We start from the raw sequence: 72089 nt of genomic DNA on the forward strand, positions 1-72089 counted from the left end.
TTTTTGATCTAGTCCAACCATGACGTCCAAATAAGGGATGCTTACTGTACTAGTATTGTAAGTAAATTTTAAGAATTGTGAAGAGCTGTTGAGGAATGTCATAAATTCCTGCAACCTCTCTAAAGATGTCTGCCATAAAATAAAGATATCGTCCAGATATCTTGCGTAAAATTTTATATCAGCATAGTAATTACTTTTAAATAGTACTTCATCCTCCCATTCCAACATCACAAGGTTGGCAAATATGGGAGCACATGATGCTCCCATAACAACCCCCTTGATTTGTCTAAAGAACTCTCCTTGAAAGACAATATAGTTATGATCCAGGACCAATCCCATCATATCACATAATAAGGAGACTTTGTCCCAGTTTAATCCAGAATATTTCCTCAAACTGTTTGAGAAATATTCTAGGCCAGCGTCTTTGGGTATACTTGAAAATAGATCCACTACATCTATGGTTAAAAGGGTGAGATCGGTGTTCCAGTTGTCTTTAGTTAACTTCCCCAAGAAACTCCAAGAATCTTTCATAATGTGTGGGATAGCCCCATAGATGTGCTTAAGCTGGTTGTCTATCCATCTACCAACGTTGAATATTTTAGACTTAGACCCTGAAATTATAGGTCTAAATGGAGGTCTGTCTATTGATTTATGTATCTTTGGAATCCCAACAATTTTGGCCAAAACCGGATAATCATTTTTCAAAAACATGTATGTCTCATTAGTAATCCTATTATCTATTAAGTATTCTTCAATAGCCAAATCTATACGTCTGTGGCCTATGTTAATCTGATTAATGGAAATACTTTCATAATTATCTGTCTGATGCAATATATCATAAATACTAGAATTATAAACATCAGTATGAAATAAGACTATCCCTCCACCCTTGTCAGGTTTCATAATTCGAACCTCCTTGTTTTGTATCACTTTGTTTAAGCATTCTCTTTCTGAATATGAAAGGTTGTTCTGAGTGTCATAATGTGTGTTGTGCTTACTTCTCAGATTCCTATGTAACCAATAAATATCCTTACACATCAGTTTCTCAAAACTGGATATGCTGGGATTGGAAGTTGGAACATAAGAGCTTTTTTTTTCTCAAGTTGTTACTCCCTTTACTGCCCTGGTTGTCCTCTTTATTACCAAACATAATGGCTAAATTTAGTTTACGACTGTATAATTTTACTTGTTTGATGTTGTCAAATAGGTCACTACGAACTGTAGGTATAAACTTCATACCTTTACTCATGATACATTTAAATTGTTCATCAACCTCCACGTCAGTGTAATTGTAAACATTGAAGCCTTCGTGACTGGTGAGAATGCATGGGTGTGTGTGCTTGTGCAATTCAATACCCTGCATGTTCTCGACATTGTCTAAATACTCAGCAGTCAAAGGATTCAATGTGGGATGGTCCAAACTGTGTAACCTATCCCCTATATTATCACTGACTCTGGTGTGGGCGTCATGAGTTATTTCCTGTAATTGCTGCACTGTCTGTTGGGGTTCCTTGTGGATGGTGGTTTGTCCCCCTGAAAATGTCCTTCTTTGTTGAAACCCCTATGTGTGGACCTAGTGGTATTTATGGGTAAACCTTGTTCTTTCACTTTTTCCTTTGGCCAAATGTATGCCCTATTGGCACTGTATAACTCAATATCTCTAGTCATCTTCCTACTTTTTCTATCATAGATACTATGTGCTTTGCTATCTGCTAGAAAGAATTGTTTCTTGAACAAATCTTTCCAAGTATCAAAATCAGCATTACTGATAATTGCATCATACATATTTTCCAGTTCATCAGCTAGTAGAACCAATTTCTCATGTTGATATTTAAGCAAAAGTTTCATGTAAGCACATCCAAAATTATCAAACAAACCATTGAATTCATTCATCATGTCTTGCTTGTATGGAATGCCCAATGGCAATTTAAAAAAAACTTAAGCCTTTGGGCACAACATTAATTTTCAAACAATTATTTAGATAGCTCACATCAATTTTAGTATTTTTATAAGAAGTCAATCTTTTGCCAAAATCAAAAATCAATTCTTTTAATGAAGTATATACATGTTCTTTATTAGTGTTAATATTGTGATGTCCTTTCATAGCAAAGTCATATATATCCTGATTGTCATTCAAAAAATGCTCCATAAGTTCTCTTTCATTAGCAGATTTTTTTAACTTATTAGAATTGTACCTATTCAACTCGACACTGCCGTGGCGAGAGAATGTCCTAAAACCCTTGTTAAGGCTAGAAATGTTATATTGAACAGTACCTTTGTAATCATTATCTATCTTCTGTTGGTTGTTTCCGTATTGCTTAATCGGATATGTAGTCTTCGGCCTGGCGCCGGTTCGTTCAGCTTCTTGCCTTGCCCGTATGATGCTAAAATCAAATGTAAAGTCCTGGGCCGGTGATAGCCCCAACGGGTCTTGAAACATTCGCTCATCATCCTGGATGGTGAAACGGCAGTGTTCTTTATTTAAATCACCGAAAGCATCAGGAAGGTCTATTGCGCCGTTAGATGTATGGGCTACGTCCTCTGCCTCCCGAAGAGCTTCAGGGAACCCTCGTTCTGGTGTGGGCAGGTTCCTCTGTGAGCGTACACGTTCACAAGAGTTGTACGCTGTTGGAGTAGTAGAAGCCACCTCCCCCTCTCCATTTTTGGATGGTAATAGCATATTTTCACGGGTGACATCACGTAAAAGTGGAAGATTAAAAGTTTGTTCATTTTTGGTTGCTAGATTAGTAACCAATTGAAAAAGTTTTTGTAACTCACTTTGAACAGCTGAAACTTCAGCTCGTAACACATTAAATTCCTCTCGAGACAATGAAGCACCGGAGGTATCTTCCTGGTCCGACATCATACTGCAACCAAGAAAAAGGCAGACTGCAACCAACTGAGAATGAAAAACGAAATGATGTGGATCAGTAGACACCTGCTCAAAGCAATGCTCGTACACGAGAAGATGAAAATCAATCCTTTATTCCACAGTAAAACAAGTTTAGCGCTTTCAACTGGTAAAACCCAGTCTTCTTCAGAACAATTTCAAAATACTCACATACAAATATTTATAGTCAAAGTGAGTCATTCAATTAAAAAAGTCCGCCAAAACTTTTAAAGCTGTACTTCTCTCTTTACAACTGGTTCTAAAACTACTACTAAATGCTACTAGAGCAGCTGGATTGAATGAGTTTATTAGCATCAAACCTTTTTTGACACTTTGCCAATAAGATTAGGTCAATATGTACTTGTACAATCCTTACACATTTTTATTAACAGTTTTGTTCTTATACTGAGCCATTTCTCCCAGTGGATTTAGGTATTACCATTTTTGACATATTCCCCTCAGCTTATCCATTTAGGACACTTGAAGTTTTTATATGCACACTGTGTTGTGTTTTATTTTAGATCTGAAGGGATTACATTTTCATATATATATATTTATATATACATTTTTATTTTTTTACACATATACTGTGGTTTTAGTAGGTATATAGCTTTTTATACACCAACATATACATATTTCATTTTCGTTTTAGAACCAGTTGTAAAGAGAGAAGTACAGCTTTAAAAGTTTTGGTGGACTTTTTTAATTGAATGACTCACTTTGACTATAAATATTTGTATGTGAGTATTTTGAAATTGTTCTGAAGAAGACTGGGTTTTACCAGTTGAAAGCGCTAAACTTGTTTTACTGTGGAATAAAGGATTGATTTTCATCTTCTCGTGTACGAGCATTGCTTTGAGCAGGTGTCTACTGATCCACATCATTTCGTTTTTCAACCTCTGTCATTACTGACATAGTAAAGGTTAGCAATATGACTGCTACCTTTTGTGTTTTTGTTCATGTATCCATTTGTTTAATTGGACAAGTGGGTTGGGATGTTAAGGCACTGCTTTCATATTAGGAGTATTCCTGTGCATTCAATTTCTCCCCTCCAAACAAACATTTGTGTTATCATGACAAATAGTTTGACTTACTTTTCATTCTCATTACTAAAACCCCAGCATTGCATGATCAAAAATGTAATATAAACACGATTACTTGACTGGACATGTCAGAATATAAAAGTGGAAACTGTTCCTTTGCCTGTTACATGTGAATGAAATATCTATGTTTCAGCAGCATGTTTCCTTTGTATATGTAGAGTAGTCTCAGACATCAATACTGCATCTCTGACTACAGGCACTTGTGGCCCTAACTGGATGCTAATCCTCTGTCAGACTGCACCTGGTGATGCCTGCAGGTTTAGGTTCAATATGCATTTGTACATAATAACAGGACTTTTTGTGCATAATAACAGGACTGTAAAAGTGATAACTAGTTTTTAAGTTTTATCCTTATCAGCATCAGTATAGTAATCCCTGTAGTTTTTCATTGTACAGTATGTGTATTTCTCTTCCCCATCCTCTTTGCCACTATCCTTCCTCTTACATGCATTTGCTTTGTTTATTATTTTGATTCTCCCTGTTTATTTTACTATTATAAGCAGCAACACAGCAACTTGCTCCCACCTCAATGGCAAGGCCTGTCAGCTCCCCACAGGTGAGGTAGAAGCACTCAGCACATCTAGGTCTCAACCTTCCATAGTTGCCTCCACACCTCCTGCTGCAACTTCATCACCTACTTCAGTTAGCCCTGCATCAGAAGCTGGTACAGTTGTACCTGCAAGTAGTACTATGAGTGAAGGCAACACCTTTGTTACCCATCGGCAGCTGGCAGAGTTTGTGAGGGATATCATTGATAGAAGATTGGATGCCTGCATTGGCCACATGGAGTCCATGCTCCAGCAGCTCCTTAAGTTGAGTCCCTTCCCAGCATTAACTATACTTCTGAGCCAGGATCCAGTGGTGAAAGTACCTGGGGTGACAGGTAATCTCCTGCTATGTCTCAGCTGGCAGGGAATACAGCTATGAATACCTATCCTATACCCCCAACTTGATGTTCCTCTCCCTTTTGTGTCCCTGCCCATCCCTGTTCATTTTCCTCTCACCATTGTTTTCCTTCTGTTTATCTATCTCCTTATCTATTGTGTTTTCCCTCTGCCATTGTGTTACCGTACATCCTGTCTGTCATGTCTATCTTTCCCTGCTACCTAGTCTAATCTTCCTTCTTAAACTTCTTCCTCCTTTCTACAACTTTTCCTACTCTTCATTAAAAAATGGGCACCTGTCCCACAAAAACGTATTTGTATCATACCCAACCTCCATCCTTATTTGCTCACCTTTTGTTCTACACTTTGTTTGCTTACTCTATTCATCTCTTTCCTGTATTTCAATTCCCAATCTTTAATCTGTTTAGAAAATAGATAAATACACCACCATGGCCAACATGAGCTTCTAAATCATGTATCTGTTTGTGGTAGTACTGTTATTAATGGGTCTTAGAGACCACTGTAGATGCCCATGTGCAACCACAAAAAAGGCACTGCCTATTTTATAGAAACAGTGTAGTCCAATAGATGTCATGCCCTATGTATATTGGCCATAGCTGGCAATGGCCACACAAATGTGCTGGGCATTGTTGAGCAGCACTTGTCTAATATGAAAGAGTTTGTTCATGAAATGAGTTGTAGACTGTGCACAGAGTGATGCATTCAAATCTCCTCAAGGTTGCATGGATTTTTTTGACTTTTTTTGCATCCTTTCTGTAAATGTCTAGCATTCACCTGATATGTGTTTTCCTGTCACCTTCAGTGTGACTGCTTCTGTGGCTCACCTTGTTAATGCAGTGCTTGTTAGAATATTGCCTAAGAGAGTAACAAGCTCAAAACCCTTGAGGCTTTTCTTTTTTATGCTTTCAGTCTGAAATGTGTAACATTCACCTGATATGTGCTTTCCTCACACCTTCAGTGTGACTGCTTTTATGGCTCATCAGTATTTGGTAAAATATAATTGAAAAATGTAATAGACTCAAATCCCCTGAGGCTCATCTTTTTTCTTCTTCCAGTCTGCAAGTGTGTAATGTTCACACAGTAGTCTACTCTATCATCTTTATGGCTCTTCTTTGGTCAATCATCTTCAGTATGACTGCTTTTATGGCTCATCATGTTAATGCAGTATTTGGTAAAAATATAATTGAAAAGGGTAATGGACTCAAATACCCCGAGGCTCATCCTTTTTTTCTTCTTCCAGTCTGCAAGTGTGTAATGTTTACCTGATATGTGCTTCCCTGACACCTATAGTGTGACTGCTTTTATGACTCACCTTGCTAAGGAAGTCTTAGGTAAAGTGTAACTGAACAGAGTTGATGCTTTAAATCCCCTCTGGGTTGAAGAGGTCATTTTTTCATGCCATTTTCATTATAGTACAGGTACACTGATAAAACTCTGACGATTTTAGGACTGGTGCAGGTTGGTGCATCATGTTATTTTATCATGTTCTGCCTATCCTGTCTTGAGTTTTACATTTTCAGTTTGATATCTGTGTGTACATCTCATACACCCTTCTCCATTTTGTTTTACATCCCTGATTTGGCCATCAGTTCCCTTTGCAGTCCATTTCTGTTGTTTCAGTTGCCCTATTACTTCCTTTACACCTTTCTTCTTTCCAAAATACATTTCTCTGCATATTTATATGTCTTGAGTCACAACAATAGATCATCACCTTGGTATTACAATCTGTGCACATGGTTTTGTGACAACAATCCTAGACACTCATGTACACTCAGTGTTTATAACAGCTACTCATACTTTAGCCACAAGCTGATTATTCCACAGGTCCCTACTTCAGCTGTGATGAACAGTTCATTATTATGCACACTGGCCCAACCACACGCATCATTAATGATCCATGGAGCTTGTCACACATACATTGTAACCAGTGTTAGCTTTGCTACAATTGTAGACACAATGTTTCTGAATCCTCATAGTGTCAAATGCTTTAGACAGATCATTGTAAGCTGCATGGATAAATAAACCTTCATCCAGGATGAAGTCATACTCTCAGCATAATTTGTGAGGTTAGGCATGCAAGATTAACCTTTGATAAAACCATACTGTGTTACATGATAGGAAAGGAGGTTTCTTATGTCTGTCTGAATGAATTCCATAGTGCTTCTATCCATCTATCTGCACAACGTGCTTGTGAGTCTGTTTGCTCTGTAATTACTGTGGTTTATAGATGGGCCTCCCTTTTGGATTGGGTCCAAAATATCCTGCTTTCAGATATCAGAGCTTAGCCATTTTTAATGCTCTGTTAAGAATGTGTGTAAAGTGGCATAGTAGGTTATGTCTGATTTCATAAGATAGTCTTCCTTATATGAAATCTGGTCTCATAAGACTGTGTTTCTGACTTTAGTGAGGACAGAAGAGACCATGTGAGATGTAATTCTGGGTAGGATCACATTACACAGAATAAGACCAGATGGGATTTCCCTTTGTGGTCCTATATTCCCCCAAGTCTGTATGCTAGTGTGTTAGCTGTACCTGTTGGCTGTGTCATTGGTATACCCAACCTTTCTTATAAAATTCAACATTCTTGTTGTGAAGATATTCCTTATTATTGTCCATCATTAGTAAATGCACTAAGACATAAAATAGTTTAAGGCAAGACATATATTGTTCAGAACAGATTGGCAGCATAAAGCAAAGAATATCTCAATCTAATGTATAACCTAAACTAACATGGCAGAACTACAGACTAAGTACACAAAAAAGTACAGACTAACATCAGATGATAATATTCTGCAAAAGTTCCTGCCAATTGTAATTCATATATTTAACTGACTGACAGGAAATTGGGAAAAGAAATATGGAATCGTTATTGAGAGTCTGCCACTGCTACTACATCTCTGCATATTCTTGGTACAGTACTATAGTCCTATGATTTTATCCATGCAGTCATTATTGAGAACCTTCCAATACTGCTTCAATTCTGCATATTCTTGTCACAGTACTACATTCCCATGATTTCATCTATGCAATACACAAATAAGGCTGTATTCAATACAGAACTTTTAACAGAACAAGGCCAAGATACCACTTAGAGAAGCAATGTTTAATAATATTCCTCTGTTTCATAACAAAGCAGTACTATGAATTTATTCAAGGTGGCAACATATAGTTGCTGTACTCATGCTTTTCAGCATGCAGACATTTCTGATCTGAAATGTAGAACTCTATTTTGTCAGTTGTAATGTCTGAAATAATTCTACTAGAGAAAATCCATTTTGTTCCTTATATTTTCTGATATTTTCATATTATGCTCTCCAGTTCTCCCCCTTGATTCATCTTTTATCAATGAAGTACACTACTTCAGATAACCATTTAATCATTCTGACTTCAGATTTAGACTGAAAAATAACTCAGTAGGATAGATATAAGGTGCAGGAAAAATGAACACTAAGTTAGAAACATCTACTGGTGGGGGTGCTTGAATGGTAACACTCAATCAATGCATTTACATGCAAATATATCGCATCATTATTCATTCTGTAGCATCTATTTTGTACTAATTTATTAATGTTCTACATGTGAAGCAAAGCCAGACTAGGAAACATACACTGCCTTCATCTTGCAATCACATTTCCTGGGCCTTTATTAGTACAAATACCCTTGACTAGATAGTATACACTCCAACTAGAGATTCAAACATACTGGATCTAGCACTCATCAATATGGGAGATTGCTGCACCCCTTGTGTCATGCCCTCACCGGTGAAGTCAAATCACAAAGTTATCACCTTTGAAATAAAAATCAGCTTGGTAAACCTAGAAAAACTTGTAACAGTTAGGAACTATTCTAAGGAAAATTACATCCTTTTAATTGAGTTTGTCAAAATTAATGCCCCCATGAACCCAGAGTTCACAGCATTCTATCAGACCTGCTCACAAAAAACCTGTACAACCAAGTAAATGGCTGCATAGAGGCTACTATATCTACCAGAAGTAAGTCCAAAACAAACCCCAAAAACAAACAATACTGATGGAATCCTAACCCTAACAGGATGAATAACAAAAGGAAAAAATTCATGGCCAAAATCAGAGCACCTCTCATAATGACAAGAGCTCACTAATTAAACTAAACAGGAAACTAAGAGTAATAATTAAATGCAACAAGGCCAATTATGTGGTCAAGATAGCCTATCAGGCTAAAGACAGCAACAAGGCCTTCTATAGCTATATCCAAAACCTTAAGGGTAACACACTGCAATTTGCTGAACTGGTGGTAAATGGTACCACTGTCACCAAGCAGAGTGACATAGCAAATCTAATGGTTGACAAAGTCACCTCTAACTTCACCCCTCACTCTCACCTGCCTCCCCCCATTAAATCCCTACTAGCGTAACCTCCTCAACTATTAGCAGGGAGCAGGTCATGGCAGTACTTGATAAGGCCAAAAACATAGCCTCAGTGGGCCCAGACAATATCCCAGGTTGCCTCCTAAATAGCTTGAGACATGGCCTATCAGGACCTACCAGGCGATCTATGCCTGGCATATAAGGCATCCATAGATCCAGTCCTGAAGGACCTTTTGTACATCCACAAAATGAATAGGACCAGAAACACTAGGTTTAAGGATTTAAACTTTGCTTGCAGCATAAAATGAACATACTGGCGAGAAGGATATGTATCTCAAAGGATCCCCATGTTTTGAAATAGGCTCACTATCCATGTGAAACAGAGTCCATTCCTAATCATTTTCAAATGAAACCTTGGCTGTTCGATGGGAAATTGAAAATCTACCCCCGTTTGGTCCCAATGTCTCTGATTGACAGAGTCAAACAGTATCTATTCCTTAACTAACATACTCCCCCATGTAAACCTTTAGCAACTTCCTAACATACCCCTTCAAATAGACACCCATGTTACATGGGGAGACAATTGGGTTGTGTTGTGTTGTGCAGCTAGGCTTACAAAAGCCCTGATGGTTGTTAGTGTAGTATATACCTATGAATCTGAACCTTTTAGAGTTATAAATACTATAGCAAGCAGCCTTTTAAAAAATCTCATTCCCCATCCTGGAAACAGATTAGTTATTCACACCATAGTAAGCCATCAGCTCCTTTGCCATATAAAGCATTTACAACTGTTAAGGTATATCCAAATGGTCTTTAAATATCTTATTTCACTACTTGAAATAACTGTGCAGTATTTTTTATTTCACATATTCTTCCTTTTCTCACTGAGAATAAATACATTTTTTACTACATACCTGTCTATCTGACATCATATTTCTATGCCAGGATTTGACCTCCATGAATCCCACTGCATGCAGTAGCCATTTTGCATTTACCCCTCATTTGTTTACTTTCTCAAGCCAGTCTGCAATGTACATTCCCTCTTTTTATCCTGACATGTATCCTGTTAGTATTCTTTTATTTCCCATATTTACCCATTGAACCCTACTCTGCAATATTCTGAATTTCATTAAAAACCTTTACTGCTTGCTTCCTCAGGTAGTATTGACACATTTTAACCAAAATTTTATAATGAACATAGATCAGAGTGTGTGATATACCTTTAAGAAGCTTTCTAGTCAGTAGGCACATGCATATAAGTACTGAGCACGTGCAAGCAAGAGTGCCATTTTGTAATGAGCAATGTGTAAGCCTGCATGTGTGTGTACTAGTCATTCAGTTAGTTAGTTCTTTTAAGTTTAATGTCCCTGCTATGCATCCTGATGTGTTTGTATATAATAAAATACTTAAAAAACTCCCAAGCCTCATTGTCTTATTCAGATATACAAGACGAGCGGCATGGTGTCAGAATGGGATTCAGAATCAAAACCATGAGGTGCACAGTTAAAGTTGAAGGAGTATACAGGAGTGGATCATCCCTACTGCTCAAACAACTTGAAAACAGGTCAGAAATGAATTCCAGGTACTCAAATTCACTTAAATGATTTTTTACTCAATTAATATAAAACGAAGCACTCAGAATGCTCAAAACAAATTTCTAATTAAACGAAATGTCCAAAACTGCAACAAATTTTTAAAAATATTTGAAATAATTATGAAAATGTTTGAAACAATATCCAAATCACATAAAATGTATAAAAAAGGGAAAATGACTATATTTTTTCACTATGTGCTATTTTTTCACATTAACTAAAGCAAGTATCCGAAATATGCAAAGTGTTTGGCAAGTGTGTGCAGTATTACAGTACAGTTATTTCACAAAGTACAGATATTTCAAAGAATATTTCATAAAGTACAGTCTTTTAAAGAGTTTATTCTGCATTTGAATGGTATCACAAGTACCTGGTGTGTGTGCATGTTTGTACATAATTACAAGGGCCATATTTGCATTGTGGTCAAACATAATTTGTTGGCATGGCAGAAAGATTTCGCAGACCAAGTCTGCTTGTGTTTGATAACAATATTGCAGGAATTTGGAGAGTGTTTGAGCAAGAATACGATATTTTCATATAGGTTGCTTTTTCTGACAAAAACACACATACAAAGGCATTTATTCTGCTTAATTTAGCTGGTTCAGAAGCCATTGAAAAAGAGAGTTAATTTGTGTATGCATCTGCTGTGTATGCAGGGGAGGAGAAAACCGCCATATAGTGGCACCAGCTGAAATGCGAGAAGACCCTGACTGTTTAAAATGTAAATTTAGAGAAAGGTCTAACCCCCAAATGAATATTATAATGGAAAGGCACTTATTTTGCACAAGGGATCAAAACCCTGGTGAAAGCTTTGCAGCATATATAACTGACTTGAGAAATTAGGCTAAAATATGCGATTTGAGAGATGAGTTGATAAAAGACAGGCTTGTGTGTGGCATTAAAGATGATGCAATGAGAAATATTTTGCTCTGAGACAGTGATTTAACTTTAAGTAAGGCCATAGAGATTTGTTAGATATATGAGCACATAGAAAAGCACACAAATATGCTTACAAATGAGAATAGCACTGAAAGACACTACGAGGGTGCTAATGTCGATAGTATGCATCACGTGGTTAAAACGTACAGGCCTAAGAGTTGGGCAGCTTCAGTCAAACTCAGAGCCTTTCTAGCAAGTTCTACAGCATGCTTTGTGAAGCAGACATGCTCAGTGAAGCACAAGGGTGAGTCAGCTAAATCAAAGAATGTGCCCCCACCTAGCCTCATAGTCAACTGTTGCAATTGTGGTGGTAATCATGAACCTAAAAGAGAAAAGTGCTTAGCTTTTTGTCAGCAGTGTTACAAATGTAAAAAGTGGAATCATTTCAAAAGGTTTTGTAAATCAAAAGATGTTCATTCTTTCATTTAAAAAAGAGCATTTAACGAGGCAAGTTGATCAATTAGAAAGCTGAGACCCTATTTTTTACATTGATGGTGTGTCTGTGCTTGGTGAAACAGTCAATGCAGTAGATTTGTGGGCAAAGAATGAAGTATTTTGTGCTGTTCAGATTAATGGGAGACCTGTAGAGCTCAGAGTAGATACTGGCTCAAAGTGCAATGTTATGTCAGCAGAAACATTTGTTAGAGTAAAAGCTGGTGAGAAGCTTGATTTGACAAAGTGTGTGACCTTGTTGCTTATGGTGGTGAAGAAATTCAGGCCTAAGGCTCAGTAATGCTTTCATGTTACTCTGCTGGGAACACCTATGCGTTTCAATTTTACATAGTTAAGAGACACGTGGAGTCATTATTAGACCTCAAGGACAGTTTGAAAATGGGACTGCATTCATTTAATAAGGAAGTCCACCATGTAAGCTTAAAGGATAACAGCACAAATTTCGCCCAGACTGTTTTTTCTGACTATGCTGATCTTTTCTAAGAAAAACTAGGCAAACTCTCAGTTGTGTACTCCATGAAGCTAGACCCTGAACTAAGCCCAGTTATCAGACCAACACGGAAAGCTCCAGTAGCTATGCAGAGCAGAGTCAATGCTGGGCTATACAGAATGGTGCAGCAAGTAGTAATTTGTCCAGTAGAAGAACCAACTGAATGGGTATCCTCCATGGTGATAGCTCATAAGTAAAGCTCAGATGATATTACAATATATATTGAACCAAGAGATTTGAACAAAGCACTAAAATGACCTCATCATCCAATGTGTACACTCCAAGAAGTTGCTGCTCTTATGCCAAATACCACTATTTTTTCTGTCTTAGATGCAAAAAGTTCATTTTGGCAAATTTTGCTTAACTGTAAATCCTCATTGCTAACCACATTCAGTATACTATTCAAAAGAAAAAAAAAATTGAGAATCCCATTTAGAATAAATTCTGCCAGTGAAGTCTTTCAGTGTACAATGGAGCAATTTTTTTTCTGTCTATCCATGTGCTATTATAGTCAGTGATATTCTTGTAGGAGGCAATGGTGAAGTCAAACATGATAGAAACCTCAAAACAATTTTAAACAGAACTCGTGAAGTCCAACTTAAGCTGAATCCTCAGAAATGTAAATTCAGGATATGAGAAGTTACTTATGTTGGTCATTTGTTTACCAGTTCAAGCTTACGACCAGATCCTTCCAAGCAAACAGCGATTCTTGTGATGCCAGCTCCAGACAATGTCCAAGCCCTACAATGTTTTCTTGGCATGGTCAACTATTTAGGCAAGTTCATTCCAGATTTGAACCAACTTTCAGCACTGATCAGAGAGCTGACACGTAAAGATATATCTTGGTCCTGGTCAGAACAACACCAAGGAATATTTGATGTCCTGAAACAGAGAATTGCCAGTCTACCTACTTTAAGATACTATGATGTTCGCAAACCAGTAACTCTTTCTTGTGATGCTTCTAAGTTTGGTCTTGGTGCAGTCATTCTTCAAGAGGGTAGACCAGTAGCCTATGCGTCGAGAACTCTAACCCAAACCGAGATGGAGTATGCTCTGATAGAGAAAGAATACTTGGCAATTGTGTTTGCATGTTCAAAGTTCCATGATTATATTTATGGCCAGCCTATTCAAATCGAGACTGACCACCAACCTGTAGTCACTATTTTGAGAAAGCCAATGTACACAGCTCCTGCTAGATTGCAGCGCATGATGCTCAAATTGCTAAAGTCCACTTTCAATCTTGTTTACACAAAAGGCAAACTTTTTTATCTTGCTGATACTTTGTCCAGCTTGCTGAGAAAAAACACTGAAGAGTATGAAAATGAGAAACCTGATTTTGAAGTCATGGAAGTCTGAAACTTTTCTTCCACACATCTTGATGAGCTTAGAACTCACACAGCTTCACATCCAATTCTCCAGAAACTTAACCACTTCCTCATTCGAAGATGGCCTGCAAAGCAATCTTGTTTACTAATAGCAGTACAGCAGTATTTTCCTTCCAGTTTGTCTGTGATTTTTGTATTGTGACAATACAAAAAATGTAAATTCAGTTAAAACAGCTTTTGTCAAAAATACTTCATCCACTTGAGAATTTATATTTCCATATTTTCTTCCCCTTTGGAAATAATGTTATTTTGAACATCTGATTTGTGACCATACTAAGTGGCATAATTTAACATACTGGTGTTTTAAAGCTCACAATTCACCCTCTGTGTAACTAAAGTGTTTCAATGGAATGTCATTGTAAAACAAGTAACCTGGTTGTTGATTATTTTCCTATGAACAAATGTAGACTGTAAAAATTATATTTATTAAGAAACCTAAATAGTCTCAGGTTTGTCCTTGTTGGAAATACAACAAATCAAAAAACCAAATATGCTTTGCAATATCCAAGGGCCTATTTAGATACACAAAACACCTCTTTTTTCTTATTGCATTATCCAGAACAGACAATATATTCTGATTTACTGTTTAATGCTTTTTAACTCACTGCAAATGTACAACTTAAACATATTCAAATTCTTATCAACTTAACAGTCTTGAATGCATACATTTTTCTAATTAACTCTTGTTTACCTATTAACCTCCTATGAGCACCCTGTTTACACAAACTTGTTACATCCTACTAAAGAAACTACCTCTTTTTCACTACCCTCTCACACTGACCATTTCAACGTTACATCCATACCCAACTATCTATTACCTAAATACTATAGGACAGTACACATTAGATATAACTCCCCTAACTCCAGAAGATATCCATTTCTCCTCAGTAAACTTACTAATAATCAATATCTAACACTACTCCACTCCCTAAAAGACGGAGACATTCACCCTAACCCTGGCCCAAACACCTTAAATACCATTCAACTCAATAACCCAAACCCCTCTGCTATTCACCCACTTATAAAACCTCCAAACTCACTTTTAATAGCTCACCTTAACACTCGGAGCATTAATAATAAAATAACACAACTCCATGCTCTCTTGGAACTCTACTCATTTGATATTATATGTCTAACAGAAACCTGGTTAAAACCAGTAACAAAAGACAATGAAATTTTACCACCTGGTTATAACATCATACGTCTTGACCGTGTAACCAAGAAAGGTGGTGGAGTAGCTGTTCTATTCAAATCTGATCTTCAAATAACCATCTTTAACCAAAAACCTTCTCAAGATTCAAATGCTGAAATACTTATTACCAAGTTTCAGCTAAACCCAGTTAAATCTATCTATATTATTTACATCTATGTTCCTCCAGGTAATAACATCACTACCATTGAAAACATACTTTATTGGTTATCTCTAAACCTTCCCCAAGAAACCATAATCCTAGGCGATTTTAACATAGATTGGAATTCTTGCAATAACAACTGCCCCACTAGCCATATTAATCTCTATGGGTTCACCCAAACTATTAACTCCCCTACTAGAATAAACAAAAAGAACAAGAAAGAAAGCATCTTAGATTGGATACTTATTAATAATCAACCTCAGACTTATGAAGCCGGAACCCTCCCTGACGACATAAGCGACCACTCATTAACCTACATCATCAGACTAAAAACCAATCCACACTTTCAACCCATATATAGAACAATTAGAACGAAGAAAAACTTCAACTTAGATATATTCCTTAGTGAACTTAAAGCATGCAATTGGTCCCCCTTAAAATACCTTTCCCTTGATGAAGCTGTTGATTACTTTAATATTAATTTCCTAAACATACTCAACCGTCATGCTCCTACCCGCTCTATCAGGATAAGAACTAAATCTGCTGTGTGGCTTACTAGGGAAACCAAACAAAACATCCATCTCAGAAATAAATACTGGAATAAATCACACTTAACTAAAAACCATACTGACATCCAAAACTACAAACAACTGAGAAATGAAACAAAAAAAGCCATAGTGTTTGATAAAAAAAACTATTATTTACAATTTCAGCAGACCCACCATAATAAACCCCAAAAGTTTTGGTCAAGTATTAATCAGTTATTACATCCAAGTCAATCTATCACACCTAACCTACAAGGCACTGACAAAAACAATCCTAAACAAACTGCAAACACCTTTAACACCTTCTTTATTAAAGCAATTCAAGCTCTTGCCTCTCAGCTCTCTTCTCAAGACATAACAACATCTAATTCTGACTCTAACCCACCTCCCCCTTTTCTCTTCCAACCTGTCCCCACAACATTTATTCTCACCCTTATCCAAAAACTGAAACCATGTACTCCTTCTGCTGACCAACTACCCTCAGAATATCTACAGATAGCAGCCAGATCTATTGCTTACCCCATCTCCATCCTCATCAATAGAACCATCACTGAAGGATATATCCCCAAACTCTGGAAAGTCTCTCATATTATTCCCCTTCACAAAGGAGGAGACTCCACTGAACTCTCCAACTATCGACCCATAGCCCTACTTTCTCCTCTATCTAAGATCATGGAAAGATGTATCCATAGGCAATTGCTAGACCACCTTCTCCATAATAACCTGCTTTCCAACACCCAACATGGGTTCCGACTTTCCCATAGCACAACTACTGCCCTCCTTTCCTTTATTGACACTATCAATAACCGAAATCTTAATATGCTCTCCTCTGCACTTTTCATAGACCCGTCCAAGGCTTTCGACATGGTAAATCACACTATACTCATAAACATTCTCAAATCTCTGTCTCTCGACACACTAGCTATAAAATGGTTCCATTCCTACTTAGATAACAGACATCAAGCTATACTCTGGAACAACGTTCTTTCTACACAACTACCTGTTAATATTGGAGTTCCTCAAGGCTCCATACTGGGCCTTCTCCTGTTCTCTGTATTCATCAATGACCTTCACCAAGTAGTTCCCCAAGCTACATGCATCCAATATGCAGATGACTCTACACTTATATGCTCTGCCTCATCTGTATCAGAACTTCACTCCTTATCTCAAGATACTTTTAACTCTGTAGAACTATGGTTTACAAAACACTGTCTCTTATTAAACCCTAAAAAAACTAAACTTCTCCTTTTTACACCTACCAGTAAATCTCCACCTATAGACTTCACTATATCATCCCATGACGGTACACTTATATCCCAAGATCTAACTACCAAACTGCTAGGTATCACCATAGATAATAACCTAAACTTTGATGCCCATATCAATAACATTCTGAAAACTACCAATAAAAAATAGGCTCTCTTTATAGGATTAAATCCTTCCTCACTCCTGCAACTAGAGTAACCATTGCCCACACACATCTTATCTCCACCCTTTTTATGCCTCACCCATATTTACCAATCTGTCAAAAAATAACCTTAAGAAACTAGAAAACACCTATAATAGCATAGCCAGATTTCCCACAGGTAATCCATATAGAACACATCACTGTATTAATGTAAAGCATCTTGGGTGGCTTGAATTTCACCAGCATCTGAAATTCAATCAACTGGCCATCGTCCACAAAGTACTTTATCAACCTGACAAAACACCCATCCTATCTAATCTTACTCACCCCTATGATAACCTTAAGTCCCTAAGATCATCACAAAAATCTCTTGTATACATCAACAAATCAAATAATAGAGCTGGAGACTTTGTTTTCGATTTCTATTGGAAAAATATGGAACCTACTTCCCTCTGAACTTACCACACTTCCCTCTACTACTCTGTTTAAAAATAAACTTAAGCTCTTCCTGAAAACACACTGGATGTGCCCCTGTTCTAAACCGGACTGACCAACTTATCCATTATTACCTGAACCAATCAAGCTTTTCATCTCTGAATCTACTTCTTCTTTCTAACTAATTTTGCCTCTATTCTCTAAATCTATTTCATATTAAATACTACTATGCCTCCTCTCCTTCACAGTCCTTGCTAGTACTGGATTCTTTAAAGTGACTCATATTACTTCTAGATTTATTACCTAACTGCGTCTCCATTTCATTTTCCTTATCTTCCTTTCTTACCTACATCGACACTATTGCTTTCTTCTCTTCTCTTAACTAGTACTCTTTAGTAACATTTATATGTAACTTCTTATTAACTATACTAAGTCTATTCAAATATGTGTAACCTTCGTTATGTACTTTATAAATTTGCAACCTCTTATTACTTCTCTCCTCTGTTCAAGAAAATGTATTTGCATTTTAAATATGTACTTTTGTAATGTGAACTTTATTTGAATTGTGTGGAGCTTTTCTCCCCGGGCCTCTACTGAAAATGGACATACATCCAGATAGACTAGCCCGGTCAACAAATGTAAAATAAAATAAAAATAAAATAAATAAAATTCTATGGTTTAAATCTCATTAATAGGCTTGGATTGTGTAATATACTCTAAATATGTTGCATTTTAGTAAAATATTTTTTGCAGTATCTTCTTTACAGACTCCAATAACTGCAAAAGTGGTTGACATTTGTCAGGTCATGCAGTCTGCATTATTTGGAGTGATGATCAGAACCATCTGATCTTCAGCATCCATTATGTAGTCATTGTTATAGATTACTGTGATACAGTCTTCTCTGCAAGATTGGATTGTAAATGATTTCTACATTTAGTTAATTGTTACTCTGGCAATTAGTGCAGAGGACTAAAGCTCTAATTTGTTAATGGGCTGCTTCTTGTGGCAAGGGTGTAGGTCTGAATCTTTCCACATTCATTTACTACTGTGTGACAGTGCTTTGGAGCAATTGGGAATTTGGGCTAGGGTCCTTAATAGTCTCCAGTATGACATGCCTGGTAACTATGAATCTGTTGCCATTGTTACCAGCCATTTCCTGTTGCATAGCTGATCTAGTTCAGGAATGTTATGGCAATATCACCAGTACACCATTTTTTTAATGCAGCATAGGTAATTTATACTTCAAGGGTAACAGGCACTGCGTTTGTAGCTCATGGACTGAAATATAAAGTTGTTTATCAGCAGAAACATCTGCATTAGTAATAGTTATCTTTAATGTGTAATTATTCAAATTACTTTTAGTCCTACAGAGATTGTGCATATTGACTTAGCCTATGTTACAGATGGCTAGTATTGCTTATGCTCTCATAAATACTCTAGTTAAACTGTGCTATATATAGGTTCATAGGTGTGTACTAGGTTAATGGCCCTGGGGCCTTTACTAGCCTAGCCCATAGAAGTGCCCTGGCATTGTCCCGCCTGTCATTAGTTCCCAGTGCATCTATCAAGATCCTATGGTCTGATGCTAGTGAGCTTTATTCAGTTTCATGTTGTTCATCTAAAGCTATCAGTACAATAAATGTAATTTATTCCTTCGTAACAAGAAGGGATGTACACAGTCAGTGACTATGGCTGTTGCCGGAGTTGATCTCTGTAAATGAAAGCACTTTATGCTGTTATCATGTGGTCATTGTTAAACAGTCTTTAATCTGTTTTTGCAGGGCTAGTGTACATGGGTGTGTGACTTAAGCTGGAATTATCTGGCTAATGTGTGTTTCTGTGAAGCAAACTTCAAATGTATGACTTTGGTCACTACTGATTTTTTGACACAGACATCTGAGAAGGATGCAGTCAACAATAAAGTTATAACTGTTTGGTTTAGGAGATATCAGTGGATAAAAATGACTGATTATGGTAACAAAGTTAAAAAATTATTAGACTGTCTTTGCATATCTAGTGTGCATTTGTGTAAAGCAAATTGGAATGCATTTTTATCGCAATCAGAGATGCGATGTATACACACGCAATAAAGTGTACGTAATTACTGCGTACATATATTGGTGGATTATAATGACAGCAGTCTGAGTGGCCTTTTATGGATTAAATGTTCTGAAATGGGTACTTTTGTCATTATTGGTTCATATATTTTGTTCATAGGTTCATAGTTAGGTACTGGGCTATCTGCCCGAAGGCATATATTAGCCCAGCCACGTTGTGCGTTATTCACTGCCCCTTTGGTTAGTTCCCTAGGCCCTTGATCTAGCAGCTAGTACCCTTGGCCCCTATCTAGTAGAGCTGTTGGTATGATCCCTGATGTGAACTTTCTGTTACCCATCCACTCGTCAAGGTTCCTCTTGAAGAGTGATAGTGAGGGGCTCTGTCTTATGTAGATCGGGACCTTGTTCCATAGCAAGGGGAGTCTTTGCGAAGGGAATCTATCCCTCCAGCATGTTCTATTCATTGTTGTGCTGAGGTTTATATCCCTAGAGCATGTAGCTCGAGTAGATTTGGTTTTGCTAAGTTGGAGCATGTTCAACAGTTCTGGGTTGGACATGGCTCTGTATGTTAGACAGCGATCGCCTCTGAGAAGGCGGTATGCGACAGAGAAAAGCCTTAGTTTTTTCAATCATGCTCTATAGGACAACTGTTTGAGGCCAGTAATCCTCTTATTGAGGTACCTCTGTGGTCTCTCCAGCTGCTGGAGATGCCTAGCCAGGCACATTCCAATTGGTGCATTGTACTCAATAATGAGTCTGATGAGGGAAGAGTAGAGGGGCACCACTACATCCTTAGATCTTGATGCAAACCCTTTCATGATCAGATGGGTTACACAGAAGGATTTTCTAACCACCTTGGCAACATGGTTATCAAAGAAAAGATGACTATCTACTTGGGTCCCTAGATCCCTTATTACTTCTTCAGATTTCAGGGGGTTACCTCCTACGTGGTAGTTCACGGGTACTCTGTTTTTCCCAAAGGGGATTACTGTGCATTTTTTAGCATTTAGCTTGAGACCATGGCTTTGACACCATGCATCAGTCTCATTAAGGCCCTTCTGGAGGATATCCATGTCGGCTGGAGACTCTATTATAGCACCCAGTTTGCAGTCGTCCGCAGACTTGGTCAGCCACAGCCCTTCATTGCTTGCCTGTACTTCTGAGAAGTATATGCCAAACAGGAGGGGCCCCAGGACAGAGCCCTGAGGCACACCGCTCATTACTGGTCTGGATTCGGACATAGATCCCGCTACTCTTACTTTATGGGATCTGTCTGAGAGCCAGTTTGCTATCCATCTTGTGACGTAAGGGTTTATGCCCAGGTTGGTGAGTTTATCAATAATCGAAAAGCACACAACTTCCAAACAAAGAAAAAATGCAGTTGTAGGCACTGTTCTCCAGTAACAATAAAGGTTTTCCTCTTAATAAAACGTGGAAACTCAGTTTCGATAAATTCAAAGTCCAAGTCCAACAGACCACTAGGTAAAACATTTCAAGACACCAATTTATTTGAAAAAAAAAAAAAACAGATTAAGCGCTTTCATCTCCCATATGGAGACTTCGTCAGAATCTGTTACACATACAAATTTTCAGTTTAAATACATCTAAGTAAAACACACTTAATTAATCTTGACTTCTAATAGGCTGGCCATTAATTGACACTAATTAACATTGAGGTAATGCTGAGCCAAACCTTTGGTAATTTACACTTGAATATAATACAAAGTAGAAGTTCGTAGGAATTCATGATCTTAACATTTCATAATTTTGTTTACAACTTATATAAATGTTGTAAAAATTAAATATAAGTAAAATCATCAAAAAAATTGTGACAGGAATGCTCATTTCTTATTAATACATTAATTTGGTGTATAAATACCAATAAATATATAAAAAAATATAAAAATGTATATAAAATGTATATAAAATATATATATAGTATAAAAATATTGTATGTTAAAACCACATTTATTCTTGTACCTTAAATAGTACAAGCAGTTAAAGAAACTCACCACTGAGCGAAGCAGCCTTGGATAAAAGGAGCTGTATACAAGAGAACAAAAACCAAGGATGCACCAACAGCTATGTAGAAATCCAAAAATTATCAGCAAACAAATCCAAAACGACAACAGCCAACGATATATTCCACTTTTTATTGACAGGAAAAGAATAAAATAGTAAGCGCTTTCACATCCTATGATGCTTCTTCAGACTTCAAGTCTGAAGAAGCATCATAGGATGTGAAAGCGCTTACAATTTTATTCTGTTCCTGTCAATAAAAAGTGGAATATATCGTTGGCTGTGGATTTGTTTGCTGATAATTTTGGATTTCTATAGCTGTTACATCCTTTTTTTTCTCTTGTACCTTAAATAGTGTTGAACAACTATATTTTAAGGTACACCCTTAATAAAATAAAATAAAATATATTATATGTACATACTCCATAAGGACTGAATCTGAATATTTTATTTATTTATTTATTTACATAAGTTACAACAGTTGACCATCTGTCGATGTCTCTTTGGGTCATCAGCGAGAATCTTAAGGGCTGGGTTAATGGATATGTGGTCATTCAATCCATAATTTCCACATGCATCCAACCTTAACTGCCAAACCATCTCCCTAAATTCCAGTTTGGTTTCCCAATCCCCCCTCTCTCTTGCTTCACCACCTCTTCCAATATCCAAAATTTAAAATCTGCATCTCTACATATCCGGGTATGTCTAAATAAGGCATTGTTGTCGTTCATTTTGATAATATCTCTATTGTGTTCATATATACGTGCCCTTAAATTATGTTCAGTTTTCCCTATGTAGTATTTCAGACATTTCTTACAGTAACACTTTTGGTTTGGTTCAGCATTACCTCAATGTTTAAAAAGTATAAACTCCCAATGAGCTCCAATTACCTCCAGAAATCAAACGAAATATCAGTACAATGTGTACACCTGAAGAAGCAGTAGTGAAAGCGCTTGTGTGGTCCAAATAAAGCAGTACTGTGTTTTATCAGAGTGGAGTTGTTCCTGTTTCATCTTTGTGACGTTGGCATTGAAATTTGGTTACTGCAGACTATATTATATGCTGTTTTTGAGTTTCTGCAGCCTGCCTCCTGGAGAGTTTTGTGACATTACCTCAATGTTAATTAGTGTCAATTAATGGCCAGCCAATTAGAAGTCAAGATTAATTAAGTGTGTTTTACTTAGATGTATTTAAACTGAAGATTTGTATGTGTAACAGATTCTGATGAAGTCTCCATATGGGAGATGAAAGCGCTTAATCTGTTTTTTTTTGTCAAATAAATTGGTGTCTTGAAACGTTTTACCTAGTGGTCTGTTGGACTTGGACTTTGAATTTATCGAAACTGAGTTTCCACGTTTTATTAAGAGGAAAACCTTTATTGTTACTGGAGTTTATCAATAATACCCGAATGGGTAATGGTGTCAAATTCTTTATCAAGGTCAAGGTAAGCCGTGTGCACCTCCTTTCCCTTATCTATAGCCTGAGTAACTGTCTCAAAGAAGTCCACCGGGTTCAGGAGGCATGATCTGCCCTTGACAAATCCGAACTGTGTGGGGTCAAGTGTTTGGAGGTTCCCAATCTCTCCATTTATGAGTCCCATAATGATTCACTCCATTGCCTTACAGATCAGACTGGTCAGGCTTATTGGTCGGTAGTTCCAGGGTCGGTTGTGGTTCCACCCTTGTGCAGCGGAATCACCGTTGCTGTGCACCATTCTATGGGTACATATCCTGTCAAGAGGCTGAGACTGAACAGGGTATTCAGTTGCGGGGTTAATTCATTTTGGAGCTCGCATATGACACAGCCCGGGACACCATCTGGTCCCATGGAGGCAGTGTTTTTAGCTTTAGATAGAGCCTTATTATCCAATGTATCAGTAATAATTGGAGTTATACAATCCACTGGAATAGTAATAGGCCCTGCAGGTGGTGAGGGGGGGGGGGATTTGCACTGAACCTGTCAGCCAAGATGTTGGCAATGTCAGTGGGGTCAGTGTATTTTGTTCCACTGCTTACTAGAAAAAATGTTCAAAATTACAAATTTAAAACACCGTCAAGAAAATGTTGATATTAAACAAGAACTATGATTTAAAACAGCCAGGAAGGTGGATCAAAGAACACATGTACATATGCATGATCTTAAAAGTATGTAGGGGGAGCATGGTATGAAAACAGCCCAGGCCACAAGGTATATTTAATCTATCACTGGCCAGATGCATTTTTCAGTGAATGTGAGTTTCAGTGTATTTTCAATGCATTCACAATGAATTTGAGTTTCAAGGGAAGAAAAGTTTACTGTTCCTCATGCTAAGTCTGCTTTCAGTGTGATACTGCTTTGTTTAGCAGATGGCCATCAGTATTTGTATTATAAAATTTGAAATATGTTTTAAATTAAATACAAATCTCTGTTATTATTATTATTGTAAAACTAAAAAAGATAATTATATGCATGCTGACAGGGTTGAGGAGCATTTATGATAATTAAGAAGAGAGGAGGTTGACCTAATGGTTAAGGTGTTTACCTTACAGACACAAGGTGCAGGGTTTGATTCTCACATGGGACAATTGGCTAGGCTTAAAGCCTAGTACTAATCTATGAACCTATCTATGAGAGCCACGTAATGGTACACTGGAATGGTATGGAGTGGCAGGGCTGGACCACTACCCTACCGAGAGCCTGATTTGACCTTGGTCAGCACGTCTCCTTATATTCAGTAGCCTGGTGTTGCCCCAAGGTGGTCTGTCTCTCGTTTTTTGAACCATGAAAGATTCAGTCCTATTTGACCACCTGTTGGCTCTGGAAACACCCATGTTAGGAACCTAAATCTACCCCAATTAATAAGCAAGACTTGCTGGAGGGATAGGTTCCTGATTCAATATATTGCCAGCCTATGGAATAATTCACCACTCAGGTCAAACACTGTACTACTTTGTATACTTTTTAGGCTAGTCTTGATGATCAGATTGGTAGATACAAGTTTACACCAAGGTTGTCGTGTATTGCCCTGCTTGATTTAAGAGGTGAACACTAAGTGCTTGTAAAGGGGAGCAAGAACTTTTAAGTATGTCTACTAAAAGTTGTATATTCTAGTCATCGTAAGGTTCCTATGATTGCTTGCTTAATGTTGTTCCTATATTCCTATGTTCTAGTTTATAAAAAACCCTGTGAGAAGGAAACAAAGAACAAATGGGTTAATGGGGATAGGAGATCGATGACCGAAGTGTGGGATGGGGAACATACTAACTATAAAAACACTAAAAAGTTAATTGATGATGCTTGCTCATTTCTGGCAGTCTTACTTTCTTTCTTTCCAGTATTTAAAATTGCAGTGATTCCATTAATCCATATTTCGAAGTTTAAGTCAGTGACAAAATTTACGCTGTAGATGGCACTCCTAAATTTGAAACGGTGCTAGACAGTGCGGACAAATGAGGCAGACTGAAACTGTTCTCATTCATTCGTAACTGCAGATAATGACTGATACTGTCATTCTGATGGTTCTTGTAACTGAGCAACCAGTAATCTAGCAACATCCCAGAATGACGGTATGGGTCAAGGCAAACTGGATGAGAGATGCTGAAAGTAAGAATGATGTGGGATAGCAGGACTGCAAGGCAAGAAATGCTGTATGAGTCTCTGTAAAAATGAAAAAACATAGTGACAGTCCTGCAGAGAGATGGCATAAAAGCCTAATACATGATATAAACTTTGGTAAGCAAATACCATTGCTGTATCTTTGATATGTTTTGGTTAATCTATGTTGTAATTGTGGTGAAATTATTCTAATGCCGATGAATGCAGATGATTCCACCCTAATCTGCTCAGCCCCATCTCTTATCGCCCTACAGCACCTTGCCCAGGAATCTTTTGCCTCAGTAGAAAGCTGGATCACTAATATTCAGCTCATCTTAAATCTTAATAAAACCAAACTACTTCTGTTCACCCCAAACAAATCAAAAACCTCTCCACTCTCCTTCTGTCTCTCTCCTCTAATAATGGTACTGTCATTACACCCTCCCTCCACACCAAGCTCCTCGGCGTGGAAATAGACAACAACCTCCACTTTGACATTCATATCTCTCAAACTGTAAAAAAAGGTACACAAAAAATGGGTTCCTTATACAGACAAAAAATATTTCTATCAGATAAGGCTAAAGTGACCCTAGCTCAAACCCACCTTCTTTCTACACTAAGGTATGCAGCTCACTTACGTTAGGAAATCTGACCTAGACAAACGTGAGTCCTGTTATAACAAAATTGCCAAGTTTGCTAAAAATTCCCCGTTCAGAACCCATCACTGCATACCTCTTAGACAACTTCAGTGGCTTGAACTTCCACAGTTACTACTCTATCACCAACTTGTCATATCATACAACAACCTAAAACAACCTGACAAAACTCCCGCTCTAAGGCAATTACTGACTAACTATACTCCAAATCGGCCACTTCGCTCTGCCAATAAATCACTCACTATTACCTCAGCTAATAACACATCCGGTAAAGCTCTATTTTCATACATTATAGCTAAAACTTGGAATACTCTCACCACATCTGTGACTTCTGCATCAAGTACCACTCAATTCAAAAATGCCCTTAAGGCTCAGCTCATAAGTTCTTGGCTCTGTCCATGTGTCACATAGTCCTAAAATTTGTTACCTCTGCACTCTCTCTTTTCTCTTTTTGTATATGCCCAGTAAGCATGGTTTCCAAATGTTATCCCTTGACACATTAGTTGTTGCAGTTGTTGTAATCTCTGTCTGTTTCTCACTACAAATAGAATGCACATATGTAAATATTTGCTGATTTGAATTGTCTGTACTGTTTTTTCATTTCTCACTAGATACTACTAGTAGAACAAATGTTTTTTTTTTCTACACTTTGTATAATATTACTATTGCTGTAATGTGCTGCTTTGATGTAACTGGAGCTTTTCTCCCCGGGCCTCCACTGAAAATGGACCTCATCCAGTCAGACCATCCCGGTTAACAAAAGTAAAATAAAATAAATAAATAAAAATAAATAATGCCATATTTTATCAGTGAAGGTAATTTGAAACAATGCTAATGCTTAACTCTGTTGGTCAGGTTCAACATAATAGTTCTTTAAAATGATACTGACATGCAGTTATAGACGAGAAGACCATCTGCTTAAATACCAGCTAAAAGTCATTGAGAGTAGAAAATTAATGCATAATAATAATAATAATAATAATAATAATAATAATAATAATACAAGTAATAGTCAAATAAAGAAAATGAAGAACAGCAGTTCAAAATACAAAAACCTGAAATATGGCTTTATCACTGCTACATGTACTACTTGAGACATTGTATGGTAAAAGATCGCTCGACTGTTCACTAATACAAATTATCTGCTAATATTCTTATTGATGTCAATAATTTAGTGTGATTTGCCCTTTTAGTCATCCCTTAGGAGTTAAGTGGCAGCCTGAATCCCCACAATTTTTCAAGAGTTTTGGATCATTTGTTATTACTTCCATGCAGAATGTATTGATGTTAAAATAATGCATGCATGTGTATATTTCGGCAAGTTATTGTGTTATACTATACTAAAGTATGCCATGCTATACTGTAATTAGTAGTACTATATGCAGTTCTCAGAAAAACATTCAGGCAGGAATTGCATTTGGCAACATCATATTCTGAAAACATGTACCATAAAATCTGAGCAGTCCTTAATAGTATTGACCAATCTATGATCAGATTCATGTTGAAATAGAAGATGGTTTAGTCTGTCAGAGAAAATCATAACGAGGGAATGTATTGCAGGAGTCCCAAATCCTGTAGATGTAGGTTTAAAGCTCATGGTCTCTGCTTCCATGATGTATGATTCTGAGCAAATAATTTAACCAATTAAAACAATAAAAGGAAGTATAATAATCCTGGTTTGTTCACTCCATATCAAAATCGTATATATTTAAATAATTTTATGATGTTTTCTTTGGGGCAGAGCAAGGAAGTCATGACAAGCAACTTTACAGGAAAATACTTCACTCATTACAAGTCTCCTTCCTAGGCAGTTTTTAGTCTTGTGATACAAGCTAATTTCCTGTCTCTGTTTTTATATTGTCAGATAACAACAGATAGCAGCACTGACCTAGCTAGAAGATGTAAAATTATGTGTCTGCCAGAAGTTCTGCTATCTGAGTTAAAGGGTGTGTATCTCCTTAGAATTAATATGTATTATGGTGAGATGACATTTCTTGGTTTCCTGACTTTACTGTGTATTAACAGAGTAAATGCTGCCCTGTCTGCCAACAGAAAAGAAATCCTATCTCATGCTGTAAAATATCATTGCATGGTTTTAACAAACAGTTGCAAAAGCATCTCCTCAAAAAAAAAAAAAACATCTATGTGAAATAATGCAGCGTATTTTGCTGGCCATCATAACATGCAATAATACATGTAATTATTTTTTTGTTTTTAAAATTTGCAGCTAAATAAATTCATTTGTATTGCTCTTTGCAGCTGTTTCATTCATGTCCTGTCTGTGTTGTTTGTCTGTACACTGTTCTCTTTGCTATCATTTGTATGAACTACTGTTACAAACAGCATGGGTTTCTAGCATTGTGGGATCTATAATGCTTAAGTGTGCTTTTTCATTTGTTGGCATGACAGCTGAATTAGTACTGCTCCATGAATTTCACCTTTTGGATTTTAAGCACCCAGTTAGATAGATTTATGAACAATCACCTGCAAAGTAGACCTAATGCTGGACTGGGAGATACTGAAAGATTGGAAAGTCCCTCCAGCATTATTTCTGTGTGACGTATGCTTACATGTAGGTCATTCAGGTGAAAAGAGACATCAGCAATTAGCAGCCAGGCCAGTGGTTGGAGTGGTACTGTATATCATCTGTATATCATTTATAATGTAGACAACTACAACAATTTAATAGTTGTAGGAAAAGACTGAAGTACAGTGATTTTATAGTTATAAGCCCAGTGAGAACTACATTCATGTTATAGTTGAACGTCCAGATAGAAACAATAAGCTGTATAATTTTAAAGTAAAGAATGAGCATAATACAGGAAGATGTAAGTTAATCAAATGAAGTTGTGACTGCGACTGATTGCAATAAAATGAAGTGTATGAGACTGAACTTTATTAACACAACATGAAATATAATGGCTATATGGTATACTAGTTATCTTAAGGACATACAAAAAACTTAAGCCAAACTAAATAGCATACATCACATATACTAGGTCTTAACATTTCCATTTTCCTAAATCTTACTTCAAGCAAGCAAAGCCCCTATTCATATAAACAGGAATCAAAATATTTTTGAAAGCGTTGAAAAAAAAAAGTTTGCCACAACATGGATGTAAGTAATATGGTAATTTTCTAGCTTTACTTTTGGGCAGACTGTCCAAAGAGTAGCTTTCTAGAAAAAAAGAGAATTTAAGCAGTCAGAAGAATAAGTCAAATACTTCAACAAGATTATGAGAATAGAGTGAAGAAAATGATCAGGTACAGTTAGAATGTGAGGAAATCACTGCTGAATCCCAGATATTTTTGTATCATCAGAGGCCATTGTTTTGCATTCTGACATCTATGAATACAAAACCAATGGCATCTTTAGGCAGACACATAAACATGTCTCTTCTAGCTGTTTCATTGTTGCTCTCTGTTGTTATCAGACAGTATAAACACAGAGACAGGAAGTCAGCTTGTGTCACAAGACTGGAAATTACATAGGGAGCTGACTTGTATCAAGTGGAAGTATTTTCCTGGAAAGTTGATTGTCATGACTTCCCTACTCTGTCCCAAAGAAAACACCATATAGTTATTTAAACAGATAAGATTTTGAGGTGGATTGAACAAAACTAGATTTACTTTTTATTATTATTTTTTTTTTATATTTTCCTAATTGATTTTGACCTTGGTTAAATAATTAGCTCAGAATCATATATTATGGAAGCAAATATCATAAACTTCAAACCAACATCTACAGGATTTGGGACCCATGCAATACATTACCCCTTCATGTTTTTCTCCGACAGTCTAAAATTTTTATTTCAACATAAACTTAATGTAGACTGATGGTTAGTTTTAAGGTATTTTCATATTTTACTGTACATCTTCAGGCTATAACTCTTTCAAATGCAATACCTGCATGAATGCTTTTCTGAGAAATGTATGTAGTGTCACTGATGTAATTTTGGAGATTCTGGCTGTCCTTTAACTCCTGAAGGATGACTATAAGAACAAATCACATTTATATATTAATAAAATTAATAATAATATTTAGGGAAATCATCTAAAATGAAAAACTGAAGGCTACAAGCTAAAAGTATTATTTTTCGGTTGGGTATGTTACATAAAACAAAATACCTATAAGAAACTCAATTCTTTGTGAGCAGGATTACGAAAGCTCCGTGTAAGAGTTAATATGTCTTACACGGAGGCTGCAGTCTAACGGTATGACGTCAGCATGCCATGCAATTTCATGAGGGCATGCTGAATCATACCCTAGACTAACACGGTCCATGTAGGAAAGTAGGGTGTGTGTCCGAATGCCGAGTTCTGCAAAGGGACATGCCCCCAGAAGAGTCAGAGTCCTGAAAGTAAACTCCCATGAGCGAGTCCGCAGAAATGTCAAGGAACACAACACCACACATGCCCCCACAGACTATAAACCCAATTGTAATGTAAAACGGAAAAATAACAGTTTAATTTTTTTTTAATTTCCAAAATGTTTGCCCATAGTTGCACACGTTTGCGCGGGTATGCCCTCCGCTCAGCCACAGTTAGCAGACAGTGAAAAGCATATAAGATCTAAATATGCAAATTAAGCCAAGTAGCAATAGCGTAGCAGTAGAGACGTTGGCGAAAGAGGAGGTAGTCACGGTTCGAGCCCCCACAACATCATCCTCTATTTTTAGTTAAATAAGCATGAAACAATCCCCTGACATATATATATATATATATATATAAAACTATAATTTAAGTAAAATGTAATGAAATGGGCCATGTATTTTTGAAGAAATCCGACACAATAAAATATAAAAAAGAGATTATGTGCCCATAGCTGAGCAAGGCTTCAAGAAGCCTAATATGAGTGCCCATAGGTGAGCAGCGCTGTAACAAGCTTAATATGACTGCTCTCAGGTGAGCAGCGGTTTAACAGGTATAATATGAATGCCCGGATTTGAGCAGTGCTTTCACATGCTTAAAATGAGTGCCTGTAGTTGAGCAATGCTTCACACAGCGTAATATGAGTGCTCATAGCCAAATAACTTGTTACCCAGCGTAAGCCGTTTGTGCGGAGCTGCTCACCGGTGGGCAACGTTGAGCAAGCTGTATCAAAGCCGCCTTTACACAGACACACCTCCTAGCCTGTCTAGACAGTAGTAAAATAAAAAAAAACAATGCCCAGGCTCGAACCCAGGATACTGTGCACCATAGTCAAAGTACTGAGCCACTAAGCCATGACAGTTGTACTGAGAAATGCAGTATTAGCATATATATAGGAATGAATGGAAATAGAAGCATGACAAAGCAGGTTTATTTAATCTGATAAATATCCAAAATGGCCAATCACAGATAAGTGCGGGAAAACGGGCATATATAAGCCCCATAGGCGGGAATACACAGCATAACTGATTGTGGTACCCATTTGCAGTCAGGATGGCAGGTGCAGGAGAGAGAAGTCACTTTAGAGCACAGAGGTGGGGTGTTGAGGTGTCAAAATATATGGTTTGGCTCCTAGTCCATGATCATGAGGCACAACTCATGTAAGGCCAGGTTCACTGGGGTGCATACAAGGCAGAGGCGTGGAACCGGTTGGCACATGATCTCACCAGTGCCACAGGCATTCCAAGGACTGGTGAACAGGTCCGTCACCACCATGCAGACCTGAAGAGACGTAAGCAGGACCAACTGAACCGTTGGATCCAGGAGGCCCGGCAATTGCCCAACGCCCCACTACTGAGTAAGTATCCATGTAATTAAGTATGTAAGAAATTATCCTAGCCTATAGTATGGAGATGTATGTTCCAATATTACATCATTTATATTACAGCTGCAGGTGTCCGTTCCATGAATCAGTGAGTCTATGCTGATAGGCTGGTGAGGTTGCGCCACCAGGTAGGTTAGTAATTATTTTGCTGGAATTGTTATGGAACATAAGTGAGACAGCTTGTAAAAGAGTTCAGTGTTGTTACATATTAATAAAGTTCAAATAAGCCTAGAAGAAAGATTCTGCTAGTACTGTAAGATTAGATAAGTGATGCAGCCTGTAATCCAGAAATAAACATTAAACAAGTCTCACATAGAGAGTCTCCACCTGTATTGTAATATCAGATAACTGCTTCAGCCTGAAAATGAGTGGTACTCAATCAACAAAGGATAGGCATGTGTCAGATACATCCCTTATAAAATCTGCCATATGAAATAAGTGAGTCAGTTGGAAAGGATTGTTGTAACCCAGTAAGAAATGTTAATAACGCCTAGAATTAAGTACCATCCTGAAATGTAAAAATAAAACAAATGAGAGTGTGAGAAAGAGGGTATGAATCTACCAAGAAAGCTGTAATAAGTCTGGAATAAAGTTATACTGCAGTGAGTACATAATGAAACGAATGAGACAGCCACAACCAAAGAGTGAAATGTGTGTAATAAAGTACTGAACCTGGAATGTGTCTGTCCCACAATTTGGATATGTTGCCGTACCCTTGCAATATGGAGATAGTATGGTTGTATGAAATACTGAACATCCACAGTTGTCTAGAGCCATATAAATCAAATGTAGCAGGATGCTGTACCTGAACACAGTCAGATATGAACATGTATGAATAAAAATGGAATGTATATTAATGTAGCAGTAACGTTCCCATCACCAACATTCCTAAGGTTATATATAGGAAACTGTACTAATACATGTAGGGGATATATATCTGCATCTACTAGGAATGTACAGCATATGTATATGTATATGTAGTTTAAGTTGTTAATGTAATATTTCGTCACCCTACCCTATTTTCACAAATGATGCCATTCCACACCAAACTGGGTATGTGTATACACAATTAATTCCCATGGACATTTGACCTGTTGGTTCATACATATCTGCATGTATGTTGATGCATGTGCCCTATTCACATATCCAAACCTGATGGTCTGTTGCCACCAATCAACCCTGCATGCTGTTGGAATGTGTACTGTTGTTCTAAATATGCATGTGTTATTCTTGCTGTACAATGTTCGGAATTCATGGGTGTTTGGTTAATGGGAATACTGATGCATGCTGTTACAACTAATTTTGAATGGTGTTGTTTGTTACTAACCCATAATGTCATAAAATACTGCTAAACATAGGACAACAGGGAAGGCGGGTTCCAGCGGACCCACCTCTCCCACCTCAGCTGGCGAGTGCACCTGGCACCAGTGCCCAGGCCGGAACCTCCTCCGGTGGCCCTGTGCCACCTTTGGGTGGAAGCGCCGCAGGGGATGGGGCTCGTCCCCCCTCTGCAAGCGTGGCCGGAGGAGAATGTCCACTCACCCTCCATAGTGTCCGGTCTGTGGTGTGTAGCGAGATCAGGCGTTCTGTGCTTGATCCCCTATGGCAGCTTGAAGTGATGGTGGCGCAACTCACGGGTGTGCCTGCCCGTCCTATACAGCCCCCATCACAGCCCCATCCTGGGCAGTGAAGGCGCAGTGGTAACTGCCCATGGGTGGGGATCTCAGTTCCACTGTTGCCATCTGTGGGCTCATGGGCTCGCGATATCCAAACATCCGTCCCCGTCAATTGTGTTTCCCCCCACATGTGTCATACTCCACCCCTGTATGCGTCTTGTTTGTCTTGTCTGTTAACCTCCCCAACCTACCTCCCCAAATATACATACTTCCTGTACCTCACATTCCACTCTCACCTGAAAAAAAAAATAAAAAAAGGACACTCTGTTCCCACAAAAAAATTACGCCCCATACATAGCTTCCCATTTTGCAGACATGTCTGCTGGACATGTCAACTGATAATTAAAATTGGCTGTACAACATATTTTGTTGTCTTCACCCCTCTCTCAGGGGTGGAAGGTTTCAAATTTCACACCAAATTACACACATATGCACAGCTGTTGCTGATAAAGAAATGGGCAGCTATGGGCGTTCCCTACATCCTTCCTGCAAATCCCGAGCTTGTTTTCCTACTGTCCTACCCTCTTTGTGTCCCCTTTTTCACCACTTTCTTATCTCCCCATTTTCTTTTCTTTAAAAAAAAATTAGCGCGGGTGTTAGCGGGAGTAAGCACTTTTAAGCAGTAGTCAGTGGGTGTGCGCTTGTGTGCACATCACGTGAACCAGCGCAAACCCGCTTACAACTGCTTAAAAGTGCCTTAATCACTCTGTATGACAAGGCCTGTAGTCTGCTCATCAGCAAAATAAAATACCCCTGTCAGTCTCGAACCCCGGACCTTGGAAACACTAGTCTGCATGAATTACCACTGAGCCACATCAGATATACAAGAACATAGTGCTGAAAGAAATATATCATGAAATACAAGGAGTGAATGTAAAGGGAATATAGGAAGGCCATTACACAAAGCTTGTTCCCTGTATGTTTAGTGGCAATTCTTGTGGAATTGCATTACATGAGTGTGATAAGAGAAACAGCCATGCTAGTAGATAATAATGTTACAGTATCATCTTACAAACCACACACGGTATCAGAGCAGGATAAACACCACCATATTTGAAGAGGTATGAGGCAGACATCCCAACTGTGACTGATTTACAGGGATGTCCTTGATTTGTCAAAAAATGTTACCTGTGCCCCACTGACTCCCTGTGAAATGTACTAACAGTAGGCAGAAAGGTGGGGAATCCCATGTAATGTTCACCATCAATAAGTTAAAGTAGACATTACTTGCATGTCAGAAATGGTGTAGTAATACAAATGCTCAAAACACACACAGTCTCCATAGTCACAACTGCAGAATATCTGAAGTATATCACGGGTGTATCCCACTGATATGTACCTTTCCCTGAGGCTGCTCAAATATATACCTGAGAGTATCTGAGGCCTGCAAGTGTCAGAAACACACCGGCATATCAGCCTATCTGCTGTTACACACTCTGAAAATAGCTGTAGAATTACTTCCACAAGCACACCCTCATGTAGGAGTACAACACAAAAATATCAAAGGATGTAGCCATCTAACAAACTAAGGACAGTAAAGCAGTGTACAAGCACTGCATGTGCCTGATATTCATAACTATTAGTACAAAATACAAGGCCCTACTACTGCTCAGCAGCAAAATAAGATACCAATGTAAGTGTCAAACCCCAGACCTTGGCCTCCCAAGACTGCATGCAGTGCCACCAAACCACAGCAAAAATATATGAATTTACTGCTGAAAGAAATATAACATGCATTACAAGGAGTGAATGTAAATGGAAAATAGGAAAGCCATAGCAACACATTCCAGTAAAGAGAAATATCAGGCCTTCAAGGAGTGAATGTAAAGGGAAAATAGGGAAGCCATAGCAACACATTGCAAGAGCTACAGTTGTATACCAGTTAATCCACAAGTCCCATAGGAAAGTACATACTCCCATGTAAACAGTGTTAGCATTAGCAGGTGTGAGTTAACATACACACTGAGAAGAATGAACTGGAAGAAGCAACAGTCAGGTTTCAGTACAACATGCAATTCAGTGGCTACAACACAGCCTTAGATATGAGAGACATACCAACCTTCAGACTGACACAGCAAACCAGCATGGTCCCCACCTTGCAAAACTGAAAGGCCTACGCCTACCTAACCTAACATTTTATAGCAGTGTGTCCTGAAATCACAGTGAGAACTGCAATTACCACACAGCAGGCTGCATGCAATTAGTAAATGCTGGCCACCAATTGGTGCAGAGGCCATCACATGCACATGTGCAGATACCTACAAAAGCAGCCTGTACTGCCAGTCAACACATGCAATACTTTCATTGCAGCGACTGGAGGGAGAGAGAGAGAAAGAGAGAGATAGACAGACAGACAGACAGACAGACAGACAGAGACACACACAAAAAAAAAGCAAGGCAGCAAGCAAGCAAGCAAGTCAGCAAGCAAGCCAGCCAGCCATCCAGGCAGCCTGCCAGCTAGCCAACCAGGCAGCCAGGCGTCTAGCCAGCCAGCCAAACTTAAAAAGCTGTAAGAGACAAAGGTAATGTAAACTACATAATCTAATAATCTACATACTGTGAACCCTCCATATGTGTCAGCACTCTGTATCTATATGTATATGAAGATGTGCATAGGGCAAGGGACATACTGCAACCGTTAGTGAAGGCTAGACATACATATGTAGTTGAAGGTTGCTATGTGCACATATCAATGTAGATTGTAGTGTGTGGCATTGAAAACAGCATGCAGTGCAGGTATATGTCATGTGGTGGTGAACTTCTGTGGGACTGAGCCAGTGAGGCCTGCTACAGCTATACGGCCTTAGGACAGCATAAAGCATTCTGCACAACACTGTGCAATATCATTACAGAATGGTATGTCTCACAACTGTTACAGAACTGACATCCCCACCATGAAAGGTGGGCATTCTATGTGCCAGGATGTGCATGTAGTTGTACAGCAATGGATGTTTATAAGTATGTGTGTGTGTATGTGTATGTATATATATATATATATATATATATATATATATATACATAGAAAGGTATGTATAGATAGATAGACATATATAGATAGATAGATAGAATATGTATATGCATATAGATGTAATAGACACATACATATATAGATATATATAGATACATACACATATACAGATAGATATGAATGTATATAGATATGCATGTATATGAATATATCTATCTATATATATATATATATATATATATATATATATATATATATATATATATATATATATATATATCTAGAGTGAGAGAGGGTCATGGGGGCAGTTGAATTGCCATAGCTGCCTGGTGACCAAGGCATGGACTGAACACCAGTGTGGATACAGGAGTACCATACCCCATTCCAAAACACTTTAACCACTAACTACCACATAGGTGGTTGCCTGCCCACTACTGGAGGTGTCAGAAGCGAACATGGGAAACAAGTGTACAATAGCCTCCCCTTTGATATCCACAAATATGCCATACCCTGGACTAAACCACCCAGCATTAACAAACAAGGCTCCTCATTAGTAGATGTCAGACATACCCCTGATGAATGTTATGGAGATAGGTAATATGCCGTGTGAGTCACCTCTGTGTAACTGTTTGACAGGAGCAAGTACAATCACATTACATGTGTCCCAAGGGGCAGGGTAGCATAAGGCTATGCTGCCGTAGGCCCAGGGCCAATAGCATAGTACCTACCTATGACACAATGCACACACACATGTACTCAGTGCAATACCAGCTATGTGAGGTGGAATGAGTGTGACACTGACTATGTACAAGGTCTGTAATGGTGTGATTGCTCAGCGTGACTTTGTGTCTGTCATGGTAGTCCGTGTCCTTGGTGTGAGGTCAGAGAAAGATGTGTCAGTTATTGGGATACTAACATACTAGATTGCCATATGTTGTGCAGTGGTTCCCTGTGTACGACTGCGGTGTAGGTAGGGGTATGGCAGCATAGACTAGGGTGGATTACCAGTGAAACTGTAGATGTGCATTGCATGGGATGACAATATTCTCCATCCAGTAGCTTGATACATACCCCCAGTGTGAGGTTGTGCAGTGTACCTCAAACAGTGTGCCGAGTGCTGGTGTATACTAGTTTGTGGTATGGAGTGTGGCAGGCACTGTCATACAGTTGTAGGCTGAGCACTGATATGTGGTAATGTACCTGTGTATCCCCTGATAGACAGACAGATGCTATAAATGGCAGTTCAGTGACATCAGTACAGTAGAGTATTACGTGTGCCATATGACTTGCTCATATATTTATCTTTTCCTTCCAGGGCGATGGTGCATCACCGCAACCCATGTTATTCAGCTGCAGAGGATGAGAAGATACACCAGAGCCTGGTGCAGGATTTCAATACACTGTTTTCCAGGACCAGCCAGAGCCAGCAGGAGAGGGCTGCACTGTGGCAAGACCTTGTCAGTTGGGTAAATGACATAGGCATGCATAACTGGACATATGAGCAGGTATGCCATCACTGCAGTGATTTAATTAGAAATGTCCGTCAGCGTGCATCTGATATCCACAGACAACAGCTTGCCACAGGTGGTGGGGTACCTATCCACCCCCCCCCCTCACCAGAGTGGAGGAGCTACTCCTAAGTGTTGTGGCTCCAGGCCAACAACAACAACAACTTCCACAGACATGTGTCATGATGGAGATCGGAGCCACCCAGCATGTGGACATGGAGTGTGCAGGTAACATGCCATATCTGTAGTTGACTGTTCTCTGCACTGGTAGTTTATGCATGTGTGAGATGTGTACTGTGTGTGTAGCTGTTATCCTGCCTATTCTTGTGCAAGACTAATATTCTGAATAGCATCACTACACCTGTGAAAGCCAACTGTTGTACTACTGTACTGTAGCATACTCACAGTATCAATGGCACAGTTGTAGCCACTGACAATAACTCTCTTATTTGTCTCTTATTTGTGCAGGTCCCTCTGGAGTAACAGCAATGCAGCCAATCCATGCTGGTGAGTGTGTAATAACAATACTATTAATAGTAATAATAATATTAATACTAATAATATCCTCAAACAGTATTGTATATGTGTTGGATTGCAGGTGTGTGTGTGTTTGTATCTGCTGTACTGAGGAGTGTGCCCGTGTGCATGTGTGCCCATGTGCATGTGTGCATGTGTGCCCATGTGCATGTGTGGTAACATTGTGTACACATTGTAAACTGTGTTTCCTGTCTTCCTCTCACAGGTTCTGGTGTTGCTCTGTTGGCCTGCAGCAGGGAACCTGAAGCCACTGCTGGTGATAGTGATAATGATGATACATGTGTAGTGGCACAGGGAGGTGTGACAGGGTCTGTTGTTGATCAGCCAATCGACAGTACGCAGCAGTCAACCCCGACAATACGCACAGTCATCCTGCCGATACATCCATTGTCACCAATGTCCTTAGCTGAGGGACAGCATACAGTGGGCATTGACCAAGGTAATGTGGTATCAGTGGCACATGCATCCCCTCACAGCAGCCATGGCCAGAGTCCTGACATGGTACCACACAGGCAGATGTCCAGGGGTTCTCGTGGGAGCATCTCTAGTCGTACTGCCCCTGTCAGACGTGCCCACAGAGGTCTTTCAACCTCAGCTATGTTCCGGGCTGTAATGCAGGCACAGGCACATATGGAACGGTACGCCAGACAGGGTCTGAGGGAGCTTAGAGCACATTGCACTGCTATGAATGACACTATGTGTGATGTTGCGGCTGCCATCCTTACTGTCGGCGAGGTCATTGATAGACATTGGGGGGACACATTAGATCTATTCCACAACTTCATGTCCATGAGCCAGGGCAATGCAGGATGGTTGAGGCATCGACGTGGACATATGCCAGCAACATCAGCAGCTGGCAGTCATCGCGGACGACAACAAACCCGCAGCCACTCCCACAGTGCCACTACCAGCCCCAGCAATGCTGGGTCTGTGCTGTCATCAGACCGTCCTAGAAGACCATGTGCACATGGCTCTGGACAGTCCCAGCAGGGACATGTGTCCAGTCAGCAACCCACTGCTTCTGATGACAGTACCCAGTCTAGCTTAGTACCTGATACTGTCCGTAGCACCCCTGCCAGACACAGGTACCATGTCTGTGGCCAGAGACAGTGATCTGTATGACCTGGCAGGTACAGTCTGCCCACAAACACCCGTATATGGCAGCCATGTGGTGGAACTGTGTGCATGCATACACACATGCATAATGCTAACACCTAGGGCTACCGCATACACACACACAACGCATCAACATTGCCCCATGTTGTACTGTTGTCCCTCACTAACACACACACACATACATGTCGGTTGGATGTGTCAATGGCAGACTCTGGCAAACCAAGTACGCACCCTGTGCATATGATGAAACTGTGCCACCTCCTGCAATCTGTAACATTGTTGCAGGAACAGGATAGCATGGTGCTGATGCACAGGGTGACTACATAGCACTGTAGTAATATTATCATGTTGTTCACAGTACAGTGTAATGATATCATTGTGGGTATATCTCAGCATGCCTGATGCATTAACACTATGATTGTCATTGTAGTTTTTTATACACCAGTGTTAATTCCAAAAGTGTAATGTCTGCACATGTGCCACATGGCAGTTGTGTGTACCTGTGCCTGCATGTGTTGTGGACTGGACAGTACATGTGTGATGTTTGCAGCACACAGTTGCAGGTGTACATTTGTGAACAAGGTGGAGTTGCATTGTCTGCATGTAGATGCATAGTGCACACATGGCAAGGGTGACATGCACCATGTGACACAGTAGTCATACATTGTAGTTCATATTGGTGGCCACTTTGTGTTGTACTACACATATGTCTCACCTGGGGTCACATGTATGTATGACATGGTTTGACAGTATGCTGTGGGTCATACGGTTTACCAATGTCAATGGTTTGCATTCTGGTGGTAAGGCTCAAAACACAAACCCACCTACATAGGTATCACAAGGGATAAGAAACTAGAAGTAATGATACTCACAGCAAGACATCTAAACCGCAAGATGCATGCAGTCCAAACTCTACTCAGCATGGAGAATGTTGATATCTGTGCAGTAACAGAAACCTGGTTCAAGGCTCCCAAGAGCACCCTAGCACTACCAGGTTACACCTCATACCATGCTTTACAGCCCCAAAACATGGAACTAACTATAAAAGGGGGGTGAGTATCAATAATTGTCAGGCATACCCATACCCCCAGGTTGGTGCCACAGCATGAAGCATCACAGACTATCCACGTGCAACTAACAGTGGGTAAAACTGCCTTCCAGTTCATAGCCTTCTACAGACCACCCTCCTAAACCCAGGAACCCCACCTGGCCTACTTAAGAACACATGAATATATGAAGGTCTCTCCAAACAACATTATATTGGGCAACTTCATCTACCCACACATAGACTGGGAGCATTACTGTAGCTCCAACACCCTAGGCCAAAGGTTCCTAGAATTCATAAACTCAAATGCTATGGAACAACTTGTTATCACTCCCACAAAAGGGAAAAACATACTGCACCTGATCATCACCAATATGGGGACTCTATGCTCCAGACCAGAGGTGTATCTCTCACTGGTAAGATCAGACCATAGAGTAATCTCAGTGTATATTCACATACCAACCCCAGCCCCTTCCCAGAAAAACACAGTGAAAAAGTTGTCTAAAGCATATTCCACACACCTCAAAACCGAGACAGAGGTGGAATCCTTCAAAGCCCCCGGGCCTGTGGAAAATACAGCCCGCACTGCTGAATCCTTTATAAACGCATTCTATGAACACCTTCAGGAATGCACAGATCATGCAATTCCAGATATAACCAAGACCCAATCCTCCAAAGACAGGCATCCTTTCTGGTAGACCCCAGCCACATAACAGAAAACAATAGAAGGAGGTAGTCACTACATGATCGAGCAATATTCCACAAAGGGAAGGCATCTCTGATCAATATTTGGAGCAAAATATGGGCACTCATAAAATCATCTAAGGCCAGCTTCAAGAGAATAATTGCACAAGACACTAAGGATAATCACAAGGCTTTCTTTAGTTATGTTAGGAATCTGGGTGGGAATTCCCAGATATGCTCAGAAGTAGTCCTAAATGACAAAGAATACACGTAAGCCACATACATTGCCAACATCATTGCTGACAGGTTCAGCATAAACGTCTCACTTCTGTGTCACTGTTACACAGAGGCAGAGTATACTAACCTGGAAAAAGGCCACAGCAAAATTCATTTAAAATGGGTGGCGAAAGCCAAACACAGTCTGGCTAGGCTTATAACTGCCCTAGGGCAGATAGCCTAGTATGAACCTATTAACCTATGACATGATATATCCTCAACTGATACACAGATGTAGGAAACCCAGTGTCAGTGATATCCCTGCAGTACTACACTATACCATGTTCTTACTGAGCCCCACACATCCCTTGGAAGAATACTGTTTGCCATATAGCAGTCTCACGTACATGCCAGCACACTAGGGATATGTTCCTCCACAAATGGAAATGCATACAGTGGCCTACAATGCATTCTGCAGATGACACACATGACCACCACAAGGGTATCATACAGACAGATACCTGTTGTCCAAGCCATGCTCTATTACTGTAACACAACTGTAACTTTGTCATCAGCATGTACGTAACATAGTATTCCAATAGTACCATGTAGGCGGCAGCACCCATCATGTAGAACGGGTAATGGAGTGTATATATGGACAAGTGTTTTCTTGTCCATCCTGTGATATTCACATTTCCAAAGGTATTGTGCAGTCCCTTGGTGTATTGCCTAAGCAAGCAGGTGTCTTTATGCATATCAGCAACAGTTGCCATACACCTACACTGGATGTCCATTACTCACAGACTTTGTTGTGTGTGACATATACTCCAGACATGAACCCTCACCCACATTAATATATCACAGCTTTCATGACTGTGTGTCACCCAGTTGGCCTAGGACACAGATCACTGCAGTAGCCTGCATTATCATCAACATACATGTATAGCGTACGGTCTGGGAATCTGCAGCACATACTGGCAAAGGTAACAACTGTATTCATATGAGGCAGGCTTTACAAATAGGAACTATTGCAGGTCACAGGTACATATCTGTATGTGGCACACACATACCTGATGTGTGCATTGCAATTACTGTTATAATTATATGTCATACAATAATAAAAGCAAAACCCACCACACATTGACAAACACACACATGGCTTTTGTAGGATTCAAACCCCTACCTAGCTATGTTATGACACTTGAGAGAGACGCATTAGCGCAGCATGCTATTCACATTATTGGGTGGTTTTTCTTCTCCTGCTGTACTTTTAGGGTGCTGACATCATCAGTCTTTACAAAGAGGAATGTACATCATGTAGTGTGTTATTCCAGTTGTCAAAAGGGACATATCTTTCAAATAGAATTGCACACATGCACACCCCCTGCCCCCCCCCAACACACACACATACACTGATCATTTGCAGGATTCAAACCCCTACTTAACTATTTTATAACACTTGAGAGAGACGCATTAGCGCAGCATGCTATTCACATTATTGGGTGTTTTTTCTTCTCCTGCTGTACTTTTAGGGTGCTGACATCATCAGTCTTTACAAAGAGGAATGTACATCATGTAGTGTGTTACTCCAGTTGTCAAAAGGTACATTTCTTTCAAAGAGAATTGCACACATGCACATTCCCTGCCACCCCCCAACACACACTAAGCATTTGCAGGATTCAAACCCCTACCGAGCTATGTTATGACACTTGAGAGAGATGCATTAGCACAGCACGCTATTCGCATTATTGGGTGGCTTCTTTTCTCCTGCTGTACTTATAGGGTGCTGACATCATCAGTCTTTACAAAGAGGAATGTACATCATGTAGTGTGTTATTCCAGTTGTCAAAAGGGACATTTCTTTCAAAGAGAATTGCATACATGCACACCCCCTGCCCCCCCAACACACACACACACACACACACACACACACACACACACACACTGAGCATTTGCAGGATTCAAACCCCTACCTAACTATGTTATGACACTTGAGAAAGCCGCATTAGCACAGCACACTGTTTGCATTACTGGGCTGTTTCTCTTCTCCTGCTGTACTTATAGGGTGCTGACATCATCAGTCTTTACAAAGAGGAATGTACACCATGTAGTGTGTTATTCCAGTTGTCAAAAGGGACATTTCTTTCAAAGAGAATTGCACACATGCACACCTCCTGCCCCCCCCAACACACACACACTGAGCATTTGCAGAATTCAAACCCCTATCTAACTATGTTATGACACTTGAGAGAGATGCATTAGCGCAGCGCTGTATTCACATTACTGGGTGGCTTTTTTTCTCCTGCAGTATTTATAGGGTGCTGACATCAGTTTTTACAAAGAGGTATGTACATCTGTTACTATCCCTCAGTATGGGGGATAACAATATATATGCATTAACAGACGCCTAGTTCAGGGTCACATATGCACATCAGCACTGCCTGGTTATGTTTTATACCATGCTTCATTAACACAGGACTTGTAACACACCACACAACCAGGGAGTGTATCCATATACATCACAGATACACACACCTCTGGGTTGTTACCACTGCACTAAGCATGACAGGCCATGCATATACAACTACCATTGTGCAAAACTGCCTTTTGGTTTGGTGTGTAGTTCAGACCCCCCCCCCCAATCCAGGAACCACACTTGGCTTCCCTGGGAACAGTGTAGGATATAAAATATACAAATGGAGAACACCAAATGCTGTGCGTTTGAAATTTTAATTCTTGCGTTTGAAATTTTAATTCTGGTACCTCGGCCTTTGCCTTCTCCTGGAATAAAAGGTATTCCAGGAGAAGGCGAAGGCTGAGGTACCAGAATTAAAATTTCAAACGCAAGAATTAAAATTTCAAACGCACAGCATTTGGTGTTCTCCATTTGTATATTTTATATACTTGGATTTGTGAAGGAGTAGAAGAGTTGTGTTTTTTTTGGTCAACAGTGTAGGATATGAAGGTGTTCACATACGCCATTACAGTGGTTAACTTCAGGTACAGGAATATTGACTGGGGGAACTACTCAGGCCTCAACAACATCCCCCTACAGCCACTACAATTTGTGAATCCATGTGCTATCACAGAACCAGTTACCACAGCCACAAGGGGGAATACATATTGGACCTGATCATCACCAACATGGGGACTCTATGTTCCACACCAGAGGTAGACCACCATTGTTAAGATATGACCCTAACCAACTTTCCCTGGACGTCCATATCCCATCCCCACCCCCAGGCAAGGAAATCACTGCTAACAAATTATTTCTCAAAAGAAGACTTTGCACTTGTGAAGACTGGGGTGGAATACTTCAAAGGCCCTGTGCTGGAGGATTATACAGCCCAATCTGCAGATTCCTTTACAAATGCATTATATGAGCACCTGCAGGTTTTCATTGATCATGCTTTCCCAAATAAAACCAAGACTCCTCCACAACAGGAGACCTGTCTGGTTGACACCAGCCATATATAAGCTGTACAACGGAAGGAGTGAGCTAATACATAACAAAGCAATATCCCACAGAGGGAGGACATCTCTGAACAGTATTGGCAGGACACTTCAATCCCTCAAAATCATCACTTGCAAGTTTTGACAGTGAAATTGTCCATACACTACAGATAAGGCTCCCCTCAGTCTCGGATTGAATCCCAATTAATGTTAGACATAGCCCCTCGCCAACCCTCTTCCAGTAAACTCCAGCCACATGGATGTGACATTGCAAATTCAATCCCTGGGATCTCCACTGTGTCCCTGCTTGACTGAGGCACAGCAAACTAGCCTTAAACAGTGCCTTCTGTGACCTACTTTACAGAGGCACAGTAGGCTACTGTACTGGGGAGGCAGACGCCAAATACACTCTGGCTAGGCTTATGTATTCCCTAGGGCAAACAGCCTAGTATCGACATCTGCACCCATATGTTTATGTTTGGGATGCACAATATTTGTTGCTGATAAACTGTTTGCAGGTCTTTATTGCCATAGCTTTCCCTGTTTCTATGAACAACTTGTGTATCTGTGGAAGATGTTTGATCATGGCAGGGTTCCAGTATATTACTTATGTCTCTGTTGTCATTTAACTGTGTGCACTGGGCAGATTACTGTATTGTGGGGAGTTCCTGGCTTAACACATACAAATGCCAGATATGTGTGGCCGACTGCTATACTGAGACATGGCCTAAGTGTGTGAGCATGCCCAGTTCAGGCTTTCCATGGTTTGTTACCTGACATATGTCTCATTTATCAAAGCGTGTGAGCATGCTCAGCGTGACCTTTCCATATGTTGAGATCTGAGGTCCACTACATTTGTGGTTGTGTGTGAACTTGAACAATATTTGACATTTATAGTCTGTGTGTTGGAAGTCATGTTGTGTTCTTACTGCCCAACTGCTTTGTGTCTGAACCCAACAGGGATTATGCTGTGCCTGCAGGGTTTCCATAGGACAGTTTGCATACACTTGTCAACATTCTTTCATACTGACCAAACACTGTAATATTGTTATAGTGTAGTGGTTCAGTCCTTTCACTCTAGTGCACAGTATCCTGGGTTTGAGTCCCATTACTGCTTTAAATATTCATACTGAGCACACCAGACTAAGGTATGACCATGTTGCATTTTGTTCAGCTATGGCCTACTTAAACCAGGCTTGTCCAACATTACTAGTGTATTCCGCAACTTGGGTGGACATTGACAAACACTAGGCTATGTGCCCTAGGGCATTTCTAATCCTCTCGAACTCGCTGCCAAGCTCTCCGGATGCAATAAAAGCATGTAACTAGCGATATAAAAATAAAATTTATTTAAGCGTACTTATAAAATGCACTTTTCGTCGAGCTACTCTACCTCAACTTCCTCAGAATAAAAACAACTCCAAGTTAAAACACAGTTGTATTTATATCAATGAGCTAACATTTGAATCTCGTATCCCCCCCCGCCGTGACTAAGCTGTTAAACACGTACATCCAAAAAGGACCAATAGTAACAGAACAGAACATGACATGGAACATGAATAAAATTAATAAATGAATAAATTAATAAATTATTGCACCAAATAATCACTCCGAATAGTCAAAGGCTTCAGAGGTGTAACAATACAGCTATATATCTGTACTGTGTTAAAAACTCGCCTTAACACCAAATATATATCGCTAACTTTTACATATGAGATACCAAAAATATATATATATATATCTTTTATACCTATAAAGCTTAAAAATGACAAACTATTTCATCACAATACTCTACCGAAACCCTTATTTCTGTTCAATAGTAATACTTAAATCGTATTGAAACAAATTTGAATTGAAACATAACAGTGAAATGGTAAGTTAACATAACAATACATAGACCTATTACTAAGTCAAGATAGGGTCATAGATAGAATCAGGTCAAAAGAAAACCATACAAATAGAATAAATAAATTTTAGATGTTTTAAATATTTTAAATGTTTTAAATGTTTTAAATAGTTTACGATGGGTTTAGATCGTAAAAATACAACCCCAAGTGTCTCCTACAAGTTGAGACACTTACTTCCCTAATACTTAGCCAATAACCTAATTACCTGATTACCTAAGCAAGTTCTTAAGGCAAAGAATGCACATACTAGAGTTGCATTCATTGATACCCGGAAATTGGCATGCGTTTAAACGCAACTGTCATAACAGCTCACTTTTCTCTAGTCTCAGTGATTCGGGGCCACCCCTGTCATCACTATGTAGTTGGTGAATTACTCTGTATTTAAAACTATTGCCTTCATACTCTTTTACATGCCTAGCTAAAGCATTTTTCACCTTCAACTTACCGATACAATATTGATGTTCATATATCCTTTCACATAATTTTCTATTGGTTTTACCTATGCAAAACACCTAGCTAAGTAGACCACTTGTTTACTCTGACAATTAAATCTATCCTTCGTTCTAAATTGCATATTTCTGACAGAAAATGACACCCCTTCATCAATGAACTTACACCATCTACACATATTACATTTGTGCATCCCTGCTCGGGGGTGTGTATTCACATATTCCCTCTCAAGTATTGCCTTCAGGTTACTGCCTCTCCTATAAACTACTTTAGGGCTAGATGGAATCAACTTTCTCATCTGGTTATCTCCAGTCAATATAGTGTATTGTTGCACCTCTGAAGCCTTTGACTATTCGGAGTGATTATTTGGTGCAATAATTTATTAATTTATTCATTTATTAATTTTATTCATGTTCCATGTCATGTTCTGTTCTGTTACTATTGGTCCTTTTTGGATGTACGTGTTTAACAGCTTAGTCACGGGGGGGAAGGATACGAGATTCAAACGTTAGCTCATTGATATAAATACAATTGTGTTTTAACTTGGAGTTGTTTTTATTCTGAAGAAGTTGAGCTAGAGTAGCTCGACAAAAAGTGCATTTTATAAGTACGCTTAAATAAATTTTATTTTTATATCGCTAGTTACGTGCTTTTATTGTATCTGGAGAGCTTGGCAGCGAGTTTGAGAGGTCTTCATTGTTCCGTGCAGTGGTTTCTGTATTTTTTCTTCAGTTGGTCATTTCTAATCCTAGTCAGAGTGTGTTTGTCCTTCAACACACATTTTAACTGGAGTTTGCCATGACATTTTCAAGGTTAGTATACTGTGCCTCTGTCTAACTGTGACATAAAAGTGATACCCAGGTAAACCTACAATCTGCCATCCACTCATCAAGATTCCTCTTGAAGAGAGTCAATGAGGGACTCTCTGGATAACCTGGACTGTGAATTTACTCAAGAGTGGAGGGAGCTTCTGGGTTATGGATCAATCACTACAGCATGTCCTAATTATTTCAGTGCTAAGGTTCAGGTCTCTCATGTGCATAGCTCAATGGGATTCAGATTTTACAAGGTGCAGCATGTGCATTGATTCCAGGTTGGACATGGCTTTATACATCAGGCACAGATTGCCTCTGGGCGGGCAGTATGCCACTGTGTGGAGCTGCAGTTTGTTTAATCAGGCAGATTTGGGGTCTTTCCAGTTGCTGGAGGTGTCTGCTAAGGTACATCCCACAAGGGGCATTGTACTCAATTGTGAGCCTGATGAGGGATGACTGGAGAAGCACAATGACCTCCCCTGATCTAGATGTGAATACCTTCATGATTAGGTGGGCATATGAAATGTTTTTATAACCACTACATCCACATGGTTGTCAAATGCGAGATTTCTATCAACTTGTGTCCCCAGGTCTCTTATTACTTCTTCTGTACTTAATGGGTTACCACCTATGTGGTAATTGGTGGGTACTTACTGTTTTTCCACAGGGGATGACTATACACTTTTTGTGTTTAGCTTGATGACATGGCTGTGGCACCAGTTGTCTGTTTCTATGAGGCCCTTTTGTAGGATGCTTGTGTCAGCTGGAGGGTCAGATATGGCGCCCAGTTTGTAGTCATCTGCAAACTTGTTCAGACACAGTCCTTCCATGTTGGCCTGTACCTCCGAGAAATATATGCCAAACAGGGGGGTCCCATGACTGAGCCTTGTGGGATGCCAGTTGTAGCTGGTTTGGACTCTGGCATGGCTCCAGCATTTCTGACCATGTCAGTTCTGTCCTTGAGCCAGTTTGCAACCCATCTAGTGCCATAGGGGTTTATATTTAAGCTGGTGAGCTTATCTATAATGACCACATAGGGTATTGTATGGAAGGCTTTTGCAAGGTCCAGGTAGGCTGTGGTCCACCTTCCCCTCATCAATGGCCTTGGTGACTGTTTCAAATGACTCAACCAGGTTTAAGGGGCAGGATCTGCCCTTAAGAAAGCCACACTGGGTAGGGTCCAGTGTCTGTAGGTCCCCAATATCTTTATTTCTGAGATCCATGATGATCCTTTCCATAGCTTTGCAGACCATGCTAGTCAGGATTCTGGGGTGATAGTTTGCATGATCCATTCAGGCACCACCTTTGTGGAGAGGGACCACTGTTGCTGTACACTGCTGTTTGGGTACATATCCTGTGGTAAGGCTGAGATTGAGCAGTAGTTTTATTTGGTGTTTAATTCTTCTTGGACTTCATGTTGGATGCAGCCCGGGACACCATCTGGTCCCATTGATGCTGTGTGTTTTGCTTTAGGAACACTGGCTGTTACCTGAGCATCTGCGATGTCAGGGGGCCAGCACTCTGCTGGGATAGATATTTGGCCTTTTGGTGGTGGGGGGGGAGTTTGCACTGAACCTGTCAGGACGGATGTTGGCAATGTCTGTGGGTTTGGTGTATTGTTTGTCATTTTGAACTAATTCTGAGCATATCTGGGAATTCCCACCCAGGTTCCTACCATCAGTAAAGAAAGCCTTGTGATTATCCTTAGTGTCCTGTACAATTTTTATCTCGTAGCTGGCCTTAGAGGATTTTATGTGTGGCCATAGTTTTTTGTCATAATACTGATCAGTGATGCCTTCCCTTTTTGGGGTTTGCTCTATCATGTAGTAGCTTCCTCCTTCTCTTGCATGGTTTGTTAATGGCTGGAGTCCACCAGACAGGATGCCTGCCTTTGGAGGATTGGGTCTTGGTTTTATTTGGGATTGCATAATCCATGCATTCCTGAAGGTGTTCATAGAATGCATTCATAAAGGGTTCTGAGGTCTGGGCCATATTTTCCACAGGCAAAAGGGCTTTAATGGATTCCACCTCAGTTTGGAGGAGTGCATAATTTGCTTTACACATGGTTTTCACTGTGGTTTTCTGGCCAGGGACTGGGGTCAGGATGTGAATATCCAGTGAGATTACTGTATGGTCTGATCTTACCAGTGAGAGATACACTTCTCGTCTTGGCCATAGAGTCCCCATGTTGGTGATTATCAGGTCCAGTAAGTTTACCCCTCTTGTGGGAGTGGTGACAAGTTGTTCCATAGCATTTCGGTTTATGAAGTTTAGGAACCTTTGGCCTAGGGTGTTGGAGCTAGAATAATGCTCCCAGTCTATGTTGTTTGGAGAGACCTTCATATTTTCATGTGTTCTCAAGTAGGCCAAGTGGGGTTCTTGGATTTAGGAGGGTGGTCTGTAGCAGGCTACGAACTGGGAGGCAGTTTTAGCCACTGTTACTTGCACGTGGATAGTTTGTGCTGCTTCATGCTGTGGCACCAACCTGGAGGTGTGGGTATCCTTGACAATTATTGATACTCACCCTCCTTTTGTAGTTTGTTCCATGTTTTGGGGCTGTAAAGCATGGTATGAGGTGTAACCTGGTAGTGCTAGGGTGCACTTGGGAGCCTTGAACCAGGTTTCTGTTATTGCACAAATATCAACATTCTCCATGCTGAGGAGAGTTTGGACTGCATGCATCTTGCAGTTTAAACTTCTGGCATTGGGTAGCGTTACTTCTAGTTTCGTATCCCTTGTGATACCTATGGAGGTGGGTTCGTGTTTTGAGCCTTACCTATTCAAGGCACTATGGGGGTGACAACAGCCTTTGCCAGTATCTAAAAGGCCAGGGGTGATAGGTGCAAGCCATCCCTAGCAGAGCATCGTGTCTTGCTCAGCATGTCATCCCAAGTTGACAGGCATTGGATCCCCTTTGACTAACAACAATACTTAAGCCAATTGTTGTAATTGATCATCTTGTCTTCATATTGTGGCATCATGCTTGGTGATGGTAGGATGTTATTCATGGGTCATCAAGTTTGCATATACTACATGGTGTTACATTGCTTAACACATGGCAATCATGCCTAAGGTGGTGCTGCAGGGCTGCCTATGTTGGATGCACATACTACACTCCCTGTACATGTTTGAAAGCAGGTTGTGTCAACTTAGGTATCCCTTTTACTATATGTGTGAGTCAGAGAGAGGTATCATTTCCAGGGTTCCTACTGCGCCAGTGTATGTGCTATGCGTTGCCTCTTTGCCAAGGCAAAGGCATACTGGGCACGCCTCCTTCTGCCTACTGGGGCAGGCTCAGGTTGTTCCTCCTCCGAGTCACGCTCTGCCTGTGATAGCCTTGGCAATGGTGGGGGGCTGTTTGGGCCAGGCCTATGCTGGTCCTGCTGCAGCTGTTTTTGCAGAATCATATTATGTAGCATAGCACATACCATGACAATTTGGGTACATGTAGTTGGTGAGTACTGCAAGGCTCCACCAGATGTGTCCAGGCACCGGAACTGTGACTTGAGCAGCCCAAACACACGCTCTATTACATTACGTGTTTGTGCGTGTGCCTCATTATGGCGTTCCTGTTCAGGTGTGTGTGCGTTTCTGATGGGTGTCATCAGCCACGGCTCCAGTGCATAGCCAGCATCCCCCAATAGGTGACCATGTGGGATGTCCCCATTAGCAAATGTCTGGTACAGCTGCGTCAGATGACAGATATGGGAATCATGGTAGCTTCCAGGGCAGCCAGCACACACATTCATTATTATTCCCTTGGCATCACACACAACCTGGCAGTTGATGGAGGGGAAGCCCTTGCAGTTAATGTAGGCCCTACCCCGCTCACCGGCTGGTGCTTTGATGCGTATATGCGTGCAGTCTATTGCACCCACTACCTCAGGGTATTCTGCTATTTGCTGGAAGAGATGCATATTGCTGGCCAATACCTCACGGGAATTGGGGAAATATACATGATCACCGACATGTGCTGACATGGCATCCAGGAACTGGTGCAGTACCCTGGATGCTGATGCCTGTGATATCCCCATCATATCACCAGTTGGTCTCTGGAAGGTACCTGTTGCTAGTATTCTTAGGCCAACACATACCTTGGTTTCCACTGGGATGGGTTCCCCTCTGTTGGTTCTGTGTGTGAGGCGTGGCCTGCACAGCTCAACAATTTGCTGCAGGAGGTCTCTGTCCACTCTATAGTGCTCCACTATCTCCAGCTCATGTAACCCCTGGTAGGTGACCCTGGGCCTGTACACTCTTCTCCGTCTCCTCATTGTGGGTTGTCTGGCAGCATTTGCATTGTCACCACTCTCAGCATGTTGCATATGTCGCCTTAGAACAGCTATGGCAGCCCCTAGCATTTTTGTCTGAGTGAAGCTTTTTCAGTTTTCACTTCTAGTAGCTTACTCCAGTGTTACAATGTCTCTTGAGAGACACATACTGCACTGTTGTTTGCAGAGTTTTCCATGCTGAGCTGGGCTACTGTTCTGCCTGTGTAATTGCTTGATTCTGATTGTTTTCACCTGCTAGCTCTGCTAGTATTCCCTGGTAGCTTCCTACAATTTGTTGTGCTTCCTTTTTTCTGTCTGTTTCCTCAGGGGGGAGCGAAGCGCATACAAGGGCAAACAGGCGCACAGCAGCTAACACGCGTGCACACATGCTTAGATGGACTACAACCTGCTTATTCGGTTTAAAACGCACGCACACCAGCACAAACATGCTTATAACTCTTTAAACAGCCTTATACATGCTTACTCCGGCTTAAACGTGCGCACTCACGCTTACACGCGTGCACTCCATCTTACTTAGGCTTTCCAGCTCACACACGCGTGCATGCATGCTCAGCAAGAAACTTTGGTGTTATCCACAGTGTACACCTTCCATTTCTTGGCTTTCCCTTGTCTACCTGTTGACACACCTCTTTCCATGATCTCTGACAGCTTTCACATGCCACTCTGCTCCAATGAGCTTCACTTCTTTCATACATACCCCCCTGTGATGTCACCTATCTCCTACTCTGTTACTCCCCTTATCCTACTCCTACACTCCAGGGAATGTGCTCATTTGCTATGTAAAAGTGCGATTCAGTATCCTAACACTCATTTACATAGGATTGCCTACTAATGCTTAGTTACATGTCTTACACTGATTAGCAACCCCTACTCGGTGGCCATGTTGTTTTCAGCCTGCTATTCCCTTACATTGTAAATTGATGGTTTTCATAAAACCCACGTTTGTGGGTTTTAAATTTTTATTTTTCTGTTTTTTGCAGCGCAGCCCGTTTGTGCGGCGCTGCGCTACGTTTAAACATTTTTATTTTAATTTTGCATGTGGGTACGTTGCCAGTGGCCACATATTTGGCCATTGCCATGCTTCCTGGAACATATGCAACCTTTATTTGGAGCTGACAAGGCTCCATTGTGCTATTTGCAGAACGGTACTCAGTTGTCAACTGAGTACATTTCTGCAGCTAACACGGCTCCTACAAGGACAGGTTTGTGCTTCCTGGATCGCAAATTTACCTCATTTGCATGCCTTTCGGCTGCAAGTGAGGTAATTTGCATATCCAAACCCTGTCCGTGTAAGAGCCATTTTAGGAGCTCTCTTACATGCCCCTACAGGCTGTTCATGGATCGCTCGTCGGACATGATGGCTGCATGGAGTCTTACTCTACTCTTAGACTCCGTGCAAGCCATCGTGAATCCAGCCCTGTGTCTTTTCTGAGTCATTGTGGTACACCTGTTTCTTTTCACATTCAGAAATGTGCCAAAAGTGAATTGATAATCCTTCAAATTGTCTACTGATGTGTGTGCCATGTGAGGGTGATACATGTGCATTTGTCCCATGAACGACTTTCATTTTAATAACAGGATTAATTATTCAGCCTTTAATAATAGGATTAATTATTCTGCCTTTAATACTAAGATTAATTCTTCTGCCTTTAATAATAGGATTAATTCTTCTGTCCTGCACCCATTGTGTGCCAGAATAGGCTCAATTTACCCACAGTCCTGGGTTGATTAATTCTAGTCTCAAATAATGAATGAATGAAGAAATCAAAGTGTTGAATTCTTAAAACATTGAAATGTAATTTAGTAGAGCATGTTACAGTTTCACGTTACTGTGAAATAAAATGAAACTGAGTGAAATAATGAAAGCAACAAAAATCAAACACTTTAATAAAATTGGTAATGTGGGGCAATGAGTCTTTATAGACATCAAATGTGGGGGATATGCTCACTATGCCCCACAAAATAGTATGTACTAACACCACGGTTGCATTAAATTTTTTAGTACAATGTAACATTTTCTGTTATACACTGACTATGGATATAGTATATTTAGTGTTTGGGTATGTGGTAGGCATAACCCCATTTACTGAGAACTACAGGGGAGCATAATCTTCAATATTATACATTTTATTTTTAATAAAAACAAATCAAAACTTCTGTAGCAGCCTGTAAACTGTGTGTACAAACTCTATAAACCAAGGAACATCCACACGGTAAGGAAGCAGTGGACCAAAAGTCATCAAATTAAATGCTTTTGATTTTAATGCAAAGACTTCATCAAACAAAAAAGTGTAACAGAAAGTACAAATTTAACATTTATATAAGTCACATTTGTCAATATCACCAATAATAAAACAAGGGCAACTCTCATGATGATATTATAAATATCTTGTGAATTACACAGCTCAAAGCTTAGCTGTTCATTTTGGTACACATTTCATTTTAAACATATCCTTTAGACATGGGTGCATACTGCAGTGGTGGTGCTGTGGTAGCGTTGTCGCCTCACAGAAGACATTGTCCTGTTTGACTCTCGGCTAGAGCATCTTCTGTGTGGAGGCATGCATGAATAGGCATACCTTCGTTGAAGGTTGTGCGTCAGGGCCGGCAACTCGGCACATAAATATCTACTGCCAATCATTAGCGGACTGGAGTTCCACTGTGGCGACCCCTAACCGGGAAAAGCCAAAAGACACACCTACTTTAGACATGGGTGCATAGTAGCTCTAAGTTGTAATTATCAACTACAGTTTCTTAATCTCAAGTAACTGTATAAAAATCCTCACCTTAATGATTCATTTCAACAAAATGCAAAACAAAAAAATAAATATCTTCTAAAATTGGTACATGTAGTAGAATGCATATGCAAAACATTTGCTTTGTCTTAGAAGTATATAAATGTTTTAAAAGCACCTCTGAACAGCTTGTAGTTATTCTTACCAATGTAAAGTAAATCACAGCTGTCAAAATGAGCCAAATGTACTACAAAGGCCAAATTGCAATCAAAATGAAACCCTGTCACCAAAGTATAGGGGTTCTTTATCATGTATTCACAGTATTTGGCACATGGAAGCATACCCAGTGTTTTTTTGTACTTCTAATATGGTTGTGTTGTTGTGTCTTTCGGCTTTTCCCGGTTAGGGGTCACCACAGTGGAACTCCGGTCCGCTAATGATTGGCAGTAGATTGTTAGATGCCAAGTTGCCAGCCCTGATGCACAACCTTCAATGAAGGTATGCCCATTCACGCATGTCTCCACGCAGAAGACGCTCTAGCTGAGAATCAAACCGGACAGCGTCTTACTGTGAGGTGACAACGCTACCGCAGCACTACCACCGCAGTACTTTTCCCTTTTAAAAACAGCTTTCAGATTCATATTTTTATATAGACAGTTTAGTTGCTGTCCAGCTTTTTCAATTAAATTTCTACTACCTTTTAAAACATTCCAGTTGTTGGAAACGTTTTACTAATAAATGAATTGTTGACAAAGTAATCTTAATAAAACACTGTTGGAATGTTATTACATTTGCATGAAATGCTATTACCTTTTGACACAATTCTTCTTAAAATAGGTAAATATTCTATTTCCCTTTGAGCAAAAAAATCACAAAAGTTTTTTTAGTTACCTGACCACTGTAGTCACTGTCCAAACATATGTCCTTCAAAATTCTTAAGTCTCTTTTGAGCATCTTTGTCCTAAGATGTCAGACTATTAATAGATACAGCTTGTCCACTGATGACATTCTCATTAATAACTTCTAATGGCAACTCTTGGCATGGATGTTGATTTGCGTGCTTGTTTGTTTGTGAATTTTGTTTACTGGGTTGGTGGACTGGTTGACAGACTCTTTTCAGCCATGACACAGCAAATAGTTGACAAACAGATAAAAATGATTCAGTAATTTCAAGGCAAAAAACTCAGGATAGATTAAAATAAACAAATCCGTGCAATGTAAACCAGAGGTACATAATTACCAAACAGAAATTATTGATATATTAGGTAAAGCCAGCAAGCTTCCAAACTGGAGGTAAATAGAGCATGCCTGTATTTGGTACTAAATGTGTAGAGTGAAGTAGAACAATGTGGTAATATTACAGTAATAGTCCAGGAAGAGGAGCACTGCATTAGCCACAGTGTTTAAAGCAGACACAAGAGGATTCCTTCCAGAGGTTTTGTTTTAGATCCTGCTTAAACTTATTGAGACTTTCTTGATTTCCAATATTTGCTGTTAAGTTGTTTCACACTGGTGGTTCCATTTTGGAACCTAGTGCAGACACAAAAGGCCAAAAAGGAGGTCTTGTTATTGATTTGTGCACTTTGGGGATATCAGAAAAGTAGGCATCCCTTTTTTATATCTGCAGAGCACTTCTCTCATGTTACAAGTCTCACATACACACTTGCACTGTAACACGCACACACACACACACACACACACACACACACACATAAGCATTCATACACATTTACAGGCCCATTCACACAAACACACAGACACACATACACGCACACATACACACACTCACACACACACACACACACACACACACACACACACACACACACACACACACACACACACATAAGCATTCATACACATTTACAGGCCCATTCACACAAACACACAGACACACATGCACGCACACACACACACACACACACACACACAGACACACACACACACACACACACACACACACACACACACACACACACACACACACACACACACACACACACACACAGACTGGTCCTGTATACATAGTCACAGGCACCCACAAAATAAGCATTATTGCACAGTTTCAGACCCACTCAAAGAGATTGCCCCTGTACACACAACACACACACACATGGACACAGGTACTTACTCCCATACACACATTCTGTATGACTCACCTGGATTAGCATTCTGCACAGGGTAAAGCAGCACTATTTTCCTACACAGATTTCCCTTACTACACGTCGCCAGTTAAGAGCTTACATATAGGAATTTTCTACACTGTTGTTTCAGATAATTTGCACTACATGGAGTAAATGACTTCTATGCTATACCTGTTTCATAAATAAATAGTGCACTGGGCTACTTGCTTTATTAGCATAGACATTTCCACCCAGCTACCTTATTTACATACAAGACCAAGATGTTTGCTGCTTAGTTGTGCAGCAACATCATCATCATCATCATCATCATTACCATTATCATCATCATCATTACCATTATCATCATCATCATCATCATCATTACCATTATCATCATCATCATTACCATTATCATCATCATCATCATCATCATTACCATTATCATCATCATCATCATCATTACCATTATCATCAGCACCTTTTTTAACATTTTTCTACATTGGGACGGCATGTTGCATCAGCTGTTGCCATGTTTCTCGATTCAGTGTCACTCTCTTAACTTGTTCGACAGTCATGCCTGACTGTCACAGGTCTGCTCTAATACACATCATCCATTTCTTTGCTGGACACCCTCATTTCCTTTTGCCTTCTTCCTGTCTGCCCTGAATCTTCTTCACCACAATCTCTTCAATTCATCTGCACATGTGCCAGATCTACTGCAATATGTTCTCCTTGATCTTCTCTGCAGTTGGAACTACTTGTTTTTTTTGTCATGATGTCCTCATTTCTTTGTCTGTCCCACAAGGTGCATCCTACCACTCATCTCAGGCACTTCATCTCCATCACCTCTGGCTTCCTCAACTGCTCTGCTTTCAATGCCTAGGTTTCTGTAGACTACATCAGTACCGGTCTCACCACTGTTACATGCACCTTATTTTTTTCTTCTTTGACATTCTTCTGTCATACACTATCCCTGACACTCTATGCCAGGTGGCTACAGCCCCTCTGATTTTAGCTGACCTCCTCACTCAGACTTCCCTTCTCTTCAACAACCCCTCCCATATGCCTGAAGCTGTTAACCTCTTCCACTATCTTTCTTTCTATCTCAGTTCTCAGCTTCTTCTTCTGGTTTCCCCCTTTTGTTGCCATTACAACTGTCTTATCCTTACTCAGTTTCATTCCGTGTGCCTTCAGTTTTCCATTACATTTCCCTACCATTTTCTGATGTTTTTGTTCAGATTCTGCCTGTAATGTCACGTAACCTGCATACAGCATCTTTACTGATCTGTCCTGTCTATCTGTGAATGTAGTCTATCATCAGTATGAACAGCAGTGAGCTCAGTGAAGAACCCTGATGTACTCCCACTCCAACTGAGATCCCCTCCGTGAGTCTGTACACTGCTCATACTTGTGTCATTAGGTCCCTGTGCATAGGCTGCACAAATTCTAACAATATTTATGGGACTTTGACCCGTCAGTACACAGCCAAAATCAATTTTCTTAGGACCCTGTCATTTGCTTTCTCCACGTCTAAGTATACCCACTTGGAATTTTTCTGCATCTCTAGCTTCTTTTCAACTATCTCTCTCTGTGTACAAAATTGGATTTATTGTGTTGCATCCTGATCTGAATCCAAACTGCTGATCTCCTATCTTACTTTCTACTGTGTATTCATTTATTAGTCACCCTCATTGGGTTGTGTGCCATGAGTTTGGTACCGGTATACTACTCATAGCTGTGAATGTCCCCTTTGTTCTTGTACACTGGTACTAGAATGCTCATTTTCCAGTTATCTGGGATATTTCTTTCTCTCCATACTGCTATGAGTACCCTCAGGAGCTATTTCCCCCTAACTCACCCAGCATCTTTATCACATCTGCTGTGACCTCATCTGAGCCTGCTGCTTTCCCTGACTTCATTTTCCTTAGTGCTGTTCTACTTCCTCTAGGGTGGGTTACTATCATTCTTTTTTCACTGTCGGCTGCATCTAGGGCAGTACAGCTTCTGTACATTTTTTTTTTCATTCAGAAGCTGATGGATGTACCCCTTGCATCTGCTGTTGATATCCAGTGGACTGGTAAGCAGGTTGTTGCTGGCATCCCTTATGACAGGTGAATATCTTCTTTATCTTTCTGTCTTTGCCTTGCAACCTGATAGTTTCTTTGCGGCATCTACTGCATAACTTCCCAGAAGCTGGAAGAGTGCCTCTGATGCCTTGTTCTTTGGTATTACAACTGCTCTCTTAGCCTCTTTGTTAGCCATCCATTATTCCTTCTTAGCCTGGTCTGAGTATTTCTTCTTAGCATGGGCTGTCTTTTCTGTCTCCCACTTTTTCCTGCACTCCTTCTTTCTTTTGATGACTTCCTGGACGTTTGCATTCTCCTACAACCTTTCCTTATGTACCTTATTTCCATACCTGGCTTGGCTGCACATATGTTCTACAGTCCTCGCACATGTTGTTTGGAGAACCTACCATTTTTCTGTTACACCACCTACTTACTCCTTGTCTTCCTGAAATGCTACTGTGTATTTCCAGCAGTTAGTTTCCAGGTCTCCAGCCTAGTCACTGTCGCCCTTACAGCATTCTTTGGCAACCAGTGGTTTATGCTGTGGGATGACTGTTTCACTGGAGATTACTTTGCAATCACTGATTGTACCCCAGTGTTTTTTCTTTACTAGGAAGTCTACCTGAGTTGCATGTTGGCCACTATTGTATGTGATCTTGTGACTGTCTACCATGAACTAGAAACTGCAAACCGAACCAGTGAAGACAAGAAAGGGAGGCCAGGAGCGACTAAAAAATATATATTTAATTGAAAAAACTGAGCACTTTCATCTGAAAATATGCCAGACATCTTCAGAGTGAAGAATCCACATACAAAAGGACTTAAATATTCTTCCTTCGTAATCACATTATAGCACACACCCAATTAAAATAACAATTAGAAAAAAGCTCAAAGAAATGTATAAATAACATGAATATATACATAAAATGAGCTATCAAACCTGATAAAGGTTTGTGTGGAGGTTGTTTTAATGAACAGAGAAGACTATGTTAACAGGATGAACGTTTATGTTCTGAATAGTGATATTTATGAAGAAGTAACACTTCATTACATTCATTTGGCATACAAAATAATTAATTATTTCTTAAAATACTGTTTTGATCAAGGACAAATTAACCCTGTACTATTTGATTTTTTGCAAGCAAAATTTCCTGTGGTACCATCAATTTTTGGGATACCCAAGATACACAACAGTACCAAGGACCCCCCCCCCCCCGAGACCTATTGTTAGTGCTAACTGTTCCAAAACACATCCTTTAGCTAAGTATATAGTCAACAAGTTGACGAAATGTGTGGAAGGTTTTAACTATTTCTGTTGGGACTCCTGGGATTTTTTGTTAAAAATTAAAAACTTAACTTATTCAGTAAATATGGTTTTCCTTACAACTGAAGTAGTGGACCTGCTTAAAGTAATTCTACATAATGTTGGCTTGACCTAATTTTATAATTTTTTTGAATGAATCTACAGAATTTGATCAAAATGAAATAGGTATATTAACTTTACTTATGGAACTTGTTCCTAAAGAACAGTTTTGTTTATATGGAGGGACAACACTTTCAGCAGGTGAAGGGAGTGGCTATGGGTGCCTCATGTGCCCCAATTTTTGATATCATCATCCTTATCCAGTGGGAGAAACACATTTTGTTTAACCATTTCTTTCCAACCCCCTGGAGGATTTATACCAGATACCTGGATGATATATTTATAGTGTGGGATGCTGCTATAGGAGACATCGGCCCCTTTGTGGATTATTTGACCTCTACCACCCCCTTTTTAAGCTCACTATTCCTTTGATCTTCTCTCAATTAACTATTTCGATGTCAGACTTTTTAAGGATATTGACAACCACACTACAGTGAGTACTATTTATAGGAAACCAACCTATTGTAACAGTCTGTTACATTATAAGAGTAACCATCCTGATTTTCAGAAACGTGGGACTGTAAAAATAGTATATATGGCTTGCAAGAATGATATCTGATGATATTTTATTTGATGTGGAAAGTAAAATTCTGGGAGATATGTTCCTTGCCAGAGGATACCACTTTCAACTTATTAACCTTATAAAGTCTGACATTGCTCAAAAAAGGAAGGATGGGGTTATTATTACCCTTGATTAAAATTATCAGTCAGTAGATGAGGATTTTGCTGGGACTTTTGTTCCTAAAAATGAATACTCCACAGCTTTTGTCACAGAGTACTAATTGGAAGACCAACTTATTAGAGGAATTTTAAACAAAAATTGGTCAATCTTTACTTGTTTTAACAATATCTCTAACAAACTTGGTGTTAGGCCCCTGGTAGTTTACCGGAAGGGTAAAAAAAACTTTTTGGAGCAAGGGAATAATAGCTCTAATCTGTATTCACATAAGAAGCCAGGTACTGCTAAGTGTGTTTTTTGTACTCTTTTACTTGTGGTAGATTCAGTGTTGGTAAATGGGAAAAGGTTTAAGGCCAGATTTTTTTTGTAATTGCAACCCCATAGGGGTCATTTACCTTGCCGTATGTCATAAATGTGTATGTTGTTATGTAGGGAAAATCCAGAAAATATTTAGAAAACACATTTATGAAAACTCCATAGATATTAGGAAACATAAACCCAGTGGTTCCTTTGGCAATACATTAATAATAATGCTGCCCATTATTTTCCTTTTTTTTTTGGAGTGGATTTTGTTCCTAAATTCCCAAGGTGAGGTCCCTGGGAGGATCTTTTAGAGCAACGTGTGTTGCTATGGCAACTCAGGTTAAATGCTTATACTCCCTCAAGACTTAATGAATATATTTCTATTGGAAGTGTTTTAAGGCTTAAATCTTATCAAGTTTAAACTGCACATTATTTGCACTTGTATTTAATTTGTATTTTAAGTGTGTATTTGTTGTTTATTTTTTATAGTTTTATTTTTTATGCATACATTCACTTTATTTCTACATTTCTTTGAAGTTATTTCTAATTATTGTTTTAATTGGGTGTGTGCGATCATGTGATTATGAAGAAATGATATTTAAATCCTTTTGTATCTGGATTGTTCACTCTGAAGAAATCTGTTATATTTTCAGACAAAAGCGCTCATTTTTTTCAATTAAATATATATTTTTTGGTTGCTCCTGGCCTCCCTTTCCTGTCTTTACTGGTTTGGTTTGCAGTTCGTGGTAGGCTATTTGTGGTACTTGGATTTTGTCTTGTGACTGTCTGTCTTGCTGAACCATGTATTGAACACCATCAAGCTGTTTGCCAGACAGATGTCAAGAATGTTCTTTCCTTCTTTAATCCTGTAACCCCTCCATGTGGACCCAGGCAGTCCTCATATCTTATTCTGTCTGTCCCTAGATGTATAATCAGTCAACATCAATTCATGTTGTCCAGCTTTATCTAGTAGATCCTGAACCTGCTGCCTGAATGCAGTCCTATCCTCAGTATAACAAAGTTTTTGCATGGTATAGGCTGAGATTACGAATAGTGCTCTATTTTACACTGGAGTCTGATTGCCATATGTTCTGATGACATCCCTCACTGCCTTCTGAAGCCTCTCCCTCACCATAATTTCCACAACATTTCTGGTCTGTCCTTCCCAGAGTAATAGATACTGGATCCCAAGATAAGTGGCTTTGCTGCACTACCCTTCCATCTTATCCCTTGGATACAGAGGATGTCCTGCTTCCTCCTTACCATCATGTCATCCACTTCTAAGTTGCATCCTATCAATGAACCTATACTGAGTGCAGCAATCCTTGGTTAATGTTTGGCAGGTTGATTGCTTTTACATACAACCTTTGCTCAACAGAGCTATTTCAGGCAGTACTGCAGCCTTGAGACCATACTGGGATAGGGTTGCCTGGTGAAAAAAGTGGCCTGTGTAACTCATCTATGAATCCTGGTCATCATCTTAACCCCAAACCTAAACCTAATTTTGACTTTAATCTTAAAAATATTCCCAGACCAAAATTGAAACCTTACAATAAACCTAATCCTAACATTTCTCAGTGGTCACCAAAACATCACTCTCAGTCCTAAACCAAACTAAACCCCAACTCTAAACCAAAATAAACCCCATTTGACCAAATGTCATGTCATTTGAAGAAGCATTCCTTCATATGGCATTTCATTTAATGTAGCATTTGAATAAATTATATTTGATTCAAACACAACTTGCATTTAAATCAGATATGAAAGGGATTTGATGGAATTTTCTGTGAAAAAAGTTTTATCCCATGGCCACTAATACTTGCATACATACATTGCTATGCATCTGAGACTTTGCTAGGTATAATTAAGTAGGTTCATCCTATGGTGTTTGTCCTGGAGCAGCTCTCATGTTTGTTGCCTAGCCTGCTTTCCAACATCCCTATGATGCATCCCTATGATGCTGTGTTCTGTCATCCCACATTATTAATGTTGCCTTCCCAAAACATACAGCTAATTCTGTTTCAAGTGAATGAAGGAAATGCCTGCACATCACATATTTTGTCCAAATACAATACCTGTTTGGATATAGCATCCTGGCAGGATGGACTTGTCATCAGTAGATGCACAACAGAGCAAGCTGTGTACCCCAGCAGTCATGGGTGCAAGAGCAATCTGTGATTAGAAGGTCTCATGTCTGCAGGTACATAATAGTGTCAGCTCTGCACACTCATGCAATTCAAGCATTCATGCAGGTTTGGAATTTCATTGGGAGACAACAGTGTAATCGGTCTCTCAGCATATGCACATTGCATTGGAGGGACTCCCAGAAGGTGGAAACAGTATGATAAACAAGTGGGGATGTATTATACAAAAACAGGTTTAACTAAAACAAATGTAATGTAACAAAAATTCATATGAGACCCCTCATTTGAGCCCCAAGGCAGTGACATTAATGTATTTTGACATGAGGTGAAATGCAATATAGTGCATAGAACATGATGATTAAACTCTGAGCTCAAAGAAAAAAAAACATATTTCTTTATTCAGTACCTTTCTGATGTAAAAGAGGACTTCAGCAAGGACAAGGTCAACTCTGTTGCTAGAACATAACCAAGGCCAGTGCTGGCCAGTCCAGACAACAGCAAGAACCTAAAACAGCTTTGAAAGCTGCATTATACTACACTCTCAAACAAAAGTGATGCAGACTGCAGTGTGTTACAGCTTTAATGTAATTAATTGGGGGACACTTCACTTCTGTCTGCTGTCTGTGTGGCAGTGTAAAGTGTTTTATGGCTTTCAAAGCTGGTAAAACACTTCTCACTCCCATATTTTTTTCTCTGTACGTATTAGTACATCATGGCAGCTGAAGTTCCATTTGCTACAAAGTATTATGACTGTGTTTCTTTGGTCATGACTCAGCTGTTATGTGTTCTTGACATCACTGTCAAGATTCATCGGTCAGGCTTCACTTCACTCTGCTTTCAAGATAAATTTGTTGACATCCATTTCTTGAACATAACTTCATTATGACTGAGAACCAATTATAATTTTATTTATTTATTTAACATTTGTTGACCAGGAAAGTCTGACTAGGACAGAGCCCATTTTCAGTGGAGGCCCAGGGAGAAATGCTTCAGACACATGTCTTTAGAATGTGGGAGGAAACCGGAGTACCCGGAGGAAACCCATGCGAATGCAGGGAGAACATGCAAACTCCACACAGAAGGCACCCCAGCTAGTAATCGAACTGGACAACCTCTTGCTTTGAGCCGATAACATTAACCGCTACACCACTGTGCTGCCCATCCATCCAGCATCCTTTATGTTGTCATACCTTTACCTGTCATGTAGTTTGTAGGCATCTGGTAAGACAAGAAATCCTTATTGGATATAGTCCAATGTGGTTCTTGTTAGTGGGTTATTCAAAGTAATGGAAGGTGCCTTTTCTATCTGTCAGTATGACAGATATCCCTTGGTAATGATGCCTAATTCATTTCATTCAGTGCTACTAAAGATATACTATAACATAATGAACAATTTAGGCTATTTGTCATAGTAATGTTATGCTAAGGAGATGCATTTTATAATGAGTTTGATAGCTGTACCTACTGCTTGATGATGAACTGGTCTCATATGTGGCCAGTGCTCCAGGGACACATTGGACGGATTCAGTGTTCATAGTGACCACACAATATTACCAACATGCATGCATAAACATGTTCAAATAAATGTTCAGGAACTACTCAACAGGGCAGCACTGTTTTCCTTGCTATCTGAATACCAGGTAAATGTGCTCTGATGGCATATCATGGGTACACAGCAGTGCATCACTGAGGAACCCACACTGTTATAGCTTCCATGCCCACACACTTTGAGGTGAGTCTGAAAGGTTTGCCTGTAAGGGACAGCTGTACAGATCAGTAGTTAATTGCTGCTACTACTCGCATGCAAGACTAGACAGTGCAGTTCAGGAAGGTAGTGAATGTTTTTCTCTTTTATTTTATTTACTGATTTGTTGTTCAGTTTGTGGGGCTAGCCAAGGGCTGCTTTCAACCACAACCTCAGTTAAATCAGCAGTTAAAGAGTACAGGCAAATTGATAATACACAAAGCTACATGAGTTACATCAAATACAACACATAGAAGTCACACAAGTATATTATGTAAAAAAAGAAGTTTTATAGCTTGCAAATATAAAAATATGATTGTAATGTTTTGTCCCATATACAAGCAGTACACAGAAATAGGTTCAAAGGTTATTACAAGGTGATTGATTTTCATTGATCATTTGAAGCCTAGTCATGCAGTACCTCTATCTTGCTACTTTTTTAGTTATGGGTTTGATGGATCACCCCAGGAGTTTATTTGACATTTCCTATCCATTCATTCAGGTAGTTATTAAAGAGGGCTAAAGGAGCTATTTTGTTTGATATGGAGGGGAGGTATATTCCAGAGGAAGGGAACTCTCTGGGAGAGGTGTATGTCCCACCAACAGGTTCTATTTATATAGCAGTGGAAGTTTAAGTCTGAAGTATGGATGTTTGTGATGTTGCAAGTTGTGTGACTGTGTAAAAAGTCACACAGGGGAGGGCCATTTAAGGCCTTTTAAGCTAGGCAGAAGTCGACATGCAGGAGTTTGTAAGAGACCAAGACTAGACATAGGGTTTTAACACACTCTGAATTGGACATAGAGCTTAGGCCTTTGATTTTCTTAGTGAGAAAACATTGGATATTTTTCTAGGTAGATCATGTGTATGGCTTGGAAGATAACAAAGGGAGCATTATATTCAGTTGTGGGTCTGGTAATGGAGGAGTAGAGAGAGAGATGATAACATCCCTGGCTCTAGATATATACCCCAGGTAATCAGCTGTGTTAAGAAGAAGAACTTTTTAATGACTGTAGATAAATAATGCTTGAAAGAGAGCTCATTGTCAGTGAAAGTGCCTTTGTCCCTAATAACTGCAGTGATTTTGTGGGGGTGTCTACTATTTTGTAGTTACTGGGGTACTCATGTTTCCCAACTGTCACAATGTTGTACTATTTTGCTTTTAACCTAAGATCATGATCCTGGCACCATGGTTTATGTACATTAAAACTCTCTTGAAAGAGGTAGGAGTCCAGGAGAAATAATGATACTCCAAGTTTGTAGTCATCAGCAAATGTGGTCAGCCAAATAACCTAGCATAGATTGATTATGTTATCAAGTTTTGGATATAGTGAATTCTACTTCTAAGTTTTTGAAGTTTTCTGCTATATTGCCTGATATCTAAGTAGAGTTTTGGATATTCAAATTTAATTTTTAAGAAGTCTTTGAATTTTAAGTCTAAAGTTTATAGGAAGTCAACATATGTTAATATGTTGCTGCGTGCCTCTAGTTGTCATCCTTTGCATATGAAGAAAGAACACATTTAAAGGGAAGTTTATTAGAGTTTCACATCTAATTTCAGATGATGATAATGATTTTTTGATTGAATATGAAATACTTATATTAATATTTCTAGGGTTCATGGTTATAGGAATGATTGTATTTATAATATAGCATGTGAAGTGAATAATGTGAGGAAGGACTATTATAAACTCATTTTAACATCTAAGAACCACGATGTAGTCACAGAAAGTTGCAATTTAAAAAGCTTTTATAGTTCTATGACAATAGTACCTTCTGTTGACATAAATAATATCAAAAATCTTTTTATGATAACTAATGATTACTGGAAAACTATTTTTGGCAATGTAGATTCGATCCTAGTCATAGGTGAATGCCCTACTTCAATTACTATGGGCTATAATATCAAGTCTATCCTTGAGACCACAGAGCCAATGTTCAAAGAATTTTGAACCAGTAAAAATATTGGTATGTATGCCTGTTATGGATGTACTTCTTGTCACTTTGTAAGTATCAGTCCCAATGCGATCCCTATTGAAATGTCTAGTGTTGAAAAGCCAACCCCCCCCCCAAAAAAAAACAAGAGAAGAGCAAATATTGAAATTCGCTGTTCTCCTTAAAAATTCTTTTTGCACAGGGGCGAGTCCCCCTGCACCCCTCCGAACTTATGTATACCAACTCTGAGATTGCCATACCTCAGTGAAAAGGGAATATTCTGAGAAATGGCATCTTTGACTTGGTATATACAAGTCCATTTTTTGGCCATTCAGTCTCCGTGTTTGTCGACACGCTCTAGTGGATCCCACATTTCAAATATCTATTGTCCCAGTATTTTGCCTAATATGTTGCCTCAGTTAATAAGGCTTTACCCACATTTCACTGTAATTCCAGCGGCATAGTATTTGTGGCTTCATGCTTACCCTAAGAGTGTTTCTGTGTGGGAAAAAACATAAAGAAACTTGCAATTTATGAGCATAATTTAGTAATAAGAAACAAAAACAAGAATAATGTCTCATATAAACACAACATGTCCCATGTAAATTTTAAAAAGTTTATGTTTGATGTTTTGGATCACGTTGTTATAGGCAGAAGAAGTAGAGATTTAATAGCTTACTGGAAAAAAAGAAAGAATGGCAGCTGAGACTGCAAGCGACAGACTGTCTGGTCTCAATGAAACAGTATAAAAAGCATTTTAAAACTGAGACCATTGACTTGACTGTAGTTTTATAGTTGCCAAATATTGTTTTCTTTTCACTTTTTATGTATTCATTAATGTATCATTAAATACATTTTTGATGTTTCGTTCTATGAATAAGTAGCTGAAATCACCTAGAATAATGGTGTTAAGTTTGATAGTAAGGGCTGTGAGCTTGCTTAGATATAAGTTCATCAATTAATATGTCTGTACTAGGCTAAAAATCACCAGGGCCTTTATAAGTGTATCTACACAACTCAACCCAATTGCATTCCCTAATGACATGTTTGTCTTAATTTGGGAGATAAGTTTGTCAGGAGGAGTATGTTAGTTGGGAGGTTGTTACAAAGTTATGTGAGGGTACGTTATTAGGGAATGTTTACTGTTAGCCTCGGTCTATAAGAGACATGGGGACCAGTCCAGGGATGAATTTATGATTACCCTTCCAGTGTTGGGGGAATGTTCACTATTGGCCTCTGTCTATAAGAGACATGGGGCCAGCCAGGGATGAATTTGTGATTTCACATCCACTGGTCAAGGTTACATTTGAATAGAGTTAGTTATGGACTCTGTTTCTCATGGATGGGGGAGCCTATTCCAGAGCATGGGGATGCACTGAGTCACATATCTGTCTTGCCAGCAGGTTCTGTTTATGTTGCACTCAAAGTTCAGATCCCTGGATCTAGTGTTTCTGGTGCTGTTCATCTTGTGGGAGTACAAAAGCTCTATCAGGGATGGATCTAAGGGTGATTTATAAGCAAGGCATAGCTTGCCTCTCAACAACTTGGAGGAGACCAAGTTTTCAGACAAGGCTCTAAGGCAGTCTGTACAGAACAGTGTGTTAATACCCTGGATTTTCTTGGTGAGCAACCTCTGTGTGCATTCCAACTGTTGCATATGCTTAGTCAGGTACACGGTGAAAGGGGGCATTGTACTCAGTGAAGGGTCTGATAAGGAATGAGTATAGCACTGCTATAACTTCCTTGTACCTAGAAGTCACATCCTTACTTATAAGCTGGGAGACATAGAATGATTTTCTTACTACCTTGGCTACATGTTGGTCAAAGGCAAGATTGCTCTCTACATATTTTCCCAGATCTCTAACTACTGTGTCAACTCTTAGGGTATCTTATAAATGGAATAATTTGCCTGGCTAGGCATTTTCCCAAAAGGTACTATGATGTACTTCTTTGCATTGAGTTTTAATCTGTGGCTTTGGCACCAGTAATTTGTCAGTGTTAGACACTCTTGTAGGATGTTAGTGTCATTGAGGGAATTTATGATAGTTCTCAATTTGCAGGTGTCTGCAAAACTGGTGAGCCAGATGCCCTTGACATTAGCTTCGACCTCCGAGAAGTAGATGCAAAATAGGAGTTGCCCCAACATGGAGCCCTGTGGTACTCCACTGGTGACCTGCCTCTTGGTGGAGGTGGTCTCACCAAGCCTGACTTCTTAGTTCTTATCTGTGAGCCAGCTGGCAATCCAGAAAGTTGTGTAGGAATTTATGCCTAGTTCAATGAGTGGGATATTGTGTTGAATGCCTTAGCCAAGTCTAAGTTGGTGGTATACACCATTTTCTCTTCATCCATCGCTTTGGTTACCTTCTTAAAGAAGTCTACCAGGTTACTTGAAAAGATGAAAGGGCAAAATGATGAAGCGGCATATAAGTTAATTCTTTCCCGGGGAAAGAAATTGCTTGGCTACATCCGTTACTTTGCTGTTTTCGTCACTGTAGTGCGATCTCGGAGTTGGTATATTTAAGTAAGGGGGGGTGTGGGGGGTGACACCCCCCACTTTATGTTATGTCTGTTATGTTTGAAGTGTTTTTTTTTTTTTTTGGAACAGTGATTTTTTTTTTCTTGGAAAAAAAATCGCTGTTCTAAACGTTCAAGTTTGTAAGCTTTCACTGGGATCGATAAATCATCATTCACTTTTCTAAGCGCTTGATGATTTATTATAGACCCTCACGACCTAGTAATTTGCCTTTTTGAATTTAATTAGTCCTCTTATTTTTCTGTTTAGTTTTGTTAGTGAGCTCTTGATATTATGAGAGTTGCTCTTTATGACTTTGGCATGACTGAGAAGCTATCTTGACCTAGGAATTTGACTTTGGCCATGACTTTTTTGCTTTTGTTAAACACCCTGTTAAGATTAGGATTCTACTAGTGTGGTTTATTTTAGGGTTTTGTTTTGGGCTTACTTCTGGTAGGTACAGCAGTCTCTATGCAGCCATTTGCATGTTTGTACAGTGTTTTTGTGAATAATTTTGCATAGGCTGTTGAAAACTCTGGGTTTGATAGGGCATTGAATTTTGACAAACTGTCACTTAATAAACTTTATTTTGCTTTAGAATAGTGTCTAACTGTAACAGGTTTTGCTGGATTTTCCTAGTTGATTTTTATTTCAAATGAGACCTCACTGATAGAACATGACACGGGGGGGGGGCATGGATTGGAGGGGTTGGGGGGTGGTTGCACTGCTCTCCAATATTGGTGAGAAAAAGATCCAGTATATTTGAACCTCTGGCTGAAGTGTACACTAACTGATCTTATGGGCCACAACTAACATTAAACTAGAGACATACATATTAGGTGATGTGAACATCGACTGGAATAGAATCAATAACAATAACCCCTCCCTATCTGTCAATCTATTTAATTTCACGCAACTAATAAATGACATTACCAGTCCTAACAGAAACAACCCCCAGGGTCCACTCTGGACTGGATCTTAGTCTCCCACCCAAATAAGATCTCTCCCTCTGGTATACTACCAAACACAATGAGTGACCCATCTCCCAGCCTTCATTCACTGAGCTACTCACCACTCCCCTCACCAACACCAATACACTCACACTCATAACCTTACTAAATGTAACCCTTCTATATTCTCCAAAACCCTTAAACTAACAAATTGGGACAACCTAAAAACTCTTCCACTAGATAAGGCCTTAGACTCCTTCAATACTACCTTTCTAGGCATCATAACCATCCAAGCCCCACCTAGAACAAAACAAATAAAACCCAAATCCTCCCCTTGTCTAACAAAGGACACCAAAACACTTATGCTACAAAGAGACAAGACCTGGAAACTTTACAATAAAAATAAGCACCCTGTTACCCTCCTTAAATATAGGCAACTCCACAATCTAACCAAAAAGCATGTTACAAATGATAAGAAATCTTATTACACCAAACTACAGGCTACCCACACCAAAAATCCTAAACAATTCTGGAACTCCATAAACTCTCTTTTGTACCCCGGTACCAAATCCAATTCCTGTCCTGACAACAATAAAACTGACACAGAAATTGCCACCCTTTTTAACTCCTTCTTTACCAACTCTATAGCTGAACTTACCAAGACCTTCTCCAACCACATCTCCTCCCCTCCTCCCAGTCCTACTTCCCCTTCCTCTTCCCAACCCTCCACTCCTAATCCTTCCAATCCTTTTCATCTAAAACCCGTCTCAACCTCCTACATCAAAAAGCTTCTTTCCAAACGTAAGCCATGCTCCAATGCCCCTGACAATATTCTCTCACTCTTTCTCAAGCTCGCTGCAGATGGTATTGCCATCCCCATCAGCATTCTCATCAATAGCTCTATCCAGGA

This window comes from Protopterus annectens, chromosome 4.part0 (genome assembly GCF_019279795.1).
Source record: "Protopterus annectens isolate FY-2018-M chromosome 4.part0, PAN1.0, whole genome shotgun sequence".
In the NCBI taxonomy this organism is placed as follows: domain Eukaryota; kingdom Metazoa; phylum Chordata; order Ceratodontiformes; family Protopteridae; genus Protopterus; species Protopterus annectens.